This window comes from Canis lupus, chromosome 8 (genome assembly GCF_011100685.1).
Source record: "Canis lupus familiaris isolate Mischka breed German Shepherd chromosome 8, alternate assembly UU_Cfam_GSD_1.0, whole genome shotgun sequence".
Taxonomy (NCBI): domain Eukaryota; kingdom Metazoa; phylum Chordata; class Mammalia; order Carnivora; family Canidae; genus Canis; species Canis lupus.
Window position 1 is genome coordinate 74,591,962 of NC_049229.1, and position 72,089 is coordinate 74,664,050.

General features: G+C 42.3%; 2 pseudogenes and 2 gene segments (V, D, J or C); all 4 read right to left on the reverse strand.

Annotated features, from left to right (window-relative positions):
* Window positions 1–6,288: 6,288 nt before the first annotated feature.
* Window positions 6,289–14,090, reverse strand: LOC119876543. The segment is given in 3 exon segments: window positions 6,289–6,304; window positions 13,502–13,826; window positions 13,930–14,090. Coding segments are annotated over 3 exon segments (387 nt in total).
* A 4,945-nt stretch (window positions 14,091–19,035) lies between these two features.
* LOC119876519 lies at window positions 19,036–19,608 on the reverse strand (annotated as a pseudogene).
* A 3,586-nt stretch (window positions 19,609–23,194) lies between these two features.
* On the reverse strand, window positions 23,195–24,004 carry LOC119869015. The segment is given in 2 exon segments: window positions 23,195–23,740; window positions 23,844–24,004. Coding segments are annotated over 2 exon segments (558 nt in total).
* A 4,557-nt stretch (window positions 24,005–28,561) lies between these two features.
* On the reverse strand, window positions 28,562–29,417 carry LOC119876516 (annotated as a pseudogene).
* Between the last annotated feature and the right edge of the window lie 42,672 nt (window positions 29,418–72,089).

A 72,089-nucleotide genomic window follows, 5' to 3' on the forward strand; every position in this document is an offset into this window, starting at 1 on the left:
CCATTGACAGATGAATGGATTGATGTGATCTATATATAAAGTGGGATATTACACAGCCATCAGATATTACATGCTTTCATTAAAACGGGGAATATAAAAAATGGTGAAAGCGAATAAGAGGAAAGGAGAGGGCAGCCCCGGTGGCGCAGTGGTTAAGCGCCGCCTGCAGCCCAGGGCGTGATTCTGGAGACCTGGGATCGAGTCCCACGTCAGGCTCCCTGCATGGAGCCTGCTTCTCCCTCTAACTGTGTCTCTGCCTCTCTCTCTCTAGCTGTGTCTCTGTGAATAAATAAATAAAATCTTAAAAAAAAAAGAGGAAAGGAGAGAAAATGAGTGTGGAATATCAGAGTCAATGACAGAACATGAGAGATTCCTAACTCTGGGAAAGAAACAAGGGGTAGTGGAAGTGTGGGAGGGGGTTAGGGTGACTGGGTGATGGACACTGAGGGGAGCACTTGGCAGGATGAGCCCTGGGTGTTATGCTATATGTTGCCAAATGGAACTCAAATAAAAAATACAAAATAAAGATGTGGTTTATATGTATTTTGGGATATTACACAGCTGTCAGAATTGATGAATATAATGAAATAACATTTCCTTCAAAATGAATGGAACTGGAGGTATTATATTGAGAGAAATAAATCAATCACAAAAAGGCAATGATATGGTCTCACCCATATGTGGAATATAGGAAATATTGAAAGAGACCATAAGGGAAGGAGTGAAACTTAGTGGAGTAATACTACAGAGGAAGACAAATCATGAGAGACACTTAACTCAGGGGGAAAAAAGCCTGAGAGTTGGTGGAAGGGAGAGGTTGGGGATGGGGCAACTGGGTGATGGGTGTTTAGGAGGACACATGAAGTGATAGGAACTGTGTATGTAGTAAATAATGGTAAATTCAATTTAAACAAAGAAAAAAATGATTTATCCTGTCCTCACTACTGGAACATCGTACATGGACTGGGTGGATCAAACAACAGACACTCATTCTCACAGATCTGGAATCTGGGACTTCTGAGGTCCAGGTGCAGGCTGATGTGTCTGGAGAGCACGCAAGTCCTACCCTGTCCTTTCTCCATCCCCTCACATGGGGCCAGTGTGCAGGGAGGTTTCCCAGTCCTGGTGTATAAGTGCCCTGATCCCATAATGAGGCTGCACCTCCTGACCTAAGTGCTCCTCTAAGACCCCACTTCCTCCCCATATACCATAGAGCAGGACCCTGTCCCCACCACTGACCCACAAATCACACCCTGAGCCAGTGTCATTCCTTGGCACCACCCAGGCATTTATGACGTGATGAGAGGCCTGCCTGGTTCTCATCAGACATGAAAGTGAAGGTGTAGAATGGTTATACTCTCGTGATTGTGTGTGTGTGTGTGTGTGAGTTACCTCTGAGTCCACTCCCTACCATGTCATACTGAGATTATTTCTCACTCCCCAGACATTATTAATATTTTGGTAGAATGTCTCTTTTATATTGTGTTGATTGGAGATTCCTCTGTACCGTGATGTGCAAGACAGCATGTTAGCTTGGGGTCCTGTGATCTACAGTGAGTATCACTGGGACTCATGAAAATGTTCAGATGATGTGAATGGAGTTATTTGTAATTGATTAGTATTTTGGGTCAGGAAAAGTTAAGTACAAGTAAGTGCAAGTGCTATATTTGAATTTCTAAGTCTCTAAGACAGAGACTGAAGAGGTAAGCACGTAATCAAGTGTTCAGAGGGGCTCCCTGGGGGAAACTGCTCCATGGAGAGGAAGTCCAGACCCTGACAAGAAATCTGCCCAGAACCTCCATCTGCACCTGCTCCTGGGCCTTCAAGACAGAAGTGGTTAGGAGTGTCCACCCCCTGGTGGTCCTGATCCCCTTCTACAGGGACATTTGTGTCTGGGTTCACACTGAGGTCCCCTCACTGTGTCCCTCGCACAGTAATACAGGGTTATGTCCTCGGCTCTCAGGCTGTTCATCTGCAGATACAGCATGTTCTTGGCGTTGTCTATGGAGATGGTGAATCGGCCCTTTACAGTGTCTGTGTAGTATGTGCTATTTCCATCATACCCAATCTATGTAACCCATTGCAGCCCCTTCCCTGGAGCCTGGCGAAACCAGCTCATGCCCTTCACAGCATCTGCGAAGCTTGTGCTACTTCCACCACTGTTAATGTATGCGACCCACTGCACCCCCTTCCCAGGAGCCTGACGGACCCATTGCATGCTGTAGCTACTGAAGGTGAATCCAAAGGCCACACAGGAGAGTCTCAGGGACCCCCCAGGCTTCACCAGGTCTCCCCCAGACTCCACCAGCTGCACCTCACCCTGGACATCTGAAGACACAAGACATCCTGGTCAGGAAATTGTCCGACAACCCCTCTTTCGCTCACTCACCTCCACTCACAGACTCAAAGTTCCTTCTTCACCATGAATTACATTTTAAAATAGTGACAAGGAAAACCCAGTGGAGCACAGACTCCATACTGGTTTTTCTGTGCTGTGTCGTGAGCAATTGAATGGGGCCACCTGGGGATCCTGTTGCTAGAGCTCCTATCCAGGCTTAGGGTTGGCGTTGGGTTGGTTTAATCAGTGTAGGGAGGGTCTTATTTGCATGTCCTCTGACTATATAGTCAGCTCCAGTCTTAGATTCTATTCTTTTTTATTATTATTATTTTATTTTTAATTTTATTTTATTATGAATTTATTTATTGATTTATTTATTATTTATTTATCTTTTATAATACATTTATTTTTATTGCTGTTCAATTTACCAACATACAGAATAACACCCAGTGCTCATCCCATCAAGTGCCCCCCTGAGTGCCCATCAAGCATTCACCCCCACCCCTCGCCCTCTTCCCCTTCCACCACCCCTAGTTCATTTCCCAGAGTTAGGAGTCTTTATGTTCTGTATCCCTTTCTGATACTTTCCACTAATTTCTTCTCCCTTCCCTTCTATTCCCTTTCACTATTATTTATATTCCCTAAATGAATGAGAACATATAACGTTTGTCCTTCTCCGACTGACTTACTTCACTAAGCATAATACCCTCCAGTTCCATCCACATTGAAGCAAATGGTGGGTATTTGTCATTTCTAATGGCTGAGTCATATTCCATTCTAACATAAACCACATCTTTATCCATTCATCTTTCGATGGACACTGAGACTCCTTCCACAGTTTGGCTATTGTGGACATTGCTGCTATAAACATCAGGTGCAGGTGTCCCGGCATTTCATTGCATCTGTATCTTTGGGGTAAATCCCCAACATTGCAATTGCTGGGTCGTAGGGCAGGTCTATTTTTAACTCTTTGAGGAACCTCCACACAGTTTTCCAGAGTGGCTGCACCAGTTCACATTCCCACCAACAGTGTAAGAGGGTTCCCTTTTCTCCGCATCCTCTCCAACATTTGTTGTTTCCTGCCTTGTTAATTTGCCCCATTCTCACTGGTGTGAGGTGGTATCTCATTGTGGTCTGATTTGTATTTCCCTGATGGCAAATGATGCAGCACATTTTCTCATGTGCTGGTTGGCCATGTTGATGTCTTCCTCTGTGAGACTTCTCTTAATGGCTTTTGCCCATTTCATGATTGGATTGTTAATTTCTTTGGTGTTGAGTTTAAGAAGTTCTTTATAGTTCTTCCCTTTATCTGATACGTCATTTGCAAATATCTTCTCCCATTCTGTAGGTTGTCTTTGAGTTTTGTTGACTGTATCCTTTGCTGTGCAAAAGCTTCTTATCTTAATGAAGTCCCAATAGTTCATTTTTGCTCTTGTTTCTTTTTCCTTCATGGATGTATCTTGCAAGAAGTTACTGTGGCTGAGTTCAAAAAGGGTTTTGCCTGTTTCTCCTCTAGGATTCTGATGGAATATTGTCCCACATTTAGATCTTGCATCCATTTTGAGTTTATCTTTGTGTATGGTGCAAAAGAGTGGTCTAGTTTCATTCTTCTGCATGTAGATGTCCAATTTTCCCAGCACCATTTTTTTTTTTTTTAAAACTTTTATTTATGATAGTCACACACAGAGAGAGAGAGGCAGAGACATAGGCAGAGGGAGAAGCAGGCTCCATGCACCGGGAGCCCGACGTGGGATTCGATCCTGGGTCTCCAGGATCGCGCCCTGGGCCAAAGGCAGGCGCCAAACCACTGCGCCACCCAGGGATCCCAGCCCAGCACCATTTTTTGAAGAGAGTGTCTTTCTTCCAATGGATTGTCTTTCCTCCTTTATCGAATATTAGTTGACCATAAAGTTCAGGGTCCATTTCTGGGTTCTCTATTCTGTTCCATTGATCTATGTGTCAGTTTTTGTGCCAGTACCACACTGTCTTGATGACCACAGTTTGTAGTACAATCTGAAATCTGGCATTGTGATGCCCCCAGCAAAAAGCAAAAAAAAAAAAAAAAAAAAACAAAAAAAAAAACAAAAAAAAAAAAAAACAAAAACAAACAAACAAAAAAAAAACTCCCACTCATGGGGGAGTATCTTCTGATTCTGTATACTTTAAGTCCGTTGACTTCCCCTGGAACTTGTCCATCTAGCTGGTCTTTTGAGGGAGGGGCCTGTTGTGCTGATTTTCAGGTGTTAGCACTTGAAGGAGTTCCTCTGCCCCCTGCCTGGTGCAGGGCTCAGTGAGTGTTGTTTTCCCCATGAGGCCCCAGAAGGAACAACCGCAGTGGCAGCTGCCAGCTCTGGAGCCCTGGATTCAGCTCACGCAGTAACTATGGAGCTCTCCACCTGCAGGGGCCTGGAGGCTCCAGAGGCGGGGCCGATGATCTGTTCAGCTTGGGGCAGGAGTGTCCTTGCTGTCCTGGGCCCTCCTGACCTCTTCCTGTCCCATGGGTAGGTCAGATCCTGGGCTGTCCCCCAGCGCCCTGTGCTCCCGAGCCTGTGCTGTTTGATTCATTCTCCCGGCCAGGCAGCCCCCTCCACGGAGCCACCAACTGAGCCCCTCCGAGCTGCCCCCAGGGCTGCGCAGCCCCCTCTGTGCAGAGCCGCTGCCCGAGCCCCTGTGAGCTGCTCTGGGGTCAATGCGTGCATGCGGTAGCCCCTTAGGGTGCTCGGTGCATTCTCCCCAGTGTACAGTTGCTCTGTTAGTGTCCCCAGGAGCCTGACAGCATCCCCGTCCTCCTGGGGTCCTGCTCTAACTTCCTGCGAGTGCCTTTCTGCCCAGGAAGATTGATGAAGCTCCTGCTTCTCTGGGACGGGGCTTTCCTGTCCTGGGGGCACTCGCCCCAGCCTTATCCCGGTTCCTCGCAGGGCCACTCCCCCTTGGATGCCCTTTGTTTCTTTAATTCTTTTTTCCCGTCATCTTCCTACCTTTATAATAGCATGATGTCTTCTCCTGTAGCATTCCACCTGTTCTCTCTTTAAATCTCAGGCCGAATTCATAGATTTTCAGGATGATTGAAGGTTATCTAGGTTATATGGTGGGGACAGGTGACTTGGGGACCCGAATCTTCCGCCATCTTGCCCCTCCCAGCATATGTTCCTGATTAAAACTCTTTAAGTGGAGGATAGAGGGAACATTCTTCAATCTCATAAAAGCCATCTATGACTTTCACAGTGAATCTCATTCTCAGTGGGGAAAAACAGAGTTGTCCCTAATTTCACAAAGACAGCAGAGCTTCCCAATCTCAGCACTTGTGTCACTATAGGAGTAGAAATCCTACCATCAGCAATCGGACAACAAAATAAATAAAATCCATTCAAAATGACAAAGAAGAAATGAAACTCTCCCTTTTTGCAGAGTACATGATATTTCTCTCTTAACTCCAAGACACACCACCTAAATTTTCTAGAAATGACATAGCAATGTAGAGACGTGGCAGAAGACAAAACCATGGCATAGAGGGCACCTGCATTCCTATACACTAACAGTGAGACTGACAGGAGAGAAAATCGGAATTGAACTCATTTACAATGGCACCAACCTTAAGATACCTAGGAATAACCCTAACCAATGAGGTAAAGGATCTGTCCTTTAAATCTAGAGAACACTTATGAAAGAAATCAAAGAAGACACAAAGAGAAACATGGAGAAACATTCCATGCACATGGATCAGAAAAATAAACTTTGGGAAAATGTCTATGCTTCCCAGGGCAATGTAGACACTGAATGCAAGTCCTATAAGAATACCACAATCATTCTTCCCAGTGATGAAACAAATAATCTTCAGATTTCTATAAAATCAGAAAAGAGCTCCGATAGCCAGAGTAAGGTTAAGAAAGAAAACCAAAATTAAGGCATCAGAATGCATGCTATCAAGCTGCACTACAATGCTGTGATCATTAAGGCACTGCGGTCCTGGCACAAAAACAGACACATAGATCAATAAAACAGCTTATAGAACCTGGAAATGGACCTCCAAATATATGGTCAAAATCTTCAACAAAATAGGAAAGAATATCCCCTGGGAAACTATAACAGTCTCATAAATAATTGGTATGAAGAAATGAACAGCTCCTGCAGGAGAATTAAACTGGACCATTCTCTTATACCAAACAAAAATATAAAGTCAACATGATTAAAATGTGACCCTTCACGTCCCACTTGCCTCTCACTCAACTTCTGTCATGCATCGAACATAAGCTTGTTTGAAGCTAAGCATACAGGCAATCAGGATGTGGGACGCAGAGGCCATAAGTTCTACTCTCAGAAATATGTATGCCTTGGAGGCAGATATCAGCTCTCCACTCATTTATGACAGTTAGAACCTACCTCAATTCTAACTGAAGATATTACTTGGAAATCGATGTATTAAAACTCACATACACATGAAAACAACAGAATAAATTTTGAGAAAAAAATCCATCTAAATCTCTGGAAGGGGAGGAGGGCAGGGGGTAGGGGTGATTGGGTGATAGGCACTGAGGGGGGCATTGGGATGAGCACTGGGTGTTATTCTGTATGTTGGTAAATTGAACACCAATAAAAATAATTTTATTATTAAAAATAAAGATGGGATGTCAAAAAATAAATAAAATGTAAACAAAAAAAATAAATCTCTGTCAGGAGAAGAGAGGGAACAGCTTTTTGGCACATAGCCACAGCAATTTCTTGCAAAGCATATCTATAATGGCAAGGCGAACAAAAGCAAATATGAATTTTGGGAGCTCCATCAAGATAAGAATCTTCTGGAGAGCAAAGGAAACTGTCAACAAAACTAAAACACAACATACAGAAGGGAAGATAATACTAGCAGATGACATATCGAACAAAGGTCTTGTATCCAACATCTATAAAGAACCTATCAAACTCAACACACAAGAACAGGGATTCCAGGCAAGAAATGGCAATAAAACATGAACAGAAATTTTTCCAAATAAAACCTACATATGGCCAAGATGTCCATAAAAAATTGCTCCATATCACTTGTTATCAGGGAAAAGCACATCCAAACCACAATCAGCTGCTGCTTTACACCACAGAGAATAGCATAAATTAATACGAAAGAAATCATCAAATGTTAGAGAGAATGTGGAGAAAGCGGAACCCTCTTGCACTGTTGGAGGAAATGTGAACTGGTGCAGCCACTCTGGAAAACTGGGTGGAGGATCCCGAAAGAGTTAAAAATAGAGCTCCCCTCTGACCCTGCAATTATACTACTCGGGATTTATCCAAAAGATACAGATGTAGTGAAGCGGCAGGATATATGCACCCCAATGTTTACAGCAGCAATGTCCACAAATACCCATAGGCAAACTATGGGAGAAGCCACGATGTCCTTTGACAGATGAATTGATAAACATGATATGGTTTATATATACAAAAAATATATCTCAGTCATCAGAAATAGTCAATTGCTACCATTTCCAATGAAACTACAGGAGAATTATGCCAATGAAATAAGTCAATCGAAAAAAAGAGAAATAAGTCAATTGAAGAACAGTCATCATAATTTTACTCATACATGGAATATAAAAAATAGTGAAAGGGATTATAAGGGAAGGAGGGTAACAGAGTGGGGATAAATTAGGGAGGAAGAAAAACCATGAGAGACTCGTATTTCTGGGACTTAGAGGAGTGCAGAAGGGGAGGTAGGTGGTGGGACATGGTACCTGGGTGATGGGCACTAAGGAGGGAACGTGATCAGATGAGAACTTGGTGTTACATTATATTGGCAAATTGAACTTAAATAAAATATTGAATAAACAAATGAAAAATAAATTATTAAAGAGAGAGAACATTATGAGCTATAACATGCCAACAAATTCAGCAATCTCAGAGAAATGGATACCCTCCTATAAATGTGGAAACAACCAAATCTGAAACAGGAAAAATAGAAAAGCAAGACAGACCCAAAACTGGAAAGGAAAATCGAACATATTTAAAGGTCTTTTAACAATCAAAAGTCCAGGGACAGATGATTGTCCAAGGGAATGCAACAGGTATTTAAAAAGAATTAATGCCCATCCTGATAATGTTACAAAAAACAGAAATTAAAGGAAAATTCCACTCGTTTTCTGAGGGTAGCGTTACCTTGACCTGAAATGGAGACAATGATCCAACTTAAAAAGAAAATTACAGATTAATTTTCCTGACGGACATGGATGCAATATTCTCATTAAGATCCTAACCAACAGGATCCAACAGTACTTTAAAATAATAATTCTTCAAGACAAAAATGGGCTTAATTTCTGGTCTGCAAGGGTGGTTCAGCATATGCAAAACTAAGAGTGGGATTTGAGTCATTGATAAATGAAAGGATAAGGACCATTTTATCCTCTCAGCTGATACCCAAAAAGCTTTTGGCAAAAGAGATTATACCTTCTTGATAAAAAAAATCCTCTTGGTATGTAGAGATAGTGGGACCTACTCAACATCATAAAATCCATTTACAGAGACATATGGAGAGTGTCATCCTCAACAAGGAAAAGTTGAGAGGTTTTCCCATAAGACCAGGAACGAGACAGGGATGCCCACCATCACCACTGTTCTTCACCATAGTGCTATACGTCCTAGCCTCAACAACCAGACAACAAAGAAAAAGAAATGTCATCCAACTCAGCAAAGAAAAAGTCAAAAGTTGACTCCTCACACCACAAGATACTTTAAGTTCAAATCCCAAAGATTCCTTTGAAAAAAATTGCTAGAATTGATACCAGAATTCAGCAAAATTAGAGAGTGTAAAATCAATACAAGGAAGTCAGTGGCTCTTCCGTAAAGTGCAAGTGACACAGAAAAAAGAAAATCAAGGACTGGATGCAATTTATAAGTGAACCAGATATCATCAGATGATGAGGAAAAATCCTAACCGAAGAGGGATGGATCTATATTCTAAACACAAGGACAAACATTATATGTTCTCATTCATTTGGGGAATATAAATAATAGTGAAAGGGAATATAAGGGAAGGGAGAAGAAATGTGTGGGAAATATCAGAAAGGGAGACAGAACGTAAAGACTGCTAACTCTGGGAAACGAACTAGGGGTGGTAGAAGGGGAGGAGGGCGGGGGGTAGGAGTGAATGGGTGACGGGCACTGGGTGTTATTCTGTATGTTAGTAAATTGAACACCAATAAAAAATAAATTAAAAAAAAACACTGAATAGCACTTATGAAAGACAGGAAGGAATAAAAACGTAGATAGAAAATATTTAAAATCCTTTGTATTTCCTTGGGGTTGGTAGTGATCTCTCCCTTCTCATTCATGATTTTATTAAATTGAGTCTTCTCTCTCTTCTTTTTAATAAGGCTTGCTAATCGTTTATCTCTCTTATTAATTCTTTCAAAGAACCAACTCCTGGTTTTGTTGATCTGTTCCACAGTTCTTCTCGATTTCATTGAGTTCTGCTGGAATCTTCATTAACTCTCTTCTTCTGCTGCATGTAGCATCTATTTGCTGTTTTTTTTCTCTAGCTCCTTTATGTGTTAGCTTTTGTATTTGAGTTCTTTCCAGTTTTTGAATGGATGCTTGTATTGCGATGTATTTCCCCATCAGGACTACTTTTGCTGCATCCCAAATATTTTGAACGTGTGTATCTTCATTCTCCTTAATTTCCATGAATCTTTTTAATTCTTCCTAAATTTCCTGGTTGACCCTTTCATCTTTTAGCAGGATGGTCCTTAACCTCCACGAGTTTGAAGTCCTTCCAAACTTCTTGTTCTGATTTAGTTCTAATTTCAAGGCATTATGGTCTAAGAATATGCAGGGGATGATCCCAATCTTTTGGTATCGGTTCAGACCCGATTTGTGACCCAGTATGTGGTCTATCCTGGAGAAAGTTCCATGTGCACTTGAGAAGAATGTGTATTCAGTTGAGTTTGGATGTGAAGTTCTGTAGATATCTGTGAAATCCATCTGGTCCAGTGTATCATTTAAAGCTCTCGTTTCTTTGGAGATGTTTCATTTAGAAGACCTATCGAGTATAGAAAGTGCTATATTGAAGTCACCAAGTATAAGTGTATTATCTAAACATTTCTTCAATTTTGTTATTAATTGGTTGATATATTTGGCAGCTACCACATTCGGGGCATATATATTGATGATTAAGTCCTCTTGTTGGATAGATCCTTAAGTATGATATAGTGTCCCTCTTCATCTCTCACTACAGTCTTTGGTGTAAATTTTAGTTTATCTGATATAAGGATGGCTACCCCTGCTTTCTTTTGAGGACCATTCGAATGGTACATGGTTCTCCAACCTTTTATTTTTAGGCTGTAGGTGTCCTTCTGTCTAAAATGAGTCTCTTGTAGACAACAAATAGATGGGTCCTGCTTTTATATCCAGTCTGAAACCCTACGCCTTTTGATGCGGTCATTAAGCCCGTTCATATTCAGAGTTACTATTGAAAGATATGAGTTAGTGTCATCATGATATCTATTCAGTCCTTGTTTTTTTTTTAATTTTTATTTATTTATGATAGTCAAACAGAGAGAGAGAGAGGTGCAGAGACACAGGCAGAGGGAGAAGCAGGCTCCATGCACCGGGAGCCCGATGTGGGATTCGATCCCGGGTCTCCAGGATCGTGCCCTGGGACAAAGGCAGGCGCCAAACCGCTGCGCCACCCAGGGATCCCTAGTCCTTGTTTTTTTTTTATTGTTCCACTCGACTTCTTCTTAAAGGGGAATTTTAAGAGTCCTCCTTAAAATTTCTTGCAGAGCTGGTTTGGAGGTCACAGATTCTTTCAGTTCCTGCCTCTTTTGGAAGGTCTTTATCTCTCCTTCCATTCTGAATGAGAGCCTTGCTGGATAAAGTATTCTTGGTTGCATGTTCTTCTCATTTAGGACCCTGAATTTATCCTGCCAGCCCTTTCTGGCCTGCCAGGTCTCTGTGGAGAGGTCTGCTGTTACCCTAATACTCCTCCCCATAAGAGTCAAGGATTTCTTATCTCTTGCTGCTTTAAGGATCTTCTCTTTATCTTTGGAATCTGCAAGCTTCACTATTAAATGTCGAGGTGTTGAACGGTTTTTATGATTTTAGGGGGGATCTCTCTATTTCCCGTATCTGAATGCCTGTTTCCCTTTCCAGATTAGGAAAGTTTTCAGCTATGATTTGTTCAAATACATATTCTGGACCTCTTTCGATGCCCTCGGGAACCCCAATTAAATGTAAGTTTTTCTTCCTCAGGCTGTCACTTATTTCCCTTATTCTGTCCTCATGATCTTTTAATTGTTTGTCTCTTTTTCCCTCAGTTTCCCTCTTTGCCATCAACTTGTCTTCTATGTCACTCCCTTGTTCTTCCACCTTGTTAACCCTCATCGTTTGGACTTCTAGTTTGGATTGCATCTCATTCAATTGATTTTTAATTTCTGCAGGATTAGGTCTAAATTCTTCAGTCATGAATTCTCTTCAGTCCTTTATGCTTTTTTTTCTAGAGCCACCAGAAGCTTTATAATAGTGCTTCTGAATTGGCTTTCTGACATTGAATTATAATCCAAATTTTGTAACTCTGTGGAAGAGAGGACTGTTTCTGATTCTTCCTTTTGAGGTGAGGTTTCCTTCTAGTCATTTTGCTCAGTGCAGAGTGGCCAAAAACAAGTTGTATTGGGAAAAAGAGAAAAAGAGATGAGAGAAATAAGGAAAGAAAAGTCAAAACGAAAAAAAGAAAAAAAGAAGGAACAAGGAAAAAAAAGAAGAAAAGGTGAAAGAAAAAGAAAAAGGAAAAAAAAACGGGGTCGAGGAAGCAAACAGAAATAAAAAAGAACACTGGGAGTATCTTCTGATTCTGTATACTGTAAGTCCCTTGACTTCCCCTGGAAGTTTCCAGTTCTGCTAGGTCAATAATTTGTTTTTCCCCTGCCTTGTTAATTCCCATGCCCAGTCCCTCTAGCTGGTCTTCGGGGGGGGGGGCTGTTGTGCTCATTTTCAGGTGTTAGCACTTGGGGGAGCTGCTCTGCCCCCTGCCTGGTGTAGGGCTCTGTGAGTGAAGTTTATCCTGTTTATCTAGTGAGGCCACTGTGGGGCTCAGTGGGGGTTGTTTACCCTGTAAGGCCACAGGAGGAACAACCACAGTGGCAGCTGCCAGCTCTGGAGCCCTCATTCTGCTCCCGCAGTAAATACCTCAGCTCTCAGTCTGCAGGGACGTTGATGCTCCAGGGGCAGGGCCACTGATCTGCTCAGCTCAGGGCAGGAGTGTCCTTGTTGTCCAAGGCCCTCCTGGCCTCTGCCTGTCCTGGGGGGAGGCCGGATCCTGGGCTGTGTCCCCAGCGCCCTCTACTCCCCGGGCTGCACTGTTGGGTTTGTGCTCCCTGCCGGGCAGGCCCTCTCTGTGGAGCTGCCACCGAAGCCCCTCCGAACTGCTCCCAGGACCACGCAGCCCCCTTCGTGCAGAGTCTCCTACCGAGCCCCTCTGAGCTGCTCCTGGGTCCAGCCATGCGCACGTTGCAGCCCTTTAGGGAGCTCAGCCATGGGGTTTGGAGCGCTCTCCCTGGGGCGCAGAGGTCTGTTAGTGTCCCAGGGAGCCTGAGGGCATTCCTGCCCTCCTGGGGTTCTGCTCTAACTCCCTGTGAGCCCCTTTCTGTCCAGGAAGATTGGTGAAGCTCCTGCTTCTCTGGGAATGGGCTTTCCTGTCCTGGGGACACTTGCCTTGGCCTTATCCTGGCTCCTCATGGGGCCTGTCCCCCTTGGATGTCTTTTATTTCTTTCTTCCCCATCTTCTTACCTTGATAGAAGCATGAACTCTTCTTGCTGTAGCATTCCAGATGTTCTCTCTTTAAGTCTCAGGCCAAATTCGTAGATTCTCAGGATGATTTGAAGGTTATCTAGGTAATTTGGCGGGGACAGGTGAATTGGGGACCCTACGAATCCGCCATCTTGCCCGGCACCCCAAAAGAAATGTTTCTAGATCACAGACTGAATAGTAAGAACAGAATCCTGTGCCCAGATAGGCTCCCAGGGGGAAACTGCTCCATGGAGAGGAAGCCCTGACCCTGACAGGTAACCTGCCAGAACCTCCATCTACACCTGCTCCTGGGTCTTCAAGACAGAAGTGGTGAAGAGTGCACACCCCCTGGTGGTCCTGATCCCCTTCTACAGGGAGGTTTGTGTCTGGGATCACACTGAGATCGCCTCACTGTGTCCCTCACACAGTAATATACGGCCGTGTCCTCGGCTCTCAGACTGTTCATCTGCAGATACAGCGTGTTCTTGGCGTTGTCTCTGGAGATGGTGAATCGGCCCTTCACAGCGTCTGCATAGTATGTGCTACTTCCACCACTGTTAATGTATGCAACCCACTGCAACCCTTTCCCTGGAGCCTGGCGGACCCAGCTCATCCAATAGCTACTGAAGGTGAATCCAGAGGCCACACAGGAGAGTCTCAGGGACCCCCCAGGCTTCACCAGGTCTCCCCCAGCCTCCACCAGCTGCATCTCACTCTGGACACCTGAAGACACAAGACATCCTGGTCAGGAAACTGTCCCACATCCTCTTTTTCTCTCAGCAACCTCCACTCCCATCCTCAAGGTCTCTTTTTCTCCATGAATTACCTTTTAAAATAGCGACAAGGAAAACCCAGCTGAGCACAGACTCCATAGTGGTTTGTCTGTGTTGTGTCGTGAGCACTGAATGGTGTCACCTGGGGATCCTGGGGCTGGGGCTCCTCTCCCAGCTGCAGGGTCAGTGCTGGGCTGGTTTAATCAGCCAAGAAAAGGCCCTATTTACATGTACTTGAATATATCATCAGCGCCAGACCTCCAGTTGGTTCTTTACAAGTTATTAAAAGGATTGCTTTATATCTCTAGGCCACTGTCTAATGTCTTGTGACATTATGAAGTGTTCAAATCTATGAAAAAATTACCTTTTCATTTCCTTATGAGTTTTTAAAAATCTCTCATCAATGTAGGTACTTTTAGTGGGTCATATTTTGCCTCCTTCAGAATATGTAATCCTACATAGTATATTTTTAAAACTGGTGTCAAATGTAATAAGGTTTTGTTAATTGCCTTTTAAATTCTCTATTGTTATAGATGCCTGGGGGGCTCTGCCTTCTGCTCTGGTAGTAATTCTGGAGTCCAAGATCCAGTCCCACATCAGCTCCCAGCATGAAACCTTCTTCTCTCTCTGCCTGTGTCTCTGCCTCTCTCTGTCTGTGTGTCTGATAAGTAATTAAATAAAATCTTTAAAATATAAATTATGAGTTGTTACTGTGGAGACTTGAATTTTTTTTTTGTCATTTACCTGTTGAAGGACATCATGGCTCCCATCACCCATTCACTCCCCCCATCCTCCCCTTCCAAGATCCCTAGTTTGTTTCCCAGAATTAGGAGTTTTCCATGTTCTGTCTCCCTTTCTGATATTTACTACCCATTTCTTCTCCCATTCCCTCTATTCCCTTGCACTATTATTTATATTCCCAAATGAGTGAGACTATATAATGTTTGTCTCTTTCTGATTGACTTATTTCAGTCAGGATAATACCGTCCAGTTCCATCCATGTTGAAGCAAATATAGGGTATTTGTCGTTTCTAAGGGCTGAGTAATATTCCATTGTATACAGGTGCACAACAAAGGATACAGTCAGCAAAACTAAAAGACAATCTACAGAATGGGAGAAGATATTTGCAAATGACGTATCAGATAAAGGGCTAGTTTCCAAGATCTATAAAGACCTTATTAAACTCAATAGCAAAGAAACAAACAATCCAATCATGAAATGGGCAAAAGACTGAACAGAAATCTCACAGAGGAAGACATAGTCATGGCCAAAATGAACATGAGAAAATGCTCTGCATCACTTGCCATCAGGGAAATACAAACCAAAACCACAATGACATACCACCTCATACCAGTGAGGATGGGGAAAATTAACAAGGCAGGAAACCACAAATGTTGGAGAGGATGTGGAGAAAAGGGAACCCTCTTACACCGTTGGTGGGAATGTGAAATGATGCAGCCACTCTGGAAAACTGTATGGAGGTTCCCCAAAGAGTTAAAAATAGATCTGCCCTAGGACCCAGCAATTGCACTGTTGGGGATTTACCCCAAAGATACAGATGCAGTGAAACGCCAGGACACCTGCACCCCGATGTTTCTAGCTGCAATGTCCACAATAGCCAAACTGTGGAAGGGGTCTCGGTGTCCATCGACAGATGAATGGATAAAGAAGATGTGGTATATGTATACAAAGGAATATTACTCAGCCATTAGAGACAACAAATACCCACCATTTGTTTCAACGTGGATGGAACTGGAGGGTATTATGCTGAGTGAAGTAAGTCAATCGGAGAAGGACAAACATTATATGTTCTCATTCATTTAGGGAATATAAATAATAGTGAAAGGGAATATAAGGGAAGGGAGAAGAAATGTGTGGGAAATATCAGAAATGGTGACAGAACATAAAGACTCCTAACTCTGGGAAACAAACTAGGGGTGGTGGAAGGGGAGGGGTGCGAGGGGTGTGGGTGAATGTGTGATGGGAACTGAGGGGGGCACTTGACGGGATGAGCACTGGGTGTTATTCTGTATGTTGGAAAATCGAACACCAATAAAAAATAAATTTATTATTTAAAAAAAAGAAAAGAAAAGAAAAAGATTTTCCCGGGTTTCTGGTTCATTGTTCATTCCTACTTGCAGGGTTCGTGCCCAGGTGTCCTGCATGCTCCCTAGAATGTTCTGATCAGTGCTTCTTTAATACCTGTGTCCCTGTGATGAGTGTATAGGGCATCACATTGTGGTTGACGTGAAATTCCCTGATAGATCCTGGTGGGGATTATCCTCTCCTGTGCTTACTTCATATGTCTGTACCCTCTTGTATAACATGTCCACACAAGGCTCTGCCTCTTTCATAGATGATTTTTTTCTATTGAGTTTTGAGGATTCTTACGATAATTTGTGCAAGTTTTCCTTGGTCTGTATCTTGTATTTCATTACTTTGATAAATATATGGTTTTAAAATGTAGTTGATTTTCATAAAGTGTATTCTTAAAATTGGTGTTATGCATGTTGACTTTTTACCTATAACATTCCAATTTTATAATTAATAAGTTGCCTTAAGAGTTTCTACATTGACAATATATTGAAAAGTCTTGTTTTTTTTTCCTGGTCTCCTCAGTGTTGACCTGTTCCCTAATTGGTCTCTAGTAACTCAGGGTTTATATGTTATATGAATATAGACTCTTGCAATTGATTTTCATAGTGTTGTTTTCATAAACTGTAGCAATTCTGTTCTCATGCTCAAATGCGAACTTGTGATTTCATGGCAGATGCTCTGTTGTATCTCATCAGGCTGATTATTCATCACGTTGAATAGATATGCTTCTGGTGTGAAACATAATCATTTATTTTTCCAGTTGCTGGAATTTCTATACATCCTCCTGCTCTTCAGAGACAGGTTGTGGTACTTAGCATCCTCCCACCAGACGTTGGAATTGACTCCAGTGCATTCCCCTAAAGGGTAATGGACCCATGTGTCACCCACACTGACATGTGCAGTAAGAACCCAGAGAAGGAGCAGGCGAGTGTAAGGGTCTGCCTGGGTTTTCCCAGCCCAGATCCCGACTCCTGCAGGGGGACCTGGGACAGATCTCCTATGAAGAAAGACATCACAGGATGGGGACAGGACATGCCTTCCCTAGGGATCCTCCAACATGAGCACTCAGAGGAAATGATGGTCAGCAGCAGTGGTGAAGAGCACAGGGTGTCCAGGCGGGGACGCAAAAGTCACTCCCTAAACCCAGTGCTTGGCTTCTCAACCAAGTGAAGAATTTGGGGATGTTTCCATCCTCTTAAATATCCTGACTCACATGTCGTGGGATTCAGGGCTCTGCCACATGGAGACTGAGTCTGCATGGGGGAACACTGAGCACCTAGATCTGGGACCTTGTGTCCTAGTTATTGAATCATCCTGATCACCCATGAAATCACTCAAAGGTCTGACAGATCAAAAACTGCAAGTCCACATGTAGAAAATCGACCAAATTTTGGATGTAAGAGTCATGGATGTTGGCATGTGGAGATATAGCTGTGGTGATTAGAAAAGAAGAGAGGCTGATCCAGAATATTCTGTAGAGTATTATGAGCAGATATAAAAATCTGAAGTTTTAGGTATCTGCTTCCATGGGGATGTGCCTGGGCTAATGCTGCTCAGGTGGTAAAACAGGGAGGAATCCCAAGAACTCCAGGGTTGCAGGAAGAATGTGTGGCACCATGGTGATGCACAGCTACTAAATACAGGGGCATGGACGGTGGCTGAGGACAGTGAGTCCAGGTGTGGGTTTCCTGCTCTGTTTTGTCATAACCTGACTGTTCTCTTGTGACAAGGTTGGAAAGGACAAAAAGGAGGAGAGACCCTGTTTTAGTGTGTCTGGGTGATGTCACCACCATTCCCAGTCTGGGTGGATTTAACAACACACTCATTCTAACGGTTCTGGAGTCTGGGAAGTCTAAGGTCCAGGTGCAGGGACATGTAGTGTCTGGGGAGCACCCAGGTCCTAGCCTGTACTTTCCTGTCACTTCACATGGGCTGGGGGCTGGGATCTTCCCCAGTCTGGGTGTATAAGGGCCCTGATCCCACCGTGAGGCTGCACCTCCTGACTTAAGTGCTCTCCTAAGGTGCCACTTCCCCCTCCCATCACATGGACGTTAGGTTCCAACGTGGGGATGGTAGAGGTCACACACAGTGAGCTGATATCGCACCTAAAGGATCCATGAGTTATTTCCTGAAGGTGGAAGGTCCTCCTCCACTTTTGTTCCCTCATTTTTCATAATAGTTTCTCATCACATTGTATCTTTGGGTGTCATCTGTTAACTCCTCTGATCACCAGTCCTCCCTCCTCTCCTCCTGCCCCCCATGGGAAATCCCACAGGAACCATTGAATTTCCTCCTTTGGTGCAGGGGGGACACTGACTCCACACAAGCACCTCCTGGAGCAGGACCTCTTCCTCACCACTGACTCACAACACACCACCTGAGACAGTGTCCTTCCCAAATCCAAGCATTTATAGCTTGCAAGGGGCCTGCCTGACTCTTAACACACAGGATGATGGAGGTGATAAAGGTTTGCACTCTTTTGCCTGTGTGTGTGTAGGGGGGGCTCTTCAGACTACACATCCCCACAACATACTTCTTGGCCACCCTGTCTTTCCCATGTTGATGCTGATATTGAATCTGTCAGTGTGGTTCAAGACTGAAGTCACACCTGCAATCTATCCTCTCGCCTTTTCATTTTTGAGCCCTTTGTAGGGTCATAAGCAGCATGTTCTCTCTGCTGCTTTTAAAAACCATGCACACTGTGCTGGTTGGATCTCTCATGTTAGATGTATAGACCTGGGACTCTATCAAGGAGAAGTTGTGATTCATGGAGGTCCATGTAATATCCTGGTACTTAGGGACAGAAGTAAAAAAGTTAAAGCAAATCTGTCCTTGTGCATATAAGTATAGTAGTTGGCTAAACCAACAAAGTTTTCAAATCAGAAAATGATTAAAGAATAAGCAAAGCAAAGACACAGCCATTTCTGGACATTACTCTATTTCTCTTTCTATGACAACAAAGTTTGTAAGTTAGAGACTGAATATGTAAGTACAGAATCCTTTGCCCAGAGAGATTCCCTGGGGGAAACTGCTCCTTGGAGAGGAAGCCCAGACCCTGACAGGAAACGTGCCCATACCTCCCTCTGCACCTGCTCCTGGGCCTTCAAGACTGAAGTGGTGAGGAGTGCTCACCCCCTGATGGTCCTGATCCACTTTTACAGGGATGTTTGTGTCTGGGCTGTCACTGAGGTCACCTCATTGTGTCCTTCGCACAGTAATACACTGCCGTGTCCTCAGCTCTCAGGCTGTTCATCTGCAGATAGAGCGTGTTCTTGGCATTGTCTCTGGAGATGGTGAATCGGCCCTTCACAGTGTCTGTGGAGCTTGTGCTATTTCCATCACTGCTAAAGTATGCGACCCACTGCAGCCTCTTCCCTCGAACCTGGTGGACCCAGCTCATGTCGTAGCTATTGAATGTGAATCCAGAGGCCACACAAGAGAGTCTCAGGGATCCCCCAGGTTTCACCAGGTCTCCCCCCAGACTCCACCAGCTGCACTTCACCCTGGACAACTGAAGGCACAAGACATACTGGTCAAGAAACTCCCACATCCCCTGTTTCTCTCACTCACCTCCACTCACATATTCAAGTTCTCTGGTTCTCCATGAATTACCTTTTAAAATAGTGACAAGGAAAACCCAGCAGAGCACAGACTCCATGGTGAGTTGTCTCTGTTCTCTCCTGATCCCTGAAGGGGGTCACCTGGGGATCCTGAGGCTGGGGCTCCTCTCCCAGGTGCAGGATCAGGGCTGTTCTGGTTTAATCAGTGGAAGGAGGGTCCTATTTGCATGTCTTATGACTATATAACCAGCTCCAGACTTACATTCGAGTCTAGAAGTCAACACAATTTTTGCACCACAATTCTCTAGCAATTTGTGTAGATGGCACTATGACTATATGAAGTTCTAATGTGTTAGCAGAGTTATATCTGCATTTCTGGGTGTAGTTTCAAAAGACAATCATCAATTTAGCTCATTTTCCGTAGAGTATTTTATCTCAGAAAGCTCCATCCTTTGTAAATTCTAATCCTAAATATGTATTTTGATACTAGTGTAAAGAGGATTATTTTGTTAATTTTGTATAGGTAATTAGATGTTAGTTTGTAGAAAGATATCTTTATTTGATTTTGTTGCTGATTTTATATACTGTTTTTTTTCTGAGCTCACAAGTTATTTTTTCCATTTTTTACGTGAGGTTTTCACTCATTGAATATATTAAGACACCGTCTTAGCAAGCAAACTATTTTGTTTCAGATTAGAATTTTTTCATTTTTTTTATGTAGTTCTCTTTTTTTTGTTTATATATTTTTTATTGGAGTTCGATATGTCAGCATATAGCATAACACCAATGCTCATCATGTCAAGTGCCCCCCTCAGTGCCTGTCATCCAGTCACCCCAACACCCTCCCCACCTCCACTTCCACTAAACCTTGTTCATTTCCCAGAGTTTGGTGTCTCTCATACTTTGTCACCCGCACTGATATTTTCACTCATTTTCTCTCTTTTCCCCTTTATTCCCTTTCACTATTTTTATATTCCCCAAATGAATAAGACCATATAATGTTTATCCTTCTCCAATTGACTTACTTCACTCAGCATAATACCCTCCCATTCCATCCATGTCGAAGCAAATCGTGGGTATTCTTCAGTCCTGATGGATGAGTAATATTCCATTGTATATTGAGAATACATCATCATTATCGGCATATCTTTTAATGGACACTGAGTCTCCTTTCACAGTTTGGCTATTGTGGACATTGCTGCTATAAACATCAGGGTGCAGGTGTCCCGGTGATTCACTGCATCTGTATCTTTGGGGTAAATCCCCAGCAGTGCAATTGCTGGGTCATATGGCAGATCTATTTTTAACTCTTTGAGGAACCTCCACACAGTTTTCCAGAGTGGCTGCAACATTTCACATTCCCATCAATACTGCAAGAGTGTTCCCCTTTCTCCACATCCTCTCTAAAATTTGTTGTTAATTTGAATGCCATTTATTTATTTTTTTGTCTGATATCTGAGGCTAGGAATTCTAATACTAGTGGAAAGTAGTGTTGAGAGCAGCCATCCCTGTCATGTTCCTGATCTTAGGGGACAGGCTCCCAGTGTTTCCCCATTGAGAATGAAATTTGCTGTGGGCTTTTTGTAGATGGCTTTTAACATACTGAATAATGTTTCCTCTATCCCTACACTCTAAAGAGCTTTGATAAGGAAAGGATGCTGTATTTGTCTAATTCTTTCCCCGCATCTACTGGGAGGATGGTATAGTCCTTGTTTTTTCTCTTGTTGGTAGGATCTATCACATTGATTGCTTTATGTGTGTTGAACCAGACTTGCATCCCTGGGAAAAATCCCAGATGGTCCTGGTGAATAATCATCTTAATATACTCATTGAACTTATTGGCTAGTACCTTGTTGAGAATATTTGTCTCCTCTTCCAAATTTCTTCTTGATTTTTTAAATTTTTTTAAATTTTTATTTTATAAATTTAATTTTTACTGGTGTTCAATTTGCCAACATATAAAATAACACCCAGTGCTCATCCCGTCAAGTGCCCACCTCAGAGCCTGTTACCCAGTCACCCTCACCATCTACCCACATCCCCTTCCACCACCCCTACTTCATTTCCCAGAGTTAGGAGTCTTTCATATTCTGTCTCCCATTCGGATATTTCCCACTCATTTTTTCTCCCTTCCACTTTATTCCCTTTCACTATTTTTTATATTTTATATTCCCCAACTGAATGAGAACATATAATGTTTGTCCTTCTCTGATGACTTATTTCACTCAGCATAATACCCTCCAGTTGCATCCATGTCGAAGAAAATGGTGGGTATTTGTCATTTCTAAGGGCTGAGTAATATTCCATTGTATACATAAACCACATCTTCTTTATCCATGCATCTGTCGATGGACACTAAGGCTCCTTCCACAGTCTGGCTATGGTGGACATTGCTGCAAGAAACATTGGGTGCAGGTGTCCCGGCATTTCACTGCATCTGTATCTTTGGGGTAAATACCCAGCAGTGCAATTACTGGGTCATAGGGCAGGTCTATTTTTAACTCTTTGAGGAAACTCCACACAGTTTTCCAGAGTGGCTGTACCAGTTCACATTCCCAGCAACAGTGCACGAGAGTTCCCCTTTCTCTACATCCACTCTGACAATTGGTGTTTCCTGTCTTGTTAATTTTCCACATTCTCACTGGTGTGAGGTGGTATCTCATCGTGGTTTTGATTTGTATTTCCCTGATGGCAAGTGATGCAGAGCATTTCCTTATGTGCGTGTTGGCCATGAGAACCTGCTAGTGACCTTGGGGAGAGGACAATTTCGACCAAGACTCTGGGTTATCCTTGAACTGTTTCTATAATCACTTTATACTGTGTGAGGCTTGGAAGAAACATTCATCTAACCTCCCTCTAATTCGGACTTTTTCATACTTAGAACAAACAATTCTCTCTATTGTTCTACCGGTTTTCATACTTGTTTAGTGGAATGATTCCTTACACCATATTTTGAATGTACCTGCTAGATCCTGGACATCCATTCCTCCCTATTCTCCTGCACCATAAATATGGGTCATCGAACCAGAACCCATAGGTTGTCCCACCTTTGGTGCATGGGGGACACTGACTCCACACAATCTCCTCCTGGAGCAGAACCCCATCCCCACCACTGACCCACAACACACACCCTGAGTCAGTGTCCTTCCTTATTCCATCCAAACATTTATGACTTGCTATGAGGCCTTCCCTGCTCTAAACAGACTCGGTAAATATGATAATGATTTATAGTCTCATGTGTGTGTGTCTGTGTGCGTGCATGTGTGTGTGCATTTGTGTGCATGCATATGTGCATGACCTCTGGATTCCACATCCTAGCAACACCCTTGGGGAGTTTCCACTGCTTTTCCACATTATCACTAGCATGAATGCTGGTAGTTTGTTCCTTATAGTGATGCCTCCAAAAGTTCCCATTCTTGCTTTCTACTCCTGATCCGTCTATAGTTTCCTGTCCATCATATGGTTCATGCTGCTTCTACCAACCTTGCACGCTGAGCAGGGAAGTTCTCTAATGAACAGTGTATAAAGGTGGAACTCCTAAAAGACAAGTTGAGGTGCACTGAGATATGAGTCATTAAATGATGTGTAAGGACAGTAGAGAGAAGTGTAAGGAGATTTGTCTTTAGCGCATGTAAACAATACTGTGTATAAAAACAAATATTAAAAATTAGAAAATTTATAAGGAGACACTGAATCATGGGTCTAGAGAGACACCGTAGGGAACCTGCTCCATGAGGAGGAAGCCCCAGACCACGACAGGAAACCTGCCCAGAACTTTCATCACCTGTTCCTGGGCCTTCAAGGGGGAAGTGGTGAGAAGTGTGCACCCCCTGGTGGTCCTGATCCACTTCTCCAGGGAGGTTTTGTGTCTGGGCTCACACTGATGTTCCCTCACTGTGTCACCCGCACAGTAATACATGGCCGTGTCCTCGGCTCTCAGGCTGTTCATCTGAAGATACAGCGTGTTCTTGGCGTTGTCTCTGGAGATGGTGAACCGGCCCTTCACAGCATCTGCATAGTATGTGCTACTTCCACCACTGCTAATGTATGCGACCCACTGCAGCCCCTTCCCTGGAGCCTGGCGGACCCAGTTCATGTCATAGCTACTGAAGGTGAATCCAGAGGCCACACAGGAGAGTCTCAGGGATCCCCCAGGCTTCACCAGGTCTCCCCCAGACTCCACCAGCTGCACCTCACTCTGGACACCTGCAGATACAAGACATCCTGGTCAGGATGCTGTCCCACGTCCTCTGTTTCTGTCACTCACCTCCACTCTCATATTCAAGGTCTCTTGTTCTTCATGAATTACCTTTTAAAATAGCGACAAGGAAAACCCAGCAGAGCACAGACTCCATGGTGAGTTGTTTGTGTTCAGTCCTGATCCCTCAATGAGGTCACCTGAGGATCCTGGGGTTGGGGCTCCTCTCCCAGCTATAGGGTCAGGGCTGGGCTGGTTTAATCAGCGGAGGGAGGGTCCTATTTGCATGTCTTATGAGTATATATTGAGCTTCTGACCACAACTCGATTTTAACAAGTTAATAGCAAGGATTGCATTACCTTTGCAGATCACTTTTTGCAGATGTCACTGTGGAAATATGATGTTCTCATCTGGGAGCATAGTAATCTTTTCATTTCTGTTTTCTTTAAAAAAAACCTTTCGTCAAAATACATCATTTTTAATATGGTATCTTATCTTCTATTGAAATTTAATCCTAAATATTTTTTGATGTTAGCAAAAGTCATATTTTATGAATTTTATATAGGATTTTATATAGATAATTTTTCTTAGTCTTTGGAATCATAGCTTTATTTGTTTATTTTATATCCTGAACATTCCTTGACATCATTAATTAATTCCTAGAGTTTGTGGAATTTGTAGACATTGCCACTTTAGCAGATCATGTCATATGGAAACAATTTTTCTTCCCTCTCCTGATTAATTTTTTAATTGCCTAATTTCCCTCAGTATGTCTTCAACCTGTTGCATTAGAAATATTTCTCTTCTGTTTTTCTGGTTTCTTTTTATCATCTAATAAATCAGTAGATATAAGACGTATGTAAGGAGAGAATCATTTCAGTTTCCACGTGTGTGAGCTATGTAAAATACGACACCCAGACAATGATTGCTGAGGCAGCCCTTCTGTCTCCTAGACAATACAACATTGCATTTGTAGATATTGAAGACCAGGATTTGTGTTTGGATCACTTAATGAGTGAAGAACGACAAGGATTATTTGCAGAGCCTTCTGGGTCCTACATTCCCTACTCTGATTCTGAGGATCATTTTTTCCCTCCTGATACAGAGAAGGGGTCGTTCCCACCAGAGTTTTTTTCTTGCAGTCAGGGAACTCACTTTCCATGACTGGATTTCACTTCCTGAAACAGTTGCTCTACCAGGGAGTTCATGTGTAAACTCTGGATAGGATGGGAGAGCTGAGAGATACTGTCAACACCAGATCATGCCACCAGGATGGTGTAGAAACACTCAGAAGAATGAATGCATATAAACATATAGATAAAGAATAAACAGTTATTGGAGGTGTTTGTGGATTTCCAGTAATGAGCTCACCATTGGAAACCCCCCTCAGCTATGGAGGGAGAGTGACAGACACAGATAGGTATTAGTTTGGGGACATGGGGGACCAATATCGTTCCCAGTGGAGAGGCACACACCTCCCAACAGTCAGTATAACACAACTCTGGAAGATGGTAACACTCAAATCCCTCAGGGTCATCAGAGACATAACTTGTGGAAATGCCAGAGCATCATTACTTGGATCCATGTGTCACTAGGGTCGTACCATTTTATGGATACTGTAACATTGTACAAGAACTGGGTGGATTTAAACAACAGACACTCAGGACACCTGGGTGGCTCAGTGGTTGAGCATCTGCCTTCAGCTCAGGTCTTTCTTAAGTCTCAAGTTCGAGTCCCACATTGAGCTTCCTGCATGGACCCTGCCTCTCTCTGCCCCATCTCTGTGACTGTCTCTGTATGTCTCATGAATAAATAAATAAAATCTTCAAAAAAAATGGACACCTCAGTTGTTCTGAATAGAATAAATAACAGAAGGATGAAGAGTTCCATCATTCTTCCTGCCTGGAGGCTTGATTTGAAACATCCATGTCCTCCTGCCTTGGAGACAGTTACACATGCACGTCTCCCAATTCTCTAATGAGAGATTACTTCAGAGTCAGACGAGAATTACTCCACTGGCTTCCCTGGATCTCCACCTCATGAATGTAAATCAAGGACCTATCAGCCTATTAAGTCATGCGAGCCAATGGGCTATGGGTCCAGTTCCTCAAGAGAACCCTTAAAAATGCATGCTATGCCCTCTTGTGGGGTAAAGTAATTTCAGATAGATGCCATCCTATAAAGTCCTGAGAAGCAAATTGCTATGAATTAAGCATCTCCTCTGTGTTTGGGACCAGATCTGGTTGAGGATAGTGAGCAGCTATGAGATCCTGGGGAAACCTCATGATCCAAGAAGGAAGAGACATTTGGGGCTTGGACTCACTTGGGGGAAGATAGTTTCTGCTCTTTCTGGGAGAAATTCTAAACCTTGCAGACAGGCAAGTGCAGATGTGATCTGAGGGTGATATTATCACGTATGTAAGACAGGCAGATAATGATTTTGACTAAGGGATATTCTAATAAAATGAGTACAATACATGAATTGAAATTTAAATATAAATTCATGTAGTTGTTGATATAGAGTCAACTGTTCATAATCAGAGGATGGAGAAATCAAGGTGAAGAACCAGGATGGTTAGATGGATCCCATAAGCACATGTCCAGATGCCCCCTTATCCTCATACTTCCCATGTGGAATTAGGGACTGGAAGGTGGTGGGAGCTCATCTTGGAGCTAGTAATCATGGAAGTGCCTGCGTAGTGGGGCTCCGTGTCTCCTGTTGTGTGAGAAGGGGACAATAACCCTACCCTTTCCACCTAAGTTGAGACTTTTCCTCCCCAGGTGAGTAAATGATCCTTTTGGCTTGACCATAGGTGTTATTATGATTGTAAATGTTGCTCTAGTTTCCATGGTACCTGGCTCTCAGGACAGCAGGGACCTCAGTTCAGAAGGTTGAGTCCATGTCGTCATGAATCCACAGAAATGATTTAAGAAAATGTAAGAAATGAAGAAAATTGGTAAGTCCTAGGTGAGGAGGACCAAAAGGCAAATACATGAGGGCTGGGCACCATCTATTTCCCAGCTGAGGCCGTGCACTTGTGACTTGACTTTTTATGAAACTGGGAAAGGGGAAGGTGAGTCCTAGCTCCTGGGGATTTCCTGGGAACAGGGTCTGCAGTGACCTTTGGGACTTCATTCAATAAGGGATGAATGGGATCTCATTCAATAAGCCCTGGCTCCTCTTGCTCCCATGTGGAGAATGTCTTCAAAGGGCTAGCCAGGGTCCCGGACACAGTCAGGAGGGAAGGTTGTGTTGCAGGTAGAACAACCTTCTGCCCCAAAGTCTGCTTACATATTCATCAAACATCCACCTAGGTCCTGGGCCTCCAATGTGTTATGGAACCTCTGTGCTCCACCCTCTCCTTCATCTTCTCATGATTAAAGTCCTGGATGTGCAAGTTTGGGAAAAGGAGATAAATGCACAAATCATGCTGATTTTGGACAAAGCTGGGCCACTCCTCATGTTAAGTTCATTTGGGGCTGGCACACTGGCTGAGTTATGATGGGTGGACTTAACTTCCTGACACAACTGCACTCTCAGCTGCATTAATGTGTAAACTATGGGATAGGATGGCAGAGCTGTTAGATATTGTCATAACCAGGTCCTGTTACCTGGATGGTGCAGAGACCTTGTACAAAAGGGATTGCATATGAAGTAAAAAGTCAAATACTAAATGTAGCTGAGGCACACGACTCACAGTAGTCAGTATGACACAACTCCATAAGGAGATGATGGCACTCAAATCCCTCAGGGTCATCACATTCATCACTCCTGGAAACACCAAAGCATTGGTGTTTGGGTTCATGTGTCACTAATGTGTCACTAATGTTCCTGTGCCCCCTGCTGGAACAACTTACATGGACGGAGTGGATTAAACAACAGACACTCATTCCCACAGTTCTTGATTCTGGGGATCTGAGGTCCAGCTGCAGGAAGATATGATGCCTGGAGAATGCCCATGTCCTAGGCTTCCATTCCCTGTCACCTCATATGGGGCAAGGGTCAGGGAGCTTTCCCAGTCCTGGTGTATAAGGGACCTGATTCCTCAATGGGACTAAGCCTCATGACCTAAGTGCTCCCTGAAGACCCCACCTCCTCCTCCCATCACATGGACTTTAGGTTTCACCACAGGGATGGTAGAGGTCACACCCAGTGAGATGATCCTTCAGCACCTGAAGGATCCATGACTTATTCCCTGCAGGTGGAAGGTCCACCAATACAGCTTCTCGCCCTAATGAACCTCATGGATCCAGTAGAAACTTCTGGTCTCTGAGCACACAGTGTACACTTGGCCATCTGAACCAGCTGGTGACCTTGGTAAAAGGATAGCTTGCACTTGAGAGTCTGGGTAAGTCCTCGATCCAAGTTCATTATCACTTCATAAATTTTGCTGCTTCTCTTTAATCATTGTTCTCATTTACCTAGAAGTCAGATTTTTGGGGTGTGCATGGTCTGTTTTTTTAATGTATATTTTTATTGGAGTTCAATTTGCCAAGTATAGCGTAACACCCAGTGCTCAACCCTTAAAGTGCCCCCCTCAGTTCTTGTCACCCTGTCACCCCATTCCCCCGACCAACTCTCTTGCATTGCTGATCCAACTAAAGATGAGGTACATGGAGTTATGTGTATATTATTCATATTCAGGAAAAATATTAATTTTTTAAAAATTTTTATTTATTTATGATAGTTACAGAGAGAGAGAGAGAGAGGCAGAGACACAGGCAGAGGGAAAAGCAGGATCCATGCACCGGGAGCCCGATGTGGGACTCGATCCCGGGTCTCCAGGATCGCGCCCTGGGCCAAAGGCAGGCGCCAAACCGCTGCGCCACCCAGGGATCCCCAGGAAAAATATTAAATAGATATATGCAACTCTGTCTTTGGAGCATATAAAGAAGTTGTTTTCCTATATAAACTAAGTTTCTAAATAAGACCTTGCATAGTTCAGCACAAATTCCTTTGTCCAGAGAGGCTCCCTGGGGAACCTGATCAATGGAGAGGAATCCCAGATCCTGACAGGAAGCCTTCTCAGAACCTCCCTCTGCACCTGCTCCTGGGCCTTCAAGAGAGAAGTGGTGAGGACTGTGCACCCCCTGGTGGTCCCGATCCCCTTCTACAGGGAGGTTTGTGTCTGGGCTCACTCTGAGGTCCCCTAACTGTATCATTCACACAGTAATACACGGCCATGTCCTCAGCTCTCAGGCTGTTCATCTGCAGATACAGCATGTTCTTGGCATTGTCTCTGGAGATGGTGAATCGGCCCTTCACAGCGTCTGCATAGCTCATGTTACTTCCACTAGAATAAATTCATGCGACTCACGGCAGCCCCTTCCCAGGAGCCTTGTGGACCCAGCTCATGGTATAGGAAATGAAGGTGAATCCAGAGGCCACACGGGCGAGTCTCAGGGACCTCTCAGGCTTCACCAGGTCTCCCCCAGACTCCGCCAGCTGCCCCTCACCCTGGCCACCTGCAGACACAAGACATCCTGGTGAGGACACTGTCCCACATCCCCTGTTTCTCTCACTCACCTCCACTCACAGACTCAAGGTCTCTTGTTCTCCATGAATTACCTTTTAAAATAGTGACAAGGAAAACCCAGCTGAGCTCAGACTCCATAGTGAGTTGCCTCTATTCTCTCCTGATCACTGAATGCTGTCACCTGGGGATCCTGCGGCTGGGACTCCTCTCCCAGCTGCAGGTTTGAGGCTGGGCTGCTTTAATCAGTGGAGAGAAGGCCCTATTTGCATATCCTCTGAGTATATAACCAGCTCCAGACTTACATTCGAGTCTTTAAAAGTCAGCACAAGTGTTGCACCACAATTCTCTAGCAATTTGTGTATATAGCACTCTGACTATATGAAGGTCTAACGTGTAAACAGAGTTATCTTTGCATTTCTGGCTGCATTTTCAAAAGACTTTCATTAGGGGATCCCTGGGTGGTGCAGTGGTTTGGCGCCTGCCTTTGGCCTGGGCACGATCCTGAAGACTCGGGATCAAATCCCACGTTGGGCTCCCAGTGCATGGAGCCCGCTTCTCCCTCTACCTGTCTCTGCTTCTCTCTCTCTCTCTGTGTGACTATAATAAATAAATAAAAATTCATGTAAAAAAAAAAGACTTTCATTAATGTAGGTCATTTTCCACAGAGTATTTTATATCCTTAGTCAATTTTAATCCTGAATATTTATTTTTGATACCAGTGAAAAATGAATCATTTTGTTAATTTTATATAGGTAATTTGTTGTCAGGTTGTAGAAACATACTTTTATTTTAGTTGCTTATTTTACATCCATATTTTTTCCTGAACTCATGAGTTATTTCTTCCAGTTTTTTTTTTAATTTTTTTTATTTATTTATGATAGTCACAGAGAGAGAAAGAGAGAGAGGCAGAGACATAGGCAGAGGGAGAAGCAGGCTCCATGCACCAGGAGCCTGATGTGGGATTCGATCCCGGGTCTCCAGGATCGCGCCCTGGGCCAAAGGCAGGCGCCAAACCGCTGCGCCACACAGGGATCCCTATTTCTTCCAGTTTTTATGTGAGGTTTTTACTCATTGACTCTTTTAAGACATTGACATAGGCAAACAAATTATTTTCTTTCAGTTTACCAATTTTTCATTTCTTTTATGTAATTTTCTTGCCAGGTTTTCTGGTAGGTCCTACAGTATGGGGCAGAAAATATTTCCCTCTTTTCCTTTGGATCCATTGTCTGTTCTAATCATGCAGTTGATATAAGGCTGACCTAGAGGAGACAATAAAGTTCATTTTGCATGTGGATGACCTACCTGATATAAGATGAGAGTCGTCAACTCAACTCAGGACAGGGTGTCTCTTCATGTCTTCTGCCCATTTCTGATTGTAGTTTTCACTTTGTAGTAGTTAAGTTTGATGATTTCTTTCTCTATTTTGGAAACCAGCCTTAATCTGAAGATAGATTTGCAAATATCTTATTTATTATTCATGAGAGATAGAGAGAGAGAGATGCAGAAACCCAGGCAGAAGGAGAAGTACGCTCCCCACAGGGAGTCTGATGCTGTCTCAATCCCAGAACCCTGGGATCACTGAGCCAAAGACAGATGCTCAAGCTACACAGGCGTCTCTATATTTTCCCATTTTTTATGTGCCTTTTAATTATGTTCAGTGCGTCCATAGCTGTGGACAGCTCCTTCCTTGATGTTGTCCATGAAGTTCATTTCTGCTTTTGTTTTCTTTCCCTTTGGAGACTTAAGTACCAAGGACCTTTTGTGCCCAAGGTCACAAAATCTCTTGGATTTTGATGGCTTCCTGACTCACATTTAGGTCTTTCATCTACTCTGAGTTTATCTTTGTGTGAAGTGTAAGAATGTGGCCAGGTTCATTCTTTTTTTTTTTTATTTTTTTTATTTTTTATTGGTGTTCAATTTACTAACATACAGAATAACCCCCAGTGCCCGTCACCCATTCACTCCCACCCCCCGCCCTCCTCCCCTTCCAACACCCCTAGTTCGTTTCCCAGAGTTAGCAGTCTTTACGTTCTGTCTCCCTTTCTGATATTTCCCACACATTTCTTCCCCCTTCCCTTATATTCCCTTTCACTATTATTTATATTCCCCAAATGAATGAGAACATATAATGTTTGTCCTTCTCCGACTGGCTTACTTCACTCAGCATAATACCCTTCAGTTCCATCCACGTTGAAGCAAATGGTGGGTATTTGTCATTTCTAATAGCTGAGTAATATTCCATTGTATACATAAACCACATCTTCTTTATCCATTCATCTTTCGTTGGACACCGAGGCTCCTTCCACAGTTTGGCTATCGTGGCCATTGCTGCTATAAACATCAGGGTGCTGGTGTCCCAGCGTTTCACTGCATCTGTATCTTTGGGGTAAATCCCCAGCAGTGCAATTGCTGGGTCGTAGGGCAGGTCTATTTTTAACTGTTTGAGGAACCTCCACACAGTTTTCCAGAGTGGCTGCACCAGTTCACATTCCCACCAACAGTGTAAGAGGGTTCCCTTTTCTCCGCATCCTCTCCAACATTTGTTGTTTCCTGAACTTTATGGGCAGCCAGGTTCATTCTATTTGCAGCTGTCCAATGCTCCCAACACCACTTGTTCAAGAGATTGTCCTTTTTCCAGTCGATAGTCTTTTGTACTTTGTCGAGAATAAGTTGACCACAGAGCTGTGTGTCCATTTCTGGGTTCTCTATTCTATTCCATTGACCCATGTGCGTGTTCTACTGCCACGATTATACGGTCTTGATGACCACAACTTTGAAATCCCCAACTGTGATGACTTCTGCTTTGGGTTTTTTTTCCATGTCCCTTTGCCTAGTCAGAATCTGTTTTGTTTCCTTACATGTTTTAGGATTGTTTGTTCCATTTCCTAGAAAAATGTTTGTGGTGTTTTGATAAGGTTTGTATTGAATATGCTGTTGGTGGCATAGAGATTATATCAATATTCACTCTCCCTCTCCATAGGAATAGAATGTTCTCCATAGGAATAGAATGTTTCTCCATATATTTGTGTCTTCTTTAATATCTTTCTTATGTATTTTAGAATTTTTAGATCTAGGTCCTTTCCCTCTTTGGTTAGGATTATTCCCATTATATGAATTTTCTGATGCAATGATAAATGAGATTCATTGTCCTTGATTTGTCTTTCTTCTCTTTCATTTGTAGTATATAGCAATGCCACTGACTTACTTGCATTAATTTTATATGCTCAGGTATTGCTGAATTCCTGTATCAGTTCCAGCAATTTTTCAATAGAGCCTTTGCAGTTTCTCCTTAAAGTATCTTGTCATCTGTGAAGAGTGAAAGTTTGTTTTTTTCCTTTGGTGATTTGCATGACTTTTGATTTTTTTTCTGACTACTCAGGCTCGGATGTCTAGTTTTATGTTGAATAACAGTGGTGACAGTGCAGAATCCTGTCATGTTCCTGACCTTAGGAGAAATGGTCTCAGGTTTTCCATGTTGAGGATGACATTCTTTGTGTAGCCTCTGTAGATGGCTTTTATGAATTTGGGTTTATCCCCCTATCCGTACACAGGAAAAGATTTTTATCAAGAAAGAATAATATATTTTGTCAAATTATTTTTGGGCATCAGTTGAGAGCATAAAATGGCTCTTATCCTTTCTTTTATTAATGGGATTATCACACTGTTCAATTAACACATACTGAACCACATTTGCAGCCCAAGAATTAAGCCCATTTTTTTCATTGTCGTGAATAATCCTATTAATATACTATTGGATCCTCCTGGTTAGGATCTTGCTGAGAAATTTGCATCCAGATTCACCAATGGAATTTTTCTGTAATTCTCCTTCTTACTGGGATGTTAGGTTTAGGGATCAAGGTAATGCTGACATCAGAAAATGAGTCTGGAAGTTTTCCTTCAATTTCTCTTATTTGGAATCGTTTTAGAAGAATAGATACTGATTGTTCTTGTTGAATTTCCCTGGGGAATCATCTGTCCATATAATCTTGCTTTTGGGAGGCTTTTAATTATGATTCATTTTTATTTCCAGGTAATTGTTCTGTGAAGTTTGTTCAATTCATTGTTGTTTCTGTTTTGGTTGTTTTTGTGTTCCTAGGATTGCATCCATTTCTCCAGATCACCCAATAACTTGGCTTATAACGGCTCAAAATTTCTTCTTATACTTGCTTGTAATTCTTAGGTGTTTGTTGTGATCTCTCCTCATTCATTCATGATTTTTTAGTTTGGGTACTTTCACTTTTAAATTATCAAATCTATCTCATGATTTCTTACACTTACTAATATTTACATAATATTAGCTCCTAAGTTTGTTTGCCTTTTTTTATTTCTATATACTTAAGTTATACTCTAATATTCATTTTTTCTCTTATCCAGTTAGGTTTAGGCTCTCTTTGATCTTTTTATTCAGCTCCTTTAGGTGCAGGTTTATCTTGCTTGTTTTAGACTCTTCCTGTTTTTGAGGAAGACCTGTAGTCGTCAGTCATTCCATCTGTGGATGGCTGTTGGTGTATCCAAAGCATTAACAAGTCATGATTTAATTTTCATTGATCAAAATTTTGCTTAAATTCTTTTTCTTCATTGACCCATTTCTTCTTCAATAAGATGTTATTTATCTGAATTATATATATGTACATAATATATGTACGTATATATATGATATATATATATATATATATATATATATATAATTTATTTATTCATGACAGACAAAGAGAGAGAGAAGCACAGACACAGGCAGAGGGAGAAGCAGAATCCGTGCAGGGAACCCAATGTGGAACTTGATCCCGGGGTCCAGGATCACACCCTGAGCTGAAGGCAGCTATAAACATCTGAAACATCAGGGCTGCCCTTATTATATATTGTTATTGAAGTTTGAATCCAACCTATAACAAACACCCAGTGTTCATCCTGTCAGTGCCCATCGCCAAATCACTGAAACCATCTGCTCACTTCCCCTTCCACTAGCCCTTGTTCGTTTCCCAGAGTTAGGAGTCTCTCATAGTTTGTCAACCTCACTGATGTTTCCCACTCATTTTCCCTCCTTTCACCCTTGCTGGGTGCTGGGCATAGTGGGAGCTGTTTACCGTGTGAGTCCTTTGTTCCCTGGAAGCCCTTCTCTCCCAGGCACAAGGTGAAACAATGAGGAACAGCAACACAGTGGCAGCCAGTTCTCGAACCCTGGAATCAGCTCCACTCAGTAACTACCACAGTCTCCCAGTCTGCACTGGCCTAGATGCTCACAGCCTGGCCTGTGGGTGCAGGTCTGCACAGCTTGCAGGGCCCCCAGTGGCATGAGAGTCCTCCCTGTCCTGTGCCCTCCCCATCTCCATCTCTTCCAGGGGAAGTCCAGGTTCCTGGTATGTATCCACTCTGTGCCCTGGGATCCAGGGCCCTGGCTGCTGGAATCGTGCTCCCATGGATCAAGTTTCCCGAAGCCAGCGGGACACAGACAGCTCCCTCTTGAGATCCCACCCCCAGCCCCTGGACAGACTGGTTTCTCCTACATGTCCTGCTTGGTGCGTGTTTCAGCCCTTTACTGAGATCCCACATTTGGTGCACTTGCCCCTGGACTCATTTCCTCTACTAGTGACACTGGGAACTGGATGCTTCAATGCCCCTCCTGTGATTTTGCCCAATTTTCCTAGTAATCACTTTTCTGTATGGGAAGACACAGGGTGGATTTATAATGTTCCAGCTTCTCCAGGGCTGAACTTTCCTGTCCTGGAGGCTTTAGCTGTGGGCCTTACATGGACTTATTACGGTGCTCCTCCCCTAGTTGATTTTTTTTGTTTTATTATTTCTGCCTTCCTACATTGTTAGAAGTGAAAACCCTTCTCTCTGTAGTGTTCCGGCCAATCTCTCTTTAAATCTCAGGTCGAATTTGTAGGTGTTCAGGATGGTTTGTAGCTTATCTAGGTATTTGATGGGGCCAGGTGAGTTGAGGACCCCTACTCCTGTCATCTTGCCCTGCCTCACATTTATTTATTTTTTCTGCCAGTTCTCTGGTAGGTCCTCCAGTGGGACAGAAAGTTTTTTCTCTCTTTTCTGTTGGATTCATTGTCTGGTCTAATCACAGAGTTCGTAAAAGGCAGTCCTTCAGGAGACAATGAATTTCATTGTGCATGTGCATGAGCTACATGATATATGATGTGAGGTGGGATCTCATATCAGGACAGGGTGTCCGTTCATGTCTTCTGCACATTTCTGATTGGATTTTTCATTTTGTGTTTGTTTAGGTTGATAATTGTGCTGTATATTTTGGAAACCAGCCTTAATCTGATGATCAATTTGCAAATATCTTCTCCCATCCTATCGGTTGTCTTTAAATTATGTTGAGTGTTTCCATAGCTGTACAATTGCCCTTTCCTTGATGGAATCCATATAGTTTATCTTTGGTTTTGTTTTCCTTCCCTCTAAAGACTTGAGTAGCAAGAAACTGTTGTGCCTGAGGTCACAAAATCTCTAGAATTTTGATGGTTTCCTGCTTCACAATTAGGACTTTCATCTACTCGGATTTTTATCTCTGTGTCACTTGTAAGAATGTGGCCCAGGTTCATTTTTTTACTTGTGACTGCCCAATATTCACAACCCCACTTGTTGAAAAGATTGTCCTTTTCCAGTGGATACTCTTTTTTGTGGTTTGTCAAAGACAATATGACCGTAGAGTTGTGTTTCCGTTTCTGCATTCTCTACTGTATTCCTTTGACCTATCTGCCTCTTTTACTGCCAATATTATACCATCTTGATGATCACAACTTTGAACTCCACAATTGTGATACCTTCTGATTTGGGTTGTTTTCAACATTGTCTTGTCTCGTCAGGATCATTCTTGGTTCCTTACAAGTTTTAGGATTGTTTCTTCTATTTCCAAGAACAAAGTTCATGGTATTTTGATAGGGTTTTCATTGAATGTGTCAATTGCTCTTGGTAGCATAGATATTTTATCAATACTTATAACTCCAATCCATGAGAATAGAATGTTTTCAATCTATGTGTGTCTTCTTCAATTTCTTTCATAAGTGTTCTAGATGTTTGAGACTATAGATCCTTTTCCCTTCAGGTTAGTATTTTTGTAGTGTTGGATCTTAGTGTTAGGAACTTGGTGAGACTTTTGCATCCATATTCATCAATATAATCTTTTGTAATTCTCCTTAATAACTGGGTCTTTAATATGGGGGAGAATGTAATGCTGACATCAGAGAATGAGTCTGGAAGTTTTCCTTCAATTTATATTATTTGAATAGCTTCAGAAGAATGGGTATTGATTCTGGTTTAAAATCACTTGATAGGGATCCCTGGGTGGCTCAGCAGATTGGCACTGGCCTTAGGTCCAGGTCGTGACCCTGGAGTCCCAGGATCAAATCCCACATCGGGCTCCCTGCATGGAGTTTGCTCCTCCCTCTGCCTGTGTCTCTGTCTCTCTCTGTATGTCTCTCATGGAAGAAAAAATCTTTGTTTAAAAAATTGGAGCGGGGGAGGAGGAGCAAGATGGCGGAGGAGTAGGGTCTCCAAATCACCTGTCTCCACCAAACTACCTAGAAAACCTTCAAATTATCCTGAAAATCTATGAATTCGGCCTGAGATTCAAAGAGAGACCAGCTGGAATGCTACAGTGAGAAGAGTTCGCGCATCTAGCAAGGTAGGAAGACGGGGAAAAAGAAATAAAGGAACAAAGGCCTCCGAGGGGGAGGGGCCCCGCGAGGAGCCGGGCTGAGGCCGGGGTGAGTGTCCCCAGGACAGGAGAGCCCCGACCCGGAGACGCAGGAGCTGCACCGACCTTCCCGGGCGGAAAGGGGCTCGTGGGGAGTTGGAGCAGGACCAGGAGGGCGAGGAGGCCTTCGGGCTCCCGGGGACAGTAACAGAGCAACTGCGCGCCCAGGAGAGTGCGCCGAGCTCCCTAAGGGCTGCAGCGCGCACGGCGGGACCCGGCGGGACCCGGAGCAGCTGAAGGGGCTCGGGCGGCGGCTCCGCGGAGGGGGCTGCGCGGCCCCGGGAGCAGCTCGGAGGGGCTCGGGCAGAGGAAGAGGCTCCGTGCGGAGGGGGCTGCGCGGTTCCAGGAGCAGCTCGGAGGGGCTCGGGCGGCAGCTCCGCGGAGGGGGTTGCGCGGCCTGGGAGCGCGAATCCACCAGCGCAGGCTCCGGAGCACAGGGCGCCGGGACACAGCCCAGGATCCCCCCTCCCCCCGGGACAGGCAGAGGCCGGGAGGGCCCAGGACACCAAGGACGCTCCTGCCCCAGCTGAGCACATCAGCGGCCCCGCCCCGGAGCCTCCAGGCCCTGCAGACGGAGAGCTCTGGAGTTCCTGCCGGAGCTGAATCCAGGGCTCCAGAGCTGCCCCGCCACTGGGGCTGTTCCTCCTGCGGCCTCACTGGGTAAACAACCCCCACCGAGCCCTGCACCAGGCAGGGGCACAGCAGCTCCCCCAACTGCTAACACCTGAAAATCAGCACAACAGGCCCCTCCCCCAGAACACCAGCTAGACTGACAACTTCCAGGAGAAGCCAAGGGACTTAAAGAACACAGAATCAGAAGATACTCCCCGGTGGTTCTTTTTTTGTTTGTTTGTTTTTGTTTTTGTTTTTGTTTTGTTTTGCTTTTTGATTTGTTTCCTTCCCCCACCCCCTTTTTTTTTCTCCTTTCTTTTTCTTTCTCTTTTTCTTCCCTTTTTTTTTTTTCTTTTTCTTCCCTTTTTTTTTTTTTTTCCTCTTTCTCTTTTCTTTCCTTCTTTCTCTCCTCTCTTTTTCTCTTTTTCCCAATACAACTTGCTTTTGGCCACTCTGCACTGAGCAAAATGACTAGAAGGAAAACCTCACCTCAAAAGAAAGAATCAGAAACAGTCCTCTCTCCCACAGAGTTACAAAATCTGGATTACAATTCAATGTCAGAAAGCCAATTCAGAAGCACTATTATACAGCTACTGGTGGCTCTAGAAAAAAGTATAAAGGACTCAAGGGACTTCATGACTGCAGAATTTAGAGCTAATCAGGCAGAAATTAAAAACCAATTGAATGAGATGCAATCCAAACTAGAAGTCCTAACGACGAGGGTTAACGAGGTGGAAGAACGAGTGAGTGACCTAGAAGACAAGTTGACAGCAAAGAGGGAAACTGAGGAAAAAAGAGACAAACAATTAAAAGATCATGAAGATAGATTAAGGGAAATAAACGACAGCCTGAGGAAGAAAAACCTACGTTTAATTGGGGTTCCCGAGGGCGCCGAAAGGGACAGAGGGCCAGAATATGTATTTGAACAAATTCTAGCTGAAAACTTTCCTAATCTGGGAAGGGAAACAGGCATTCAGATCCAGGAAATAGAGAGATCCCCCCCTAAAATCAATAAAAACCGTTCAACACCTCGACATTTAATTGTGAAGCTTGCAAATTCCAAAGATAAGGAGAAGATCCTTAAAGCAGCAAGAGACAAGAAATCCCTGACTTTTATGGGGAGGAGTATTAGGGTAACAGCAGACCTCTCCACAGAGACCTGGCAGGCCAGAAAGGGCTGGCAGGATATATTCAAGGTCCTAAATGAAAAGAACATGCAACCAAGAATACTTTATCCAGCAAGGCTCTCATTCAAAATGGAAGGAGAGATAAAGAGCTTCCAAGACAGGCAGCAACTAAAAGAATATGTGACCTCCAAACCAGCTCTGCAAGAAATTTTAAGGGGGCCTCTTAAAATTCCCCTTTAAGAAGAAGTTCAGTGGAACAGTCCACAAAAACAAAGACTGAATAGATATCATGATGACACTAAACTCATATCTCTCAATAGTAACTCTGAATGTGAACGGGCTTAATGACCCCATCAAAAGGCGCAGGGTTTCAGACTGGATAAAAAAGCAGGACCCATCTATTTGCTGTCTACAAGAGACTCATTTTAGACAGAAGGACACCTACAGCCTGAAAATAAAAGGTTGGAGAACCATTTACCATTCGAATGGTCCTCAAAAGAAAGCAGGGGTAGCCATCCTTATATCAGATAAACTAAAATTTACCCCAAAGACTGTAGTGAGAGATGAAGAGGGACACTATATCATACTTAAAGGATCTATTCAACAAGAGGACTTAACAATCCTCAATATATATGCTCCAAATGTGGGAGCTGCCAAATATATAAATCAATTATTAACCAAAGTGAAGAAATACTTAGATAATAATACACTTATACTTGGTGACTTCAATCTAGCTCTTTCTATACTCGATAGGTCTTCTAAGCACAACATCTCCAAAGAAACGAGAGCTTTAAATGATACACTGGACCAGATGGATTTCACAGATATCTACAGAACTTTACATCCAAACTCAACTGAATACACATTCTTCTCAAGCGCACATGGAACTTTCTCCAGAATAGACCACATATTGGGTCACAAATCGGGTCTGAACCGATACCAAAAGATTGGGATTGTCCCCTGCATATTCTCGGACCATAATGCCTTGAAATTAGAACTAAATCACAACAAGAAGTTTGGAAGGACCTCAAACACATGGAGGTTAAGGACCATCCTGCTAAAAGATAAAAGGGTCAACCAGGAAATTAAGGAAGAATTAAAAAGATTCATGGAAACTAATGAGAATGAAGATACAACCATTCAAAATCTTTGGGATGCAGCAAAAGCAGTCCTAAGGGGGAAATACATCGCAATACAAGCATCCATTCAAAAACTGGAAAGAACTCAAATACAAAAGCTAACCTTACACATAAAGGAGCTAGAGAAAAAACAGCAAATAGATCCTACACCCAAGAGAAGAAGGGAGCTAATAAAGATTCGAGCAGAACTCAACGAAATCGAGACCAGAAGAACTGTGGAACAGATCAACAAAACCAGGAGTTGGTTCTTTGAAAGAATTAATAAGATAGATAAACCATTAGCCAGCCTTATTAAAAAGAAGAGAGAGAAGACTCAAATTAATAAAATCATGAATGAGAAAGGAGAGATCACTACCAACACCAAGGAAATACAAACGATTTTAAAAACATATTATGAACAGCTATACGCCAATAAATTAGGCAATCTAGAAGAAATGGACGCATTCCTGGAAAGCCACAAACTACCAAAACTGGAACAGGAAGAAATAGAAAACCTGAACAGGCCAATAACCAGGGAGGAAATTGAAGCAGTCATCAAAAACCTCCCAAAACACAAGAGTCCAGGGCCAGATGGCTTCCCAGGAGAATTTTATCAAACGTTTAAAGAAGAAATCATACCTATTCTCCTAAAGCTGTTTGGAAAGATAGAAAGAGATGGAGTACTTCCAAATTCGTTCTATGAGGCCAGCATCACCTTAATTCCAAAGCCAGACAAAGACCCCGCCAAAAAGGAGAATTACAGACCAATATCCCTGATGAACATGGATGCAAAAATTCTCAACAAGATACTGGCCAATAGGATCCAACAATACATTAAGAAAATTATTCACCATGACCAAGTAGGATTTATCCCTGGGACACAAGGCTGGTTCAACACCCGTAAAACAATCAATGTGATTCATCATATCAGCAAGAGAAAAACCAAGAACCATATGATCCTCTCATTGGATGCAGAGAAAGCATTTGACAAAATACAGCATCCATTCCTGATCAAAACTCTTCAGAGTGTAGGGATAGAGGGAACATTCCTCGACATCTTAAAAGCCATCTATGAAAAGCCCACAGCAAATATCATTCTCAATGGGGAAGCACTGGGAGCCTTTCCCCTAAGATCAGGAACAAGACAGGGATGTCCACTCTCACCACTGCTGTTCAACATAGTACTGGAAGTCCTAGCCTCAGCAATCAGACAACAAAAAGACATTAAAGGCATTCAAATTGGCAAAGAAGAAGTCAAACTCTCCCTCTTCGCCGATGACATGATACTCTACATAGAAAACCCAAAAGTCTCCACCCCAAGATTGCTAGAACTCATACAGCAATTCGGTAGCGTGGCAGGATACAAAATCAATGCCCAGAAGTCAGTGGCATTTCTATACACTAACAATGAGACTGAAGAAAGAGAAATTAAGGAGTCAATCCCATTTACAATTGCACCCAAAAGCATAAGATACCTAGGAATAAACCTCACCAAAGATGTAAAGGATCTATACCCTCAAAACTATAGAACACTTCTGAAAGAAATTGAGGAAGACACAAAGAGATGGAAAAATATTCCAAGCTCATGGATTGGCAGAATTAATATTGTGAAAATGTCAATGTTACCCAGGGCAATATACACGTTCAATGCAATCCCTATCAAAATACCATGGACTTTCTTCAGAGAGTTAGAACAAATTATTTTAAGATTTGTGTGGAATCAGAAAAGACCCCGAATAGCCAGGGGAATTTTAAAAAAGAAAACCATATCTGGGGGCATCACAATGCCAGATTTCAGGTTGTACTACAAAGCTGTGGTCATCAAGACAGTGTGGTACTGGCACAAAAACAGACACATAGATCAGTGGAACAGAATAGAGAATCCAGAAGTGGACCCTGAACTTTATGGGCAACTAATATTCGATAAAGGAGGAAAGACTATCCATTGGAAGAAAGACAGTCTCTTCAATAAATGGTGCTGGGAAAATTGGACATCCATATGCAGTAGAATGAAACTAGACCACTCTCTTTCACCATACACAAAGATAAACTCAAAATGGATGAAAGATCTAAATGTGAGACAAGATTCCATCAAAATCCTAGAGAAGAACACAGGCAACACCCTTTTTGAACTCGGCCATAGTAACTTCTTGCAAGATACATCCACGAAGGCAAAAGAAACAAAAGCAAAAATGAACTATTGGGACTTCATCAAGATAAGAAGCTTTTGCACAGCAAAGGATACAGTCAACAAAACTCAAAGACAACCTACAGAATGGGAGAAGATATTTGCAAATGACATATCAGATAAAGGGCTAGTTTCCAAGATCTATAAAGAACTTATTAAACTCAACACCAAAGAAACAAACAATCCAATCATGAAATGGGCAAAAGACATGAACAGAAACCTCACAGAGGAAGACATAGACATGGCCAACATGCACATGAGAAAATGCTCTGCATCACTTGCCATCAGGGAAATACAAATCAAAACTACAATGAGATACCACCTCACACCAGTGAGAATGGGGAAAATTAACAAGGCAGGAAACAACAAATGTTGGAGAGGATGCGGAGAAAAGGGAACCCTCTTACACTGTTGGTGGGAATGTGAACTGGTGCAGCCACTCTGGAAAACTGTGTGGAGGTTCCTCAAACAGTTAAAAATAGACCTGCCCTACGACCCAGCAATTGCACTGTTGGGGATTTTCCCCAAAGAGACAAATGCAATGAAACGCCGGGACACCTGCACCCCGATGTTTCTAGCAGCAATGGCCACGATAGCCAAACTGTGGAAGAAGCCTCGGTGTCCAACGAAAGATGAATGGATAAAGAAGATGTGGTTTATGTATACAATGGAATATTACTCAGCTATTAGAAATGACAAATACCCACCATTTGCTTCAACGTGGATGGAACTGGAGGGTATTATGCTGAGTGAAGTAAGTCAGTCGGAGAAGGACAAACATTATATGTTCTCATTCATTTGGGGAATATAAATAATAGTGAAAGGGAAAATAAGGGAAGGGAGAAGAAATGTGTGGGAAATATCAGAAAGGGAGACAGAACGTAAAGACTGCTAACTCTGGGAAACGAACTAGGGGTGGTAGAAGGGGAGGAGGGCGGGGGGTGGGAGTGAATGGGTGACGGGCACTGGGTGTTATTCTGTATGTTAGTAAATTGAACACCAATAAAAAAAAAAAAAAAAAAAAAAAATAAACAGCTTTGGATTTTGGAAAGAGAACAGAAATAAAGCCTTTGAAAAGAAAAAAAAAAAAAATAAAAAATAAAAAATAAAAAATAAAAAATAAAAAATTGGAGCGGTACATCTGGGTGCCTCAGTGGTTGAGTGTCTGGCTTTGGGTCAGGGCATGATATCTGAGTACTGGGGAGAAGTCGAGCATCAGGCATGCTGCATGGAGTCTGCTTCTCCTCCCTCTGCCTATGTTTCTGTCTCTGTGTGTCGCTCATGAATAAATAAATGCATTCTTTAAAAAACTGGCTCATGGATGATGGGCCATCTGTTAGCCATCGATTCTTGATTTCGGATGAGATGATGATGCAATTTCCTGGGATCAAGCCCCTGGTCATGCTTTGTGCTCATTGAAGAAACTTCTTAAATTTTCTATCTGTTACCCTCAAACTCTTTTGTCAATTTGTCTGAAAAATTCTTGCAAGATACATCCACAAAGGCAACAGAAACAAAAGCAAAAATGAACTATTGGGACGTCATCAAGATAAGAGGCTTTTGCACAGCAATGGATACAGTCAACAGGACTAAAAGACAACTTACAGAATGGGAGAAGATATTAGCAAATGACATATCAGATTAAGGGCTAGTTTCAATGATCTATAAGGAACTTATTAAACTCAACACCAAAGAAACAAATAATCCAATCATGAAATGGGCAAAAGACATGAAGAAAAAACTCACAGAGGAAGACATACGCATGGCCAACATGCACATGAGAAAATCCTCTGCATCAATTGCCATGAGGGAAATACAAATCAAAACCACAATGTCATACCATCTCACACCAGTGAGATTGGGGAAAATTAACAAAGAAGGAAACCACAAATGTTGGAGAGGATGTGGAGAAAAGGGAACCCTCTTACACTGTTGGTGGGAATGTGAACTGGTGCAGCCACTCTGGAAAACTGTGTGGAGGTTCCTCAAATAGTTAAAAATAGACTTGCCCTATGACCCAGCAATTGCACTGTTGGGGATTTACCCCAAAGATACAGATGCAAAGAAACGCCCGACACCTGCACACCAATGTTTCTAGCAGCAATGTCCACATTAGCCAAATTGTGGAGGAGCCTCTGTGTCCATTGAAAGATGAATGGATAAAGAAAATGTGGTATATGTATACAATGGAATATTACTCAGCCATTAGAAATGATAAATACCCACCATTTGCTTCAATGTGGATGGAACTGGATGGTATTATGCTGAGTGAAATATGTCAATAAGAGAAGGAAAAACATTATATGGTCTCATTCATTTGGGGAATATAAATAATCGTGAAAGGGAATATAAGGGAAAGAGAAGAAATGTGTGGGAAATATCAGAAAGGGAGACAGAACATGGAAGACTCCTAACTCTGGGAAACGAACTAGGGGTGGTGGAAGGGGACGATGGCGGGGAGTGGGGGTGAATAGGTGACGGGCACTGAGGGGGGACTATACGGGATGAGCACTGGGTGTTATACTGTATGTTGGCAAATTGAAAACCAATAAAAATAAATTTATTATTTAAAAAAAGCAAAATGAGCCACATGAATTGTCATCAGGGAAATACAAATGAAAATCACATGGAAATACCACTTCTACAACTCAGAATGGATATACTAACACGGCTGGAAATAACAAATATTGCAGAGGATGTGGAGAAAGGGAGAACTCTTGCACTGTTGGTAGGAATGAAAGCTGGTGCAGGCTCCTCAGATAACAGAATCAAATTTATTCAAAAACTGAGAAGAGAGCCACACTATGACCCAGCCATTGCTATTCTGGGTATTAGCTTCAGAGACACAGATGTTATTAAACGAAGGGTCACCTGCACCCCAATGTTCCCAGCAGCAATGTCCACAATAATTAAACTGGGAGGAACCATGGTGTTCCTCTACAGGAAAAAGGATATAGAAGATGTGGTTGGTATATAAATTGAAGTATAATTAAGCCGCCAGAAATTATGTATAAGATGAAGGAACAGGGATCCCTGGGTGGCGCAGCGGTTTGGCGCCTGCCTTTGGCCCAGGGCGCGATCCTGGAGACCCGGGATCGAATCCCACATCGGACTTCCGGTGCATGGAATCTGCTTCTCCTTCTGCCTGTGTCTCTGCCTCTCTCTCTTTCTCTCTCTGTGACTATCATAAATAAATAAAAAATTAAAAAAAAAGATGAAGGAACATTCACGTCATCATGGTTGGAATTTGAGGTATTATATTGAAGAAAATAAACCAATCACTGATAGGCAATGATATGGTCTCAGTCATATGTGGAACATAAGAAATATGGAAAGAGACCAAAAGGGAAACAGTGGAACTGACCGGGGTAATACTAGAGAGGATGGTAAACCATGAGAGTCACTTAACTCTGGTAATTAAACTGAGGGTCACTGGAAGGGAAGTTGTTGTGGGGATGGGGTAACTGGGTGATGGGCATTAAGGAGGTATGAGCTGTGATGGGCCCTGGGTGTATAGTAAATTTTGGAAAATTTAATTTAATTTAATAATAGTACTACTACTACTACTAATAATAATAACAATAAAACTTTAGCCTTGTGCTGGCTGCTGTAACATCTAAATGGATTTGGCAAATCAAAAGAAAGGCCTTCATTTCCCATAGTTCTGGAGTCTGCGATGTCTGAGGTCCAGGTGCACACAGATGTGGTGTCTGGAGAGCACCCACATCCTAGTCTGTCCTTTCCCTGTCACCTTACATGGGGCAGGAGGCAGGGAGATTTCCTAGTAATGGTGAATAAGGTTCCTGATCCCATTATGGGGATGCATCTGCTGACCTAAGTGCTCCCCACGGCCCCACCTCCTCCTCCCATCTCTTGGGCCTTAGGTTTCAACATGGGGATGGTAGAGGTCACACACAATGAGCTGAAGGATCAATGAAAGCACCTCCTCCAACTTTTTCCCCTTAGTTTTCATCATTGTTTAGTGGCATTTTTCACCACATCATGTTCATGTTTTTGAATGTTACCTGATAACTCCTTGACCTTGAGTCCTACCTGTTCTCCTCTTGCCCTACTTGTCAAACTGTTGTGACTGCCTTTGTGTGTTCATACTGACTACTTTGAGAAACTATGTTTTTATTAAGTAATATTCCAGACTTCAGACTTTGTGTCCACGTGGTACTTTGTAATGCTTTTTGCATGTAAATCTTGGTTGATAGGTGTCATGTGTCCCCATAGAGTGATTTTATCCTACCTCTTAAATTGTAGAGGGTTTCTCATATATCCTTGTGCACATTTCAGTGAGTCAGAATCTTGGCCTGTGCTCCTCTCCACAGGACTTACTGGCCCTCTTGAAACACCTGATAGACAGACTGGCAGGGTTCCTTAGAAAAGTGGACCCCTCCTGTATCAAGGATGACATGGTTTTGCTAAATTTAGAATTTAGCTGAATTTCAGAGTGATTCAGGTAATGAAGTTTGATTTGTAACTCTCTATCAACTCAGTCACTGTGTCACTCCAGTCAAATCTGTGATTTTCTGTAATGGCTTTGATAAGCTTATCTGATGCAGAATGAGCTGCATTCATGCAGAGTTTGGGATATAATAAACTGGTGTCAGAATGAACATTTTCCATTGTAAAGCCTATATTTCTATTTTTCTTATCTCTCTTAAGAAAACAGTGTAATGCTGCCTTTCCACTCTAGGATTTTGATGAATTCCTTTTACATTCAAATAGTATATTCCATCTAAGAGAAGAAAAATATCTACCCTTGAACCCTTCGACAGATTTATCGGGTATTTTTGATAATAAGTGTGGCAGGAAACTGTTGAAGGAGCCTCTGTGTCCATCGAAAGATGAATGGATAAAGAAGATGTGGTTTATATATACAATGTAAACATTATGTCTGAGTGCAGGCGTTGAGATTTGTGTTTCCCTAAACTGAACCCTGGTTGATCCTGTGACCTCTATCCTGAGACCAGCAGACAGAAAGTAATAGACCATGAGACCCTTGCTCAGAGGACCATCCCGGGTCCACACCACAGGAATCCCTCATATTGACGTTTAGAGACTCATTCATGTGCCTGAGGTAAACCAGCTTAGACACAAGCAGGGTGAACATGGGGTTCAGTTGTAAACTGAGGACAGAAAGGGCTTCATGGATCTCCTGTGAGGGCTCCCTGAAGATTGGGGGTTCAAACATTCAACCCCAGGATAAAGGTAGGAGGCATGTTCAAACAGCTCTCTGATGCAGTCAGAAAGAGAGTCACAAAACCCCCAAAACAGGCCTCAACAAGGGAGGATGTGAGCATCTAAAGAGGAAAAAAAAAACAATAGCAAATGATAACAATCCATTGCCAACTGCACTGTGAATTTACAGATTTATCCAAGCCCATCTCAGGTCCAGGTCTACACACTGCCAGAGCAAATGTGTGCTCCATCCCTTGCTCCATCCTCTGCCATTATGTTCTGAGTGTGCGTGTTTGGACACAGCTGGTATGTGTATAAATATTAGTGAAATTGGCAAAGCCAACTACTGCCTTGCTTCTAGGCATTTGGAGTTGTTCCACTGGCTTGTTGACCATGAGTGGACAAACGTTCCCTGAAACAGCTTCACCGTCATGTAATTTCACATGTAGACTATGGAATAGGATGGTAGGGCTGTTAGATATTGACATGACCAGGTCATTTTACCTAGTTGTTGCATATCCCATGACAAAATTGATTTCATTTAAATAAAATGATGAAAAGTTAATAAGTCATGTAGGTCCCTTAAAGGGTTTCATTGAGAAAATCCTAAAGGGAATCTGATCTCATGTCCAGAGAGAGAGTCACTGATGCAGGTGGGTTTGAAATGAGGACACAGGGCACCAAATGTTCACCAGTGATAAGGTGCACATGTCACAGCCATCAGTACAACACAACCCTGTAAGCTGATGGTGAGACACATATCCCACAGGGTCATCACATCCTCATCTTCTGGAAACGTTATAAAAGAACATCCTTAAACTGAAGTTCCAAAGTGTCTGAGTGTCTCTGACTCTCTTGTATCATGATTCTCCTTCTGTGTGTCCACTGTTACTTTTTGACAGATACCTATGTTTTGCAACAGGTTAGTCCTAGCTCCAGGTGAAAAATGCACCCTTCACTGGAAAAGGGAGGCTAACGGATACTTTTCAAAACAAATACAGCAGGGCAATGCCAGAGCATCAATGTGTCCCTAATATCTATGTGTGTGCCATAAAAATCTCAGGATTATATGTTCATACTCTGCAAAAAATGTCCATGATGTTTTGATAAGGATTGCTTTGAGTATGTAAGTTATGGTCAGCATAGCGATATTCACAATAGTTATTTTTCTTTTTTGTTTTAAATATTTATTTATTTATTCACAAGAGTCACACCGACGGAGGTAGAGACATAGGCAGAGGGAGAAGCAGGATCCCTTTCAAAAGCCTGATGCAGGACACCATCCCAGGACCCCAGGATCACAACCTGAGCCAATTGCAGGCACTCAAACCCTGAGCAACACAGGTGCCTTGACAACATTCATTGTTCTAATCCATGGGAATGGAAGGTTTTCCATCCCTTTGCATCTTCTTCAATTCCTTTCCTAAGTCACCAAATAGGTAGAAACATTTTGGCCAAAAAAAAAAAAAAAATCCTACAGCTGTTGGGCAAAACAGTATGTGCAGAAAAGATTGATTATAAAGTCTTTATCATCAACATAGCCTGGTACTGGCACAAACAACACATAGATCAATGGAAAAGGGCAGAGAAAGTAGAAATGGACCCTCAACTGTATGGGCAACTACTCCTCAATAAGCAAGAAAAAAATATGTAGTGAAAAAATGTCTCTTCAATAAATGGATCTGAAAAAAATTGTACAGCCACCTGCATAAGAATGAATGTGGACCATTCAGCTACACCAAACACAAACATAATCTCAAAATGGATGAAATACCAAAATCTGAGACACTAATCCATCAAAATCCTGGACAAGAATTGAGGTAGCAACTTTTTATCTGCAGCTGAAGCGACTGCTATCAAGGCACCTCTCAAAAGGCATAGGATACTACAGGGAAACATAGGGGAAGCAAACTATTAGGACTTCGTCAAGGTAGAATCTGTACAACAATGCAACAGGCGACAAAATGTAAGGCAATGTACAGAATAGGAAAATATATTTCCTTAACAAAGTCAGCACCCAACAAAACATACAATCCAGTGAAAAAATGGAGAGAAGGCACAAAAAGCCATTTCTCCAAAGAAGACCTACACATGGGCAACAGGCAGATAAGAAAAATGATCTACATGACTTGTCATCAGGGAAATACAAATGAAAACCACACTAAGATCCCACTTATACAACTCAGAATGGATAAAGTAACAAGGCCAGGAAACAATAAATATAAGCGAGGATATTGAGGAAGTGGAACTGTCTCTTTCACTTTTGGAGGGAATGCAGGCTTGTTCAGCCACTCCAGAAAACAGAAAGGAATGTCCTGAAAAAGTGAGAATAGAGCCACCCTGTAACGCAGCCACTACACTACAGGGTATTTACCACAAATATGCAAATTTCCTGAAATGAAGGGACCCTTGCACCCCAATGTTCACAGCATCAATGTCCACAATAGTCAAACCGTAGGAGGAATCATGAAGCCCTTCTACAGAAAACTGGATAAAGAAATTGTGGAAGGAGTTTCAATGTCCATCGACAGATGAATGGATAAAGGAGACATGGTCTATATATACACTGGGACATTACTCAGCCATTAGAAACGATGAATACCCATCACTTGCTTCAACGTGGATGGACGTGGAGGGTATTATGCTGAGTGAAGTAAGTGATTCAGAGAACGAAAAACATTATATGATTTCACTCATAAAAAGAACATAAGAAATACTGCAAGGGAATAGAGGGGGAAGGAGATAGAATGAGTGGCAATTATCAGAGACAGTGACAGTACATGGGAAACTGCTACGTATGGGGGAAAAACAATGATAGTGGAAGGGGAGATTGTCGGGGGGTTGGGGTGGATAGATGACAGGAGCTGAGGGGAGCAATTGTCGGAATAAATACTGGCTATTATAATATATGTTGGCAAACGGACTCCAATAAAATATATACTCAAAATGTGGTTTATATATATAATGGTATATTACACAGCTTTCAGAAATGATGAATAACATGAAATAACATTTCCTTCAACATGGGTGGCCCTGGAGGTATTATGTTGAGAGAAATTAATCACAGAAAGACAATGATATGGTCTCATTCATATGTGTAATATAGGAAATATTGAGAGAGACCATAAAGGAAGGAGTGAAACTTACTGGGGTAATACTACAGAAGAAGACAAATCATGAGAGACACTTAACTCTGGGGAAAAAACACTGAGGGTCGCTGGAAGGGAGAGGGTGGGGGATGGGGGAACTGGGTGATTGGAGTTAAGGAGGGCACGTGATGTGATGAGCTCTGAATGCATATTATATATTAGTAAATTCAATTTAAACAAAGAAAAAATTACTTTAGCCTGTCCCAACTCCTGGAATATCATACATGGACTGGATGGAGCAAACCAGAGACACTAATTCTCACATCTGGAATGTGAGACATCTGATGTCCAGGTGCAGGCCCATGTGGTGTCTGGAGAGCACCGAGGTCCTAGACCGTCCTTTCCGCATCACCTCACATGGGGCCAGGATGCAGGGAGCTTTCCCAGTCCTGGTGTTTAAGGGCCCTGGACCTATCATGAGGCTGCACCTCTTGACCTAAGTGCTATCCTAAGGCCCCACCTCCTCCAATCTCATGGAGCAGGATCCTGTCCCCATCACTGACCCACAACACACACCTAAGCTAGTGTCCTCCCAGGCACCTCCAGGGATTTATGACGTGATGAGAGGCTTACCTGGCTCTCATCAGACATGAAGGTGAAGGTATTTAAAGCTTATTCTCTCATGATTGGGTGTGTGTGAGAGCGACCTCAGAGTCCACCTCCCTACCATGTCATGCTGGGAATTTTTCTCAATCCCAGGCCGTTTTTAGCATTTTTGTAGAATGTCTCTTTTCAATTGTGTTGCATGGAGATTACTGAATACCGTGATGTGCAAGAGAACAGTTACCTTGGAGTCCTGTGATCTAAAGGGAGTGCCAATTCGACTCACGAAAATGTTCAGATGACATGAATGGAGTTATTTGTAATTGGTTAATATTTCGGTTCAGGAAAAGTTAAGTACAAGTAAGTGCAAGTGCTATAGTTGAATTCTAAGTCTCTAAGAAAGAGACTGAAGAGGTAAACACACAATCAAGTGTTCAGAGAGACTCCCTGGGGGAAAGTGTTCCATGGAGAGGAAGCCCTGACCCAGACAGGAAACCTTCCCAGAACCTCCCTCTGCACCTGCTCCTGGGCCTTCAAGACAGAAGTGGTGAGGAGTGTGCATGCCCTGGTGGTTCCGATCCCCTTCTACAGGGAGGTTTGTGTCTGGGCTCACACTGAGGTCCCCTCACTGTGTCCCTCACACAGTAATACACGGCCGTGTCTTCGGCTCTCAGGTTGTTCATCTGCAGATACAGCGTTTTCTTGGCGTTGTCTCTGGAGATGGTGAATCGACCCTTCACAGCGTCTGTGTACCATGTGCTACTTCCACCACTGTTAATGTACGCGACCCACTGCAGCTCCTTCCCTGGAGCCTGGCGGACACAGCTCATCCAATAGCTACTGAAGGTGAATCCAGAAGTCACACATGAGAGTCTCAGGGAACCCCCAGGCTTCACCAGGTCTCCCCCAGACTCCACCAGCTGCACCTCACCCTGGACACCTGCAGACACAAGACATCCTGGTCAGGAAACGGTCCCACATCCCCTCTTTCGCTCACTCACCTCCACTTACAGAATCAAGGTCCCTTGTTCTCCATGAATTTCATTTTAAAATAGTGACAAGGAAAACCCAGCTGAGCACAGACTCCATGGTGGTTTGTCTGTGTTGTGCCCTGAGCACTGAATGGGGCCGCCTGGGTATCCTGGGGCTGGGGCTGGGGCTCCCCTCAGGTTTAGGGTCAGGGCTCAGCTGGTTTAATCAGTGTAGGGAGGGCCTGATTTGCATGTCCTCTGACTATATAGTCAGCTCCAGTCTTAGATTCAATTCTTTACAAGTTATATACAAGCATAACTTCACAATGGTAGATCACATTCTTTTGTTGGTACAGTGAATTTATGAACTTCTAATCCATCAAAGTAGTTATTTTTGCGTTTCTGTGCCTTTTGAAAGACTCTCATTAATATAGTTCATTTTTAAAGAGGATTTTCTCTCCTTAAGCAAGTGTAGTCATAAATATTTATTTGTAATACCAGTGTAAAGGGGAATGTTTTGTATATTTTATACAGAAATTTGGTTGTTAGTGTGTAGAAATTAACTTTATGGTCTATTTTGATTTGATATCCTGGATTTTCCCTGAGTTCATTACTTCCTTTTAAGTGTTTTTTGAAATTATTTTCCTTGCTGACAATGTACATGTAAACAAATTATTTTATTCCTGTTGAATGATTTTAAAATCTTTTATTTTATTATTGCCTAATTTCTATGGTAATCTTCGACTTAGAGGCATTGATGTTTTCCTTCTTTTCTGTCAGACTCTTTCTTCTAATATTTTGTTTGATATATGGCAAATCTAGGAGAGCAAATGAATTTCATTTTGCATGAGAATGAACTCCCTAATATATGGTGTGATGTGGGATCTCAGGACAGGACAGGAAGTCTGTTCACAACTTCTGCCCTATTCTCATTGGAGATACTGTTGACTGTTGAGATTGATACGTTCATTTTACATATGAATTCGAGCCTTTAATCTGATAAGACATTACCAAATATCTTCTCCCATTCTGTAGGCTGCCTTTTAATTACACTGAGTGATTCCTTTGTGTGAAAATGCTCTTTCTTGATGAAGTCGCCATACTTCATTTTGCTTTTCTTTCACTTGCCTCTGGAGACTCGTCTAGAAGTGGTTGCAGCCAAGGTAGAAAAAGGGCTGCCTGTGTTCTCCTGAGGATTCTGATGGTTTCCCGACTCATTTAGGTCTTTGAGTCCATTGTTGTGATGATGTAAGAAAAGTGTCCACTTTCATTCTTCTGCATGTGGGAGCACCAGCCTGGCAATATATTTTACCCTCATCTTCACTCTGCTAATGCACTGCATATGCTCCCATTTCAATCAGGTCCTGGAGAAGACCTGTATTGTTCTGTCATTCCCTTGGTGGATGGCTTTTGATGTGTCCCAAAGCTTTACAAGGAAACAAGGGGTTTAGAGACATACTGGATTGCATGATTGTGATTTAATGTTCATTGATTGAAATTTTGCTTAAATTCTTTAATTTCTTCATTCACTTATTTCTTCTTCAATAAGATGTTCTTTTATGTGCATTTATTTAATTGTTATGTATTTTTTATTGAAGGTTCATTCCAACATATACCATAGCACCCCCGGCTCATCTGCTCAAGTGTTCCCCTCAGTGCCCATCACCCAGTCATCCCATGTCCCACCCACTTCTCCTCCCACTACCTCCTGTTCATTTCCTAGATGTAGAAGGCTCTCATATTTTGTCATCCTCTCTAATTTTTTCCACTTATTTTCCCTCATTTCCTCTATAATTCTTTACCCCATTTTTTATATTACCCGAAAGAATGACATCATATAATGTTTGTCCTCCAATTGACTTACTTCACTCAGCATAACACCCTCTAGTTCCACTCACGTTGAAGCAATTGGTGGGTATTCCTCTTCTCTGGTGGCTGAGGAATACTCCATTGTAAATATAAAATACATCGTCTTTATCCATCCATCTTTCGATGGACACCAGGGCTCCTTCCACAGGTTGGCTATTGTGGACATTGCTGCTATAAGCATGGGGGCACAGGTGTCCAGGCATTTCACTGCATCTGTATCTTTGAGGTAAATCCCCATCAGTGTAATTGCTAGGTTGTAGGACAGTTCTATTTTTAACTCTTTGAGGAACCACCACACAGTTTTCCAAAGTGACTGTACCAACTCACATTCCCACCAGCAATGCAAGAGGGTTCCTTTTCCCCACATCCACTTCAACATTTGTTGTTTCATATCTTTTTAATTTTCCCCATTCTCACAGGTGTGAGGTGCTATCACATTGTCCTTTATGGGCTTTCCATGTTTTATTGGGTTTGACTTCTTTTTTTAAACATTTCTTTTTTTTAAATTTTTATTTATTTATGATAGTCACACAGAGAGAGAAAGAGAGAGGCAGAAACACAGGCAGAGGGAGAAGCAGGCTCCATGCACCGGGAGCCCGGTGTGGGACTCGATCCCGGGTCTCCTGGATCGCGCCTTGGGCCAAAGGCAGGCGCTAAACCACTGCGCCACCCAGGGATCCCTGACTTCTTGTTTCATAGCATATTGGTCTGAAAATATGCATGGAGTGAATTCAACCGTTCTGTACCACTTGACACATGAGTTGTGACCATGTGTATGATCAATTCTGGAGTATTTTCCACATGCAATAAAGAAGAACGTGTATTCTGCTCTGGGAAAATTGCTCTGATATACTTGTGAAGTATGTCTGATCCAGTATGTCTCTCAAACCCCTTGTTTCTTGTTGAACTTCTGCTTAGATGATTCTCACTGCTGTCAGGGGACATTGATGTCCCTGCTGTAAAGGTAATACTAGCCATGAGTGTCATTAAATTTAGGGTTAATTGGTTTGTGCACTTGTCTTCTCCGAAGTTAGCAGTGTGAATATTTTGAAAAGGTAGAACTTCTGTTGGATAAACAATTTTTGTGATATAGTATCCTTCTTCATCCTTTATTATAGGCTTTGTTTTAAATTCTAGATCAGCTCCTATAAGTATTGCTTCTCTTCCTTCCTCTTGAAGTCCATTGACATGATCAGTGGGAGTTTACTCTCTCACTTTCAATCTGGATATGTCTTTTTATTGAAAAAGAGAGTCTGCTGGAACTCCTGGGTGACTCAGCTGTTCAGCACCTGCCTTTGACCCAGGGTATGATCCTGTAGACACACTATCAAGTCCCACATCAGGCTCCCTGCATAGAGCCTGCTCCTCTCTCTGCCTATGTCTTTGCCTCTCTCTCTATGTCTCTCATGAAGACATAAATTAAATCTTTCAAAAAAAGAAAGAAAAAGAGTCTTTGCTATGATTTTCTAAAATATACGTTCTGTCCTTCTCTCTCTTCCTTACCTTCTTGGGCCCTAAATATTTTAATTTAGTTTGAACTTATGGCACAAGTGATTTTTCAAGCCTTTCATGGTCCATTATTTGTTTTATCTACTTTCCGCACTTTCTTTCCTTTCTATCACCTTGTCTTCTATGTCACCTATGCTCCATTCGACCTTATCTACCATGGCTGTTACAGCATCTAGTTTATTTATTTATTTATTTATTTATTTTTAAATAGCTACTTAGAGCACTTTTTTTTTAATTTTTATTTATTTATGATAGTAACACACAGAGAGAGAGAGGCAGAGACACAGGCAGAGGGAGAAGCAGGCTCCATGCACCGGGAGCCTGACGTGGGATTCGATCCCGGGTCTCCAGGATCGCGCCCTGGGCCAAAGGCAGGCGCTAAACCGCTGTGCCACCCAGGGATCCCTAGCATCTAGTTTAGACCCTATCTCACATTGATCATTTTTAATTTACAACTGAATTTGTTCATTTCTATGCTAAGTTATAATGTAGTGTGTTTTAGCTTTCCTGAAATGCAACTAGTAACTTTAAAATTAATATCCTGTATTGGAGCTCTTATTTTTTACTTTATCCTTCTTAATTAGATCTATGGCAGAGAGTATTACCTCTGGTTCTTTCCTTTGTTGTGAATGGCATATGCTCTGGGAATTGTATTACTAAGTATTTACCCCAAGCACACAGATGTAGTGATGCAAAGGGCACCTGAACCCCAGTGTTCATAGCAGCAAAGTACACAATAGCCAAACTCTGGAGGGAGTCATGACGTCCACAACAGAAGTATTGATAAATATCATGTGGAATATATACAATGGGATATTACTCTGCCATCAGAAATATCAAATACCTACTATTTACAGTGACATTGATGGAACTGGAGGGTATTTTGCTGAGTAAAATAAGTCAATCAGAGGACAATTATCATATCATTTCTGTTTAATGTGGGATATACGTTACATTTTAAGGTAACATTGGCTAATGCTGGGTAGCCTGGGAATCATTAGAGAGGGAGACAGAACACAAGAAACCATTAACTAGAGGAAACAGAATGAGGTATAATGCTGGGGAGGTTAGTGGATCTATTGGGTCATTGTGTGACGCGCATTAAAGAGGGCAAATGATGTCATCTATACTGTTATAAGCACCTGATGGATTATTGAACATCAGAAAAGAAGTATGTAGTATAAGTTGGCTAATTCAATGTAACAAAAACAAAGCTATTTTATTTAAAAATATTATTGTATCAAAGAAGATGTAGTCTTTGTATACAATGGAATATTACTCAGCCATTAGAAACGACAAATCCCACCTTTTGCTTTGACATGGATGGACCTGGAGGGAATTATGCTGATTAAAAAATTCATTCAAAAAAGGAAAAACATTATATGGTCTCATTCATTTGTGGCATATAAAAATTACTGAAATGGAATAAAGGGAAAGGAGAGAAGATGAGTGAAAATTTCTGTGAGGGTGACACAACATGACAGACACCTAACTCTGCAAAATGAACAAGGGGTAGTGGAAGGGGAGGTGGGTGGAGTGTTGGGGTGACTGGGTGACGGGCACTGAGGGGAGCACTTGGCAGGATGAGCACTGGGTGTTATGCTATATGCTGGCAAATTGAACTCTAATAAAAATAATAAAAATAATAATAGTTAAAAATATTATTGTATCATAAAACTAACATTAAGAGCAATAATATAAATAAAATATTACAAACTGTATTAATCCAGATTTCAACCCAAAAGAGCTTATTTTGTATTTTAGACAAATGAAAATAGATATTTTCCTGAACTTTCACCTATACATCCTGGTTCCATTTCACCCCTGCTGTCCTGAACAGGGCCTGGTGACCTGAGCACTCTCTGGTGACATGAGAGCCCCTATATCCCATCGATACTTGAGTCCCTGCAGGAAGGTTTCTGTCTGGGCTCACAGTGACGTCCCCTCACTGCATCTGCACAGTAATACAGGGCTATGTCCTGAGCTCTCAGGCTGTTCATCTGTAGATAAAGCATGTTCTTGGCTTTGTCTCTGGAGATGGTGAATCGACCCTTCACAGCGTCTGCATAGTATGTGCTTCTTCCACTACTGCTAATGTATGTGACCCACTGTAGCCCCATCCCAGGAGACTGACGGAGCCAATGCATGCTGTAGCTACTGAAGGTGAACCTTGAGGCCACACAGGAGAGTCTCTGGGACCCCCCAGGTTTCACTCGGTCTCCCCCAGACTCCAGCAGCTGTACCTCACCTTGGACAGCTGCAGACAGATGACATCCTGGTCAGAATACGGTCACCCATCCCATTTTTCTCACTTCATCTCCACTCACATTCTCAAGGTGTGTTGTTCTCCATGAATTACCTTTTAAAATAGCGTTAAGGATGCAGTTTCAGTGAAATGGCAAGACACTTGCACCTCAATGTTTATAGCAGTAATGTTCACAACAACTAAACTGTGGAAGGAGCTTCAGTGTCCATTAAAAGATGAGTGGATAAAAAAATATGTGGTCTATGTATACAGTGGCATATTACTAAGCTATTAGAAATGATAAATACCCACCATTTGCTTCAATGTGGATGGAACTGGAGGATATTATGCTGAGTGAAGTAATTCAATAGGAGAATAACAAACATATGTTCTCATTCATTTGGGGAATATAAAAAAAATGTGAAAAGGAATAAACGCTAAAGCAGAGAAAGTGAGTGGGAAATATCAGAGAGGGAGTCAGAACATGAGAGACTCCTAACTCTGGGACAAGAACAAGGGATAGTGGAAGGGGATGTGGGCGGGGGGTTGGGGTGACAGGGTGACAGACACAGAGGAGGGCAGTTGACAGGATGAGCACTGGGTGTTATGCCATATGTTCGCATATTGAGATATATATTATGAAATATATATATGGCATATATATATATATATATATATATATATATATAGCATAATGAATTATATATGGTGTCAAGAAAAATGCAGCTGAGAACACACTCCATAGTGAGTTGTCTGTGTTCTCACCTGATCACTGCTTGGGGTTACCTATGGTTCCTGGAGATGTGGCTCCTCTCCCACATGCAGGTTCAGGTCTGGGCTGTTTTAGTTCATGGAAGGAGGCCCCTATATACATGTCCTCTCACAATATGCTCAGCTTGGGATCATTTGTGTCAAACTGCTGTGAACAGAGCAGATGTGACTGCCTTTGTGTGTTCATATTGACTACTTTGAGAAACTATATTTTTATTAGGTAATATCCCAGACTTCAGACTTTTTGTCCATGTGGTACTTTGTAATGATATTTGCACAGAAATCTTGTTTTTATAGGTGTCATGTTTCCCCATACAGTGATTTTTTCCTACCCTTAAATTATTCAGGGTTTGTGATTTGCCCTTGGGCACATTTCAGTGAGTCAGAATCTGGCTTGTGCTCCTCTCCACAGGACTTACTGGCCCTCTTGAAACACCTGAATGACAGAGTGGCAGGGTTCCTTAGAAATGTGGACCCCTCCTTTATTGAGGATCACATGATTTTGCTAAATTTAGAATTTACCTGAATTTCAGTGGATTTCAATTAATGCAGTTGGATTTGTAACTATCAACTCAGTCACTGTGTGTCAATCCAGTCAAATCTGTGCTTTTCTGTAATGGTCCTGATGAGCTTACATGATAAAGAATGAGCTGCATTCATGAAGATTTTGGGATAAAATAAAGTGGTGTCAGGATGAACATTTTCCATTGTATAGCCTATATTTCTATTTTTCTTATCCCTCCTAAATGAACAGTGTAATGCTGCCATTCCACTGTAAGTTTTTGATGAATTCCTTTTACATTCCAATAGTACATTCCATCTAAGAGAAGAAAAATATCTACCCTTGAACCCTTCTACAGATTGATCAGGTATTTTTGATAACAAATGTGATAGGAAAATTCAGTTTCAATCTATGCCTTTAAACAACCCTAATTTTGAAATTCCCCCTGACCCTATGGGCTATGTACAGGACTTGTCTTCTGTCTCCAAATCTAACACATTGCAACTTTGAATGGATCACATGCATCAGGAAGACTGCCAGCAGAACCCACCAACCAAAAGATGCCTGTGTCCACTTCACAAAGACACGGAGTCTTGCCTATAATATTCCTGCAATTCTAAATTTAGAATTTAGCTGAATTTCAGAGGGTTTCAGGTAATGCAGTTCTATTTGTAAGTCTCTAACAACTCAGTCACTGTGTTCCACTGCAGTTAACTCTGTGATCTTTTGTAATCGCTTTGAAGAGCTTACCTGATGCAGAATGAGCTCATTCAAGCAGAGTTTTGGATATAATAAACTCGTGACAGAATGAACATTTTCCATTGTATAGCCTATAATTCTATTTTTCTCATCCCTCCTAAACTAACACTATAGTGCTGCCTTGCAAGTGTAAGTTTTTCAAGAATTCCTTTTTCATTCAAATACTATATTCCATCTAAGGGAAGTAAAGTATATACCATGAACTTCTACGGATTTATCAGGTATTTTTGATAACAAATGCAGCAGGAAATTTCAGTTTCAATCCAATTCCAATTTGTGTCTCTTATCAACTGTAATGTTGGTTTTCTTAGATCATTCCCCCTGACTCTGCTGGCTGCATACAGGCCTTCTGTTCTGTTTCCAAATCTAGCCCATTCCGTCTTTGATTTCTAATGTTTTATTTATTTATCCATGAGACACACACACACACATACAGAGAGAGAGAGATGCAGAGACACAGGCAGAGGGAGAAGCAGGCTCCATGCATGGACCTGATGTGGGACTCGATCCCTGATCTCCAGGATCTGGCCCTGGGCTGAACGTGGCACAAAACTGCTGAGCAGCCGGGTACCCCCCTTTCCATCTTTGAATGGATCATATGCATCGGGAAGACCACAAGCAGAGCCCACCACCCAAATGGCACCTGTGTCTCCTGCACAGAGACATGGGGTCCTACCAATAATATTCCAGCAATTCTGGTCCTTTGGGAGCATCTGTGTCCTCCTTGAAGCCCCAGTCTCACTGTTAGGTGGTGCATTGTTCCTTATCTCACTTGTTGGATGACCTTATGTGCATGGACCACATATGTCTATAATTACTTCTTGAAACATAATATAATATTAGTACAATACTCAGTAGGCTTGTACAAACGAAAATGAGTCCTTAGGATCCAGAATCAGAGTAGGGGCGAAAATATGTTTACGACACTCTGAAACAAAACACCAGTGTCCAAAGTTCACCTACAACATATAAATCAGAAAAAATTCGCCACACCATCTTTAGTATAAGAAAATATGGGAGAGAGAAGTTAACACGTCAGAAGATTAGGGGGACTCAGGCCTTGTCACATCCCTGGAACAGCTGGATAGTTATTGAATCATTTCGAACATCCATAAAATTGATCAGAGTTGAAAAAACAACAAGAGCAAGACTTCTAATAGAATACTGAGCAGGTTTTGGAGTGTTGGAGCTGTGTAGTGTTGACATTGGGGAGATACAACCATGAGGATGACAGCAGGAGGGAGGTTGCTTGCAGAAGCTACTGTTAAGGATTTTAAGGACAAGAGAGGAACATATGAACTTGTAGAATTCTACTCCTGAGGTGGACAAACCTCACATGATGGTGCTCAAATGGAAAAATGGGGAAATTTCCTGGAAGTAAGGACCCCCTAAGTGCCAAGAAGAAAAAGTTGCACCATGTGATGGATGGTTAAGAAGGACAGGAACCTGAAGACGTGTGAACATTGGGTCTGAGTGCAGGTGTTGTGCTTTGTTTCCATAAACTGAACACTGTGTGGTCATGGGACCTCTATTCTGAGACGAGCAGTCAGGAAGTAAACCAGCTCTCATGTCACCCCCTCAGAGGACCAGCCCAGGTCCACATTACAGGAGCTTTTCATATTGTCGTTTAGAGACCCATTCATGTGCCTGAGATAAACCAGCTCAGAGACAGGTATGGTGAACACATGATTCAGATGTCAACTGAGGACAGAAAGGGCTTGATGGCTCTCTTATGAGGGCTCCCTGAAGACTCCGGGGTGCAAACATTCAATCCAGGCTTGAGATAGGAGGCCATGTTCATAACGGCTCTCCAATGCAGTCAGGAAGAGTCACAAAACCCCAATACAGGCCTCAACAAGGTGCGGTGTCAGCATCTACAGAGGAAACAACACCAACAGCAAATGATAACAATCCATTGCCAATTGCACTGTGCATTTAGACATCCAGGTAAGCCCAGCTCAGTTCGAGGGCTGCACACAGCAAGAGGAACTGTGTGCTCCATCCCTTCCACCATCATCTCACATCTATTTTCCAAGTGTTCATGTTTGGGGACAGCTGCTATTTGTATAAATGTTGATAAAATCATCACAGCCAACCAATGCCGTCCTTCTGAGGATTCAGAGCTACTCCCCTGCCTTCTGTCTATGAGTGGACTTACCTTCCCTGAAATAGCTTCACTGTCATGTAAGTTCACATGTAGACTATGGAATAGGATGGTAGAGCTATTAGACATTGACATAACCAGGTCATGTTACCAGGTTGTTGCAAATTCCATGACAAAAATGACTGAATTTAAATAAAATGATGAGAGGTAAATAAGTCATGTAGATCCCTTGAGGGGTTCCCTTGAGGAAATCCTAAAGGGAAACTGATCTCATGGCCAGAGAGAGTCACAGATGGTTGAAATGAGGACACCGGCACCAAATGTTCATCCAGTGACAAGGGACACACCTAACAGCCATCAGTACAACACAACCCTGTAAGGTGATGGTGAGACACAAATCCCACTGGGTCATCACATCCCCATCTTCTGGAAACGTTATAACAGAACAACCTTAAACTGAAGTTCCAAAGTGTCTGAGCATCTCTGACTCTCTTGTATCATTGTTCTCCTTCTGTTCAGTGTGTCCACTGTGACTTTTTGACAGATACCTATGATTTGCAACAGATTAGTCCTAGTTCCAGGTGAGAAATGCACCCTTCACTGGATGAGGGCGGTTACGTGATACTGCTCACAACAAAAACAGCAGGGCCATGCCAGTGCATCCATGTGTCCCTAATGTCTCTGTGTGTGACATAAAAATCTTAGGATTATATGTCCATACGCTGTGAAAATGTCCAGGATGCTTTCTCAAGGATTGCTTTGAATATGTAGAAGCTTCTGGGCAACATAGAGATTGTCACAGTATTTATTTTTGTTTTTTTAAAGATTTTATTTATGCATTTATGATAGCGAGAGAGAGAGAGAGAGAGAGGCAGAGACACAGGCTGAGGTAGAAGCAGGACCATGCAGGGAGCCTCAAATGGGACTTGATCTTGGGACTCCAGGATCACGCCCTGGGCCAAAGAGAGGCGCCAAACCGCTGAGTCATGAAGGGATCACCAATATTTTTGTTTTTGTTTTAAAGTTTTATTCATTTGTTCAGGAGAGTCACAGAGACAGAGGCAGAGACATAGGCAGAGGGAGAAGCAGGCTCCCTTCCAAAAGCCTGATGCAAGACTCCACTCCAGGACCCCAGGATCACAACCCTAGCCAATTGCAGAAACTAAACCTCTGAGCAACACAGGTGCCCTGACAATAACCGTTGTTCTAATCTTTAAGCACAGAATGTTTTCCATCTCTTTGTGTCTTCTTTAATTTTTTTCCTAAGTTGCCAAACAGGTAGAATCATTTTGGATAAAAAAAACAAAACAAAACAAACAAACAAAAAAAAAACAGAAACAAAACTACAGCAGGAGAGCATAACAATGTTTGTAGACAAGCTCTATTATAAATCCTTTATCATCAAGATAGCCTGGTACTGGCAAAAACAACACATAGATCAATGAAACAGAGCAGAGAACGCAGAAAGGGACCCCCAGCTCTATAGGCAACTACTCCTCAAAAAGCAAGAAAAAATATCTAATGAAAGAAATACACATCCAAAAATAGATCTGAAAAATATTGGACAGCCACCTGCATAAAAATGAAAGTGGACCATTCTGCTACACCAAGCACAAAGATAATCTCAAAATAATGAAATTCTGAAATCTGAGACAGCAGTTCATTCAAATCCTAGAGGTGAATTCAGGTAGCATCTTTTTGTCCTCAGTTTCAGTGACTGCTAGCAAGGCACCTCTCAAAAGGCATAGGAAACAAAGGGAAAAATAAACTGTTAGGACTTCATCAAGATAGAATTTGTACAACAATGCAATAGGCGACAAAATGAAAGGCAACCTACAGAATAGGACAAGATATTTCCTTAACAAATTCAGCTCCCAACAAAACAATCAATCCAGTCAGGAAATGGGGAGAATACATGAACAGGCTTTTCTCCAAAGAATACTGACAAATGGCCAACAGGCAGAGGAGAAAATGATCCACATGAGTTGTCATCAGGGAAATACAAATGAAAACCACACTAAGATCCCACTTATAGAACTCAGAATGGATAAAGTAACAAGGCCAGAAACAATAAATGTAAGGGAGAATATTGAGAAAGCAGAACCCTCTTTCATTCCTGGTGGGAATTAGGCTTGTAGAGCCACTACAGAAAACAGGATGGAATGTCCTGAAAACGTGAGAATAGAGCCACCTCAGGAACCAGCCATTGCACTAGAGGCTATTTACCCCAAAGACACAGATTTAATGAAATGAAGGGACACTTGCACCTCAATGTTCACAGCAGCAAAGTCCACAACAGCCAACTGTGGAAGGAGCCTCAGTGTCTATTGACAGATGAATGAATAAAGAAGCTGTGATCTATCTATACAAAGGGATATTAATCAGCCATTAGAAAAAATGAATACCCACCAATTGCTTCGACATGGATGGAACTGGAGGATATTATGCTGAGTGAAATATGCCAATCGGGGAAGGAAAAATATTTTATGATCTCATTCGTGGGGAATATAAAAACAGTGAAAGGGATTATAGGGGAATGGAAAGAAAATGAGTGGAAATATCAGAGAGGGTGACAGAAGTTGAGAGACTCCTAACTCTGGTAAAAGAACAAGGGGTAGTGGATGGGGAGGTGGGCGGGGGTTGGGGGTCACTGAGTGATGGGCACTGAGGGGGGCACTTGATGGGATGAACACTGGGTGTTATGCTATATGTTGGCGAATCCCATTCCAATAAACAATATACAAAAATAAGGTGTGCTTTATATATACAATGGGATATTACATAGCCTTCAGACACAATGAATAACATGAAATAATATTTCCGTCAACATGGATGGAACTGGAGTCATTATATTGAGAGAAATAAATCCATTACAGAAAGGTAATGATATGGTCTCATTGATATTGAAAGAGACCATAAGGGAAGGAGCGAAACAGTGCGGTAAGACTAGAGAGGAAGACAAATCATGAGAGACACTTAAGTCTGGGGAAAAAAACTGAGGGTCACTGGAAGGGAGGAGGTGGGGAATGGGGTCATGGGGTGATCGGAGTTAAGGAGGTTATGTGATGTGATGAACACTGAGGGTATAGTGAATGTTGGTAAATTCAATTTAAATAAAGAAAAAAATGACTTCAGCCTCTGCCTCCTGTTGGAACATCATACATAAACTGGGCAGATCAAACAACAAAAACTCATTCTCACAGATCTGGTGTCTCGGTCATCTGAGGTCCAGGGGCAGGAAGCTGTGGTGTCTGGAGAGCGCCCACATCCTACCCCGTCCTTTCCCAGGCACCTCAAAACGGGCCAGGGTGCAGGGAGCTTTCCCAATCCTGGTGTATAAGGGCCCTGATCCCATCATGAGGCTCCATTTCCAAACCTAAATGGTCCCCTAAGGCTCCATCTCCTCCCCCATCACATGCACATTAGGTTTCACCACAGGGATGGTAAAGGTCACAACCAGTGAACTGACGTCAGCACCTGAAGGATCCATGAGTTTTGCCCTGCAGGTCGAAGGTCCTTCAATCCAGCTCCTCACCCTGAGGATCCTCATGGTCCAGTAGAAGCTTCTGGTCTTTGAGCACACCAAGTACACATGACCTTCAGAACCAGATGGTTCCTTGGGAAGAGGACAGCATCCATCTGAGACCTGGATAGGATCTTGGACTATTTGTATTATTATTTAAAGTTTTGTGCCGCTTCCATATATTATTCATCTCCTTTCCATATGATTCAGACACTTGTCTACTGAGAATGTCCATGTTTCTCTTTTGTCCTTCCGGTTTTACTCTGGTTTAGTGAAATTCCTCACACCATATCCAGTCTTTATTAACTGGGAGCTCCTGAAATTCCTTCCTCATTCTTCTCCTCCACCCAAAGGAAAAGAAATCAAACAATAACCCAAGAGTTCCCTCTTTTGATGCAGTTGGGACACTAACTCCACACAAGCCCTTCCTGGAGCAGGACGCCATACCCACCACCGGCCCACAACACACACCAAGAGCCAGTGTCATTCCCTGGCACCATACAGGCATTTGTGACATGATGAGAGGCCGGCCTGGCTCTCATCAGACATGAAGGTGAAGGTGATGAAAGGTTATACTCTCATTATTGTGTGTGTGTGTGTGAATGACCTCTGAGTCCACTTCCCTACCATGTCAGCTGGGAATCTCTCTTACTCCCAGGCTGTTATTAACATTTTTGTATTATGTCTCTTTTCTCGTGTGTTGACTGGGGATTTCTATATACCAAGATGTGCAAGACAATATGTTAGCTTGGGGTCCTGTGATCCCTAGTGAGTGCCACTAGGACTCATGAAAAGGTTCAGTTGATGTCAATGGAGTTATTTGTAATTGGTTAAAATTTTGGGTCAGGAAAAGTTAAGTATAAGTAAGTGCAAGTGATATCATTGAATTCTAAGTCTCTTAGAAAGAGACTGAATAGGTAAACACATAATCAAGTGTTGAGAGGGGCTCCCTGGGGGAAACTGCTCCTTGGAGAGGAAGCCCTGACCCTGACAGGAAACCTGCCCAGAACCAGCCTCTGCACCTGCTCCTGGGACTTCAAGATAGAAGTGGTGAGGAGTGCGCACCCCCTGGTGGTCCTGATCCCCACCTACAGGGAGGTTTGTGTCTGGGCTCACAATGATTTCCCCTCACTGTGTCTGCACAGTAATATATGGCCATGTCCTCGGCTCTCAGGCTGTTCATCTGCAGATACAGCGTGTTCTTGGCGTTGTCTCTGGAGATGGTGAATCGGCCCTTCACAGCGTCTGCATACCTTGTGCTACTTCCATCATACCTAATCCATGAGACCCACTGCAGTCCCTTCCCTGGAGCCTGGCGGACCCAGCTCATTTCACTGCTACTGAAGGTGAATCCAGAGGCCACAGAGGAGAGTCTCAGGGACCATCCAGGCTTCACCAAATCTCCCCCAGACTCCACCAGCTGCACTTCACCCTGGACACTTGCAGACACAAGACATCCTGGTCAGGAAACTGTCCCACATCCCCAGTTTCTCTCTCATCTCCACTCACAGACTCAAGGTCTCTGGTTCTCTATGAATTACCTTTTAAAATAGCGATAAGGAAAACCCAGCCGAGCACAGACTCCATGATGGTTTGTCTGTGTTGTGTCCTAATTTCTGAATAGAGTCACCTGGGGATCCTGAGCCTGGGACTTCTCTCCCAGCCACAGGATCAGGCCTGGGCTGGTTTAATCAGTGGAGGGAGGTCCCTATTTGCATGTCCTCTGACTATATAACCAGCTCCAGACTTACATTCGTGTATTTAAAATCAGAACAAGTGTGGCACCACAATTCTATAACAATTTGTGTAGATGGCCTTCTGACTATATGAAGTTCTAGGCACAGTTCTTTTTGAGTTTCTGCGTGTATTTCCAAAGACACGCATCAATATAGGTCATTTTCTGGAGAAATTTCAATTTATTAGTAAAATTTAATCCTAAATATTTATTTTTCGTGCCAGTGTAAATCGGATTATTTTATTTTGTATATGTAATTTGTTGTTATTTTGTAGGAATATATCTTTATTTTATTTGCTGATTTTATATCCTGATTTTTTTTCTGAGCTCATGAGTTATTTTTCCAGTTTCTATGTAAGGTTTTTACTCATTGACTCTATTAAGATATTGTCATAGGAAAACTCATTATTTTCTTTCCAGGTTACCAAGTTTTCTTTTTTTTTTAAAGTAGTTTTCTTGCTATGTTTTTGGGGAGGTCCTCCAGTCTGGGGCAGAAAGTACTTTCCTCTTGTCTTCAGGATGCATTGCCTGTTCTAATCATGCAGTTGATATAAGGCAGACCTAGAGGAGACAATAAATTTCATATTGCATGTGGATGACCTACCTAATATAAAGTGAGAGTCGACAACTCAAATCAGGACAGGGTGTCTCTTCATGTCTTCCACCCATTTCTGATTGTAGTTTTCACTTTGTGGTTGTTTAGTTTGGTAATTTGTTTTTCGATTTTGGAAACCTGCCATAATCTGGAGATAGATTTGCAAATCTCTTCTCCCATTCTTTTCATTCTTTTGGAAGATGTTATTTGTTCATTCATGAGAGACAGAGAGAGAGAGAGAGAGAGAGAGAGAGAGAGAGAGAGAGAGTGATGAAGAGACAGGCAGAGGGAGAAGTGGGCTCCCCACAGGGAGCCTGATGCTGGTCTCAATCCTAAAGCTCTAGGACTCCCTGAGCCAAAGACAGATGCTCAAGCTACACAGGGATCCCAATATTTCCAATTTGTTATGTTGCCTTTAAATTATGTTGAGTGTTTCCACAGCTGTAAGACAGCTCCTTCCTTGGTGTAGTCCATAGAGTTCATTTTTACTTTTGTTTCCCTTCCCTTTGGAGATGCGAGTACCAAGAACCTGTTTGTGGCCGAGGTCACAAAATCTCCTTGATTTTGATGGTTTCTTGCCTCACATTTAGGTCTTTCATCTACTCTGAGTTTATCTTTGTGTGGAATTTAAGAATGGCCCAGGTTCATTCTTCTACTTGCAGCTGTCCAATGTTCCCAACACCACTTGTTGTAGAGATTGTCCTTTTTCCAGTTGATAGTTTTTTGTACTTTGTTGAAGATAACTTGACCATAGAGCTGTGTGTCCATTTATGGGTTCTTTATTCTATTCCACTGACCATGTCCCTGTTTTACTGCCACTATTATACTGTTTGGACGATCACAACTTTGAAATCCGGAATTGTGATGGCTTTTGCTTTTTTTTTAAGGATTTATTTATTTACTCATTAAAGACACAGAGAGACAGAGAGAATGGCAGAGACACAGGCAGAGGGAGCAGCAGGCACCATGCAGGGAGCCTGATATGGGACTCATTCCCAGGTCTCCAGGTTCAGGCCTGAACAAAAAGGTAGTGCTACAACGCTGAGCCACCCAGGTTGCCCTGATTTGTTTTTTGTTTCAACATTCTTTTGCCTAGTCAGAATCTTTTCTGTTTAGTTTAAAATTTAGGCTTGTTCCATTCCCTAGAAAAATGTTGGTGGTGTTTTGATAGGGTTCATATTGGATGCATAGATTGCTGTTGGTGGCGTAGACATTATATGAATATTTATATTTCCAATACAAGGAATAGACTGTTTTCCATATATTTCTTTCTTCTTTAATGTCTTTCATATGTATTTTAGAATTTTTAGACTATAGGTCCTTTCCTCTTTGGTTAGGATTATTCCTCATTATCTGAAGTTTTTTTTTTTTCAAATTTTATTTCTTAATTATTTTTCATTGCAGTGCGCTTTGCCAACATATGGTATAACACTCAGTGCTCATCAGGTCAAGCGATGCTTCATAGCCCGTCACCCAGTCACCCTTACCTCCGGCGACCTCCCTTACCACTCGCTACCCCTTCCCAGAGTTCCTTTCCCAGAGTTAGGAGTCTCTCATATTCTGTCGACCTCTCTGGTATTTCCCACTCATTTTATCTCCTTTCCCCTTTACTCTTTTTCACTACTTTTTATATTCTAAATGAATGAGACCATATATTTGTTCTTCTGCGACTGACTTACTTCACTCAGCATAATACCCTCCAGTTCCATTCACATCAAAGCAAATAGTGGGTGTTCTTCATTTCTAATGGCTGAGTAATATTCCATTGTATATATAGGCCACATCTTCATTATCCATTCATCTTTCGATGGACACCGAGGCTCCTTCCACACTTTGGCTACTATGGACCTTGCTGCTATAAACATTGGGGTGTGGGTGTCGTGGTCTTTCACTGCATGTGTATCTTTGTAGTATATCTCATTAGTGCAATTGTTGGGTCGTAGGAAATCTCCAGGGGAAGTCGAGAGATTCATAATATCTAGAACTAGACATTACATTCAAAATATTGAATTAGAAACAGACATCCGTTATTGGTGTCAGGTGGTGACATTAAGGGGAACAGCACAGAGTAAACATGAATCGTCGAGCTCTGACCTATTCCCTATAGAGGAATAGTAGCTCCAGATTAATGCCAGTAGACACTTGTTCATGCTTTCTGAGTATCCAATAGCACCTAGTATTAACAGGCCTTTTCCATCAGTACAGGAAGTCCTCAAACATGGATGTCATGAGATGATGGGTGTCTGGACAGGCTGAAGGTGAGGTGTGGGCCTGGTTGAATCTTAAAATAATTTGTTCCAACGCTCTGAAGAAAGTCCATGGTATTTTGATAGGGATTGCATTAAACGTGTAAATTGCCCTGAGTAAGATTGACACTTTTATAATATTAATTCTGCCAATCCATGAGCATGGAATATTTTTCCATCTCTTTGCGTCTTCCTCAATTTCTTTCAAAAGTGTTCTATAGTTTTTAGGTTATAGTCCTTTACCTCTTTGGTTAGGTTTATTCCTAGGTATCTTATGATTTTGGGTGCAATTTAATGGGATTGAATCCTTAATTTCTCTTTCTTCAGTCTCATTGTTAGTGTACAGAAATGCCACTGATTTCTGGGCATTGATTTTGTATCCTGCCACACTATCAAATTGCTGTATGAGTTCTAGCCATCTTGGAGTGGAGGCTTTGGGTTTTCTATGTAGAGTATCATGTCATCGGCGACGAGGGAGAGTTTGATATCTTCTTTGCCAATTTGAATGCCATTAATGTCTTTTTGTTGTCTGATTGCTGAGGCTAGGACTTACAGTACTATGTTGAATAGCAGTGGTGAGAGTGGACATCCCTGTCTTGTTCCTGATCTTAGGGGAAAGGCTCCCAGTGCTTCCCCATTGAGAATGATATTTGCTGTTGGCTTTTGTAGATGGCTTTTAAGATGTCGAGGCATGTTCCCTCTATCCCTACTCTCTGAAGAGTTTTGATCAGGAATGGATGCTCTATTTTGTCAAATGCTTTCTCTGCATCTAATGAGAGGATCATATGGTTCTTGGTTTTTCTCTTGCTGATATGATGAATCACATTGATTGTTTTACGAGTGTTGAACCAGCCTTGTGTCTCAGGAATGAATCCTACTTGGTCATATAAATAATTTTCTAATGTACTGTTGGATCCTATTGCCTAGTACCTTGTTGAGAATATTTGCATCCATGTTCATCAGGGATATTGGTCTGTAATTCTCCTTTTTGGTGGGTTCTTTCTCTGGATTTGGAATTAAGGTGATGCTGGCCTCATAGAACGAATTTGGAAGTACTCCATCTCTTTCTATCTTTCCAAACAACTTTAGTAGGATAGGTATGGTTTCTTCTTTAAACGTTCGACAGAATTCTCCAGGGAAGCCATCTGGCCCTGGACTTTTGTGTCTTGGGAGGTTTTTGATGACTGCCTCAATTTCCTCCCTGGTTTTTGGCCTCTTCAGGTTTTCTATTTCTTCCTGTTCCAGTTTTGGTATGTTGTGTTTTTCTGGGAATGCATCCATTTCTTCTAGATTGCTTAATTTATTGGCATATAGCTGTTCATAATATGTTTTTAAAATCGTTTGTATTTCCTTGGTGTTGGTAGTGATCTCTCCTTTCTCATTCATGATTTTATTAATTTAAGTCTTCTTTCTATTCTTTTAAATAAGTCTCGCTAATGGTTTATCTATCTTATTAATTCTTTCAAAGAACAAACTCTTGGTTTTCTTGATCTGTTCCACCATTCTTCTGGTCTCGATCTCGTGGAGTTCTGCTCAAATCTTTATTAACTCTCTTCTTCTGGGTGTAGGATATATTTGCTGCTTTTTTGCTAGCACCTTAAGGTGTAAGTTTAGCTTTTGTATTTGGGTTCTTTCCAGTTTTTGAATGTTGCTTGTATTGCGATGTATTTCCCCCTCAGGACTGCTTTTGCTGCATCCCAAAGATTTTGAACGGTTGTATCTTCATTCTCATTAGTTTCCATGAATCTTTTTAACTCTTCCTTAATTTCCTGGTTGACTCTTTCATCTTTTAGCAAGATGGTCCTTAACCTCCACATGTTTGAAGTCCTTCCAAACTTCTTGTTGTGATTTTGTTCTAATTTCAAGGCATTATGGTCTTAGAATATTCAGGGGACGATCCCCATCTTTTGGTATCAGTTCAGACTCAATTTGTGACCCAGTATGTGGTCTATTCTGTAGAAAGTTCCATGTGCACTTGAGAAAAATGTGTGTTGAGTTTAGTTTGGATGTAAAGTTCTGTAGATATCTGTGAAATCCATCTGGTCCAGTGTATTATTTAAAGCTCTTTTCTTTGGAGATATTGTGTTTAGAAGACCTACCGAGTGTAGAAAGCGCTAGATTGAAGTCACCAAGTATAAGTGTATTATTATCTATGGGATCCCTAGGTGGCACAGTGGTTTGGCGCCTGCCTTTGGCCCAGGGTGTGATCTTGGAGACCCGGGATCAAATCCCACATTGGGCTCCATGAATGGAGCCTGCTTCTCCCTCTGCCTTTGTATCTGCCTCTCTCTCTCTCTCTCTCTCTCTGTGACTGTCAAGAATAAATGAATAAAATCTTTAAAATATATATATAAGTGTATTATTATCTAAGTATATCTTAACTTTGTGCATGAATTGATTGATATATTTGTCAGCT